The 72,089-nt window shown below is 35.2% G+C and overlaps 3 protein-coding genes, 2 long non-coding RNA genes and 2 pseudogenes across 7 annotated transcripts; 4 read left to right on the top strand and 3 right to left on the bottom strand.

Moving 5' to 3' along the window:
• The first annotated feature begins 14,369 nt into the window (after positions 1–14,369).
• Positions 14,370–17,882, top strand: LOC120074361 (abscisic acid 8'-hydroxylase 3-like). The gene is made up of 10 exons (XM_039027458.2): positions 14,370–14,767; positions 15,161–15,485; positions 15,581–15,730; positions 15,853–16,104; positions 16,243–16,329; positions 16,425–16,503; positions 16,758–16,864; positions 16,967–17,085; positions 17,203–17,334; positions 17,469–17,882. The coding sequence occupies exons 1-9, from the start codon at positions 14,526–14,528 to the stop codon at positions 17,294–17,296; spliced, it is 1,455 nt and encodes a 484-aa protein (XP_038883386.2). The 5' UTR covers positions 14,370–14,525; the 3' UTR covers positions 17,297–17,334; positions 17,469–17,882.
• On the bottom strand, positions 17,844–19,117 carry LOC150037108 (pre-mRNA-splicing factor PRP46 pseudogene; annotated as a pseudogene).
• Positions 19,118–37,679: 18,562 nt separating this feature from the next.
• LOC150037107 (uncharacterized) lies at positions 37,680–38,159 on the top strand. Its single transcript, XM_090311878.1, has one exon. It carries the CDS (start codon positions 37,680–37,682, stop codon positions 38,157–38,159), a length of 480 nt encoding a protein of 159 aa, XP_090168004.1.
• Positions 38,160–39,358: 1,199 nt separating this feature from the next.
• On the top strand, positions 39,359–40,794 carry LOC120072985 (uncharacterized). Its single transcript, XR_005480648.2, has 2 exons — positions 39,359–39,710; positions 40,517–40,794. It is a non-coding gene; the product is annotated as an uncharacterized LOC120072985 (long non-coding RNA).
• Positions 40,795–40,983: 189 nt separating this feature from the next.
• LOC150037106 (protein pleiotropic regulator PRL2 pseudogene) lies at positions 40,984–42,809 on the top strand (annotated as a pseudogene).
• A 232-nt stretch (positions 42,810–43,041) lies between these two features.
• On the bottom strand, positions 43,042–48,365 carry LOC150037105 (toMV resistance protein Tm-1(GCR237)-like). Of its 3 annotated transcripts, none has more exons than XM_090311793.1 (9): positions 48,086–48,365; positions 47,100–47,747; positions 46,454–46,660; positions 45,978–46,193; positions 45,668–45,887; positions 45,316–45,563; positions 44,663–44,841; positions 44,309–44,562; positions 43,042–43,435 (listed from the first exon to the last, which is right to left on the bottom strand). In XM_090311793.1, the coding sequence occupies exons 1-9, from the start codon at positions 48,221–48,223 to the stop codon at positions 43,284–43,286; spliced, it is 2,262 nt and encodes a 753-aa protein (XP_090167919.1). In that variant the 5' UTR covers positions 48,224–48,365; the 3' UTR covers positions 43,042–43,283. The 3 variants fall into 3 exon arrangements, with proteins under 3 accessions (XP_090167919.1, XP_090167917.1, XP_090167918.1); XM_090311791.1 differs by having other exon boundaries at positions 45,316–45,491; positions 48,086–48,350; XM_090311792.1 differs by lacking the exon at positions 48,086–48,365 and adding an exon at positions 47,827–47,965.
• A 10,385-nt stretch (positions 48,366–58,750) lies between these two features.
• Positions 58,751–63,417, bottom strand: LOC150037104 (uncharacterized). Its single transcript, XR_016528429.1, has 4 exons — positions 63,168–63,417; positions 62,997–63,095; positions 62,190–62,311; positions 58,751–60,317 (listed from the first exon to the last, which is right to left on the bottom strand). It is a non-coding gene; the product is annotated as an uncharacterized LOC150037104 (long non-coding RNA).
• Between the last annotated feature and the right edge of the window lie 8,672 nt (positions 63,418–72,089).

The following is a 72,089-nucleotide window of genomic DNA, read 5'->3' as shown; positions in this document are numbered from 1 at the left end:
AAATTTAATGTACATATTGCACAATTAAAAATTTAAAAATATATGTAAATATAAATATGAAATAAATAAATAAATTAAAATAATATGATAGAAAATAGAAAAAGAATAATAATGAACGAGAGTGGCATCACTAAACCAAATGGCAACTACGATACGACAAGAGTGGCACCACTAAACTAAATAGCAACTACGATACGATATCATTTTGTAATTTTTCAAACTTGACATATTTTTTAAGAATGTTTTTAAAATCTAGAAATGATTATCAAATAAGTTTGTTTGAAAAGGAAACCGGAAACAAAGATGCTGGAAGCCTAATTTGCCGGCTAGATTCAAAATGGATCAAGATACCTAAAAGACACTTGGAAGCCCATTAATTATAAATGGGTCAGAAGCCCAATTGATAAAACGGCCTACATAGGTTGCAAGGAAGAAAAGTTCTAGAGAACATATTTTCGAATTGAAAAAAGTTTTGAAAATAATTAAGGTAAAAGTATAATTTTCAAATTTTATTCTAAATTTATTATAAAAATAAATTCCAAGGGCAACTAGATAAATGTCCACTTTAAATTAATGGCAAAGATTTTTTTTTTATATATGGTCATTTACTAAATTTAGGAAGTAACTATTGGAAATCCATGACAAAATATGAAATTCAAAAGTTGAGTATTTAAAATCGAATAAATAATTTTTCTTAAGAACAACATTGAGTATTTAGGATGAAAGGTTATGTCAATAACCATCTAACTATGCTCGTTTTTGCAAATCAAACAAATAGTTAACCTCACTGTATTGTTAACAATGTTATTCTATATAGACATCGTATCAAAGATTAGGGTATGCATGTTAGGAGTGTTTTCTTCCTTTATTTTGCATTAACAATAGTAAGGACGAAGATTTGCAGTTTAAATAGAGATAAAAAAAATTTAACAAACAAAAGATTTTCTATAAATATTATCTAGTAGACAACTAAACATCTATAATTAATATTTGAAAATACTATTTGTTCACGTACATAAGGAGAGCATGGGGAAAGTGTTCAAAATCAACCGTTTAAAAATTGAAAATTTTAACTGTAAGTATTAGTTAAAAGTGAAAAATCAATATAGATTACTCTTTAATAATCGGAAAGATGAAAACTTATTACCTTAAATTAAAGTTTTAAAATTAAACAAGATATACGAAGATTAAAGAAAAAAAATCAGTTGCATGCATACAAATTGAAAATGGATAAAAAGTTAGGAGTTTTTGTCGTGAAAGTAAAGTGTAAAAAAAGAAAAAAATATATATTTATGACCCATTTGATAATATTTTCTAAGCCTATTTGGGGTTGTTTGGGGCCCAACATGAGATGATATGATATGGGTTAATATATCATTTCAGTGTTTGGGAGCCTACTATCCCATCTCACCAACTTCAATTGTTTGGGGGGCATTTTCCTTGACGCTTTTCATATCTCACCGTTTCATTTTCCTCAGGCGTTTCGTAATCATTGTTTCATCTTCCTTCTTTGTTCATGTGTATCGTATGTCACTGTTTCATTTTCCTTCGACTTCACGCGTATCATATAGTCCTCTCTCTCACGTCTCTCTCAACCGTCCCTCTGGAACCCTAGCTCCTTCCTCTCAGGTCCGACAACCCCCTTCTCTCTCAGCGAATCTCAATATGGATTTTCATCTCCATTCTTCAAATTTGTTTTTTTTTTCATAGATCTATTGTTTTCTTCGCAAATTTGTTGTTTTCTCACAAATCTGGTGTTTTCCCTTTCCCCCTCACCGCTTCAATCTTGTCCTCAACCATGTCCTTGCCGCTTTGATGGTCCTCTGTTCACCCATAACTCGTTGTATGGTTTGTTTTTGGTCCTCAGTGTTGCTTCGGTCGTCGATTGTTGAATGCTTGGCAGGGACTAGTTGAAGAAATTACAGCTTGGTGCGGGAGAACATTGTCCACTTTAGGTTCGTTTTCTAAACCCTAGATTGGCCAATGGTGAGTCTTTCTCTTGAAATTTTCAATTTCATATTTTGATTTTCCATGCCATGATTAATTTTCTAAACATGCAACCTATTGATTGTCTGTTTTGTGTCTTGTTTTGATTTTCAATCTGTGTCTTGTTCTGTGTCATTCTCTTGAAATTTTCAATTTCATGTCTTGTTTTGATTTTTTATGCCATGTTTGATTTTTCTAAACATGCAACCTATTGATTCTTTGTTCTGTGTCTTGTTTTGATTTTTAATATGAGTTCTGTGTCTTTCTTTTGAAATTTTCAATTTCATGCCTTGTTTTGATTTTCCATGCCATGATTAATTTTTCTAATCATGCAACCTATTGATTCTTTGTTCTGTGTCTTGTTTTGATTTTCAATCTGTGTTCTGAGTCTTTGTCTTGAAATTTTCAATTTCATGCATTGTTTTGATTTTTCATGCCATGATTAATTTTTCTAAACATGAAACTTATTGATTCTTTGTTCTGTGTCTTGTTTTGACTTTCAATCTGTGTTCTGTGTCTTTCTCTTGAAATTTTCAATTTCATGCCTTGTTTTGATTTTCCATGCCATGACTAATTTTTCTAAACAATTGATTCTCTGTTCTGTGCCTTGTTTTGATTTTCAATCAGTGTTTTGTTCTGTGTCTTTCTCTTGAAATTTTCAATTTCATGTCTTGTTTTGATTTTCCAGACCATGTTTAATTTTTTCTAAACATTCAACCTATTGATTCTTTGTTCTGTGTCTTGTTTTGATTTTCAATCTTTCTCATGAGATTTTTATTTTTATGCCTTGTTTTGATTTTCGATCTTGTCCTTGAAAACTTGTAGAAATAAAGTTATTATCTCTCAAAAGTTGGAACAATTAGGATTCTTAATGATAAAAACACATTTGTCTTAAAGGAAAACGCATGGAATTCCTCAAACACTACTAGCCTTTACAAAAACATTCTTTTCGATATAACTGCTTCACTAACATTCTTTTCGATATAACTGCTTCACTAACACATCTTATCGTAGGATTTCAAGAAAATTGGCTAAGCGCCGCAGGTTCAGCTAATGCAAAGATATGCATCCAAAGGTTGCCAACATAGAGAAGATACATTGGTTCGTGTTGTTCCTGTCAAATCACCACTTGCAATATGGATATCTGACTGCCGGCGTCTGAAAAGCAACTAAACTGGCAGCCGGCTGACCAAGGCATGAAAATTAATGCTGTCATATCACAAGTTGCTGAGAAAAATGCCAATAAATAGGAAGACTTGCAACCAGAGAGGATATACCATAATTCAGATAGAAAGCTTTAGAACTTAGATTATAGTTATTTTGCTGCTGCAAGAGTATAAGAGGGAAAAAACCATTGTCATCATTGATCAAGGAGAATTGTAGAAAACCAAGCTCGAGGAGAATTCTTCTTCATCTCTTCACCAAGTTGGTTGTACACACATTTAGATCAAGCCAAAGAGGACAAGAGATTGAACTCTTCGGCTTGACTCTTTTCTTCTCACTTCATTTCCATTTTCCATCTTATGCGATTAAGTGTATTCATTGTAAAGACAGTTTCGTTCTTTATTAAACCATGCATTTGATCCATCACTTTTTCCTATGCTTATATTCTATTGTGTGATAGATGCGTCTGTGACTTGTTGCATGCTTAATTTCTAAAGCTTTAATCATTTTGATCATCTGGTTGAATTTGTCTCAGCTAAAACCATTTGAGAGAATAGGATAGCTAGAAACGCATTGAGTCAAAACACACAGTAGATTTAAAGATAAATATACTTGTGTTCATTGCTTTTTGTAACCAACACATGCACCCTAGAAATAGGAACATATGTGGCATTCGCATTAAGAAATGTTGAATAATCAGATAAACAGGAACCTAATGCATCTACATTCATTTGGTTTGTAAACAAGCATCTCTCATCTTCATCTTTACCCACACTCTTGCACGTGTTCATCTTACTTGGATCAACGCATACCCCTAACACTTAGTATCATTCTTTCATTAAGTCTGTGTTTCACTTGAACATTTGTGTCTTATTGCATACATGCAGTACTATTAGTGTAGATAAACTTCTCATGCATTCATTTAGAACCCTTCTGCAACTGGTGCAATGCAAGGTCTACGTTAGTCTAGCATAAATCCCTGTGTTTGACCTTGGACTTACCAGTAACCTAAATTAGATTTATACTTAAATATGACTTAGGAAAAGCTTGTACAGATTATAGAGAGTGTAACGCATCTCACTAATGCATTACCCAATCTTCTCACCTAGAGAAGTAATTCACCATTCATCTTCATTCATCTCAATCTTGCCTTACATCTTTATTTATAATACACTTCTAGCGCACATCACGAAGAACGAACAGTCCTCAACCTATTGTTCTGTGTTGTTCTAATTCTAATACCCCGGTGAATTTTCAATTGTGTTAGTCCTATTAAATTTTTTTCACATTTTCAATATTTTACATTATTAATTATTTCATTTATTAAACTGCCCACCAACTTTATTAATGTTCTGATTGTTTGCTGATTTTATTCCACTTACGTATTTCCACTTCCCATTGAACCACTTCATTAATGACTCAACCAATTTATTAATTGGATTTGAGTTCATTTATTCATGATATAAATTTAATATTCTGAACCCGGTCACACTCCATTTTATGTATTCTGATTTATTGGGGGTTGTTATTAATGTTCAACAACTACCCACTCCCTTCACTTTTCCTATATAACAACATTGGTCCACTATCCATTGGCTGAGAGTCCCCATTGTCTAAGAATTATTTTGTCAATCCGATGAGTGGTTTAACTTTGGTTTCTCCTTTTCTCCTTTCTAACTTTTGGTTATATTATTTTCATATTATGAAGTTTCTAACTTTTGGTTATTTGGTGGGTGGTAGGATGCCTTATTGTATTTTGATTCGGCAATCCGTAGATTCTCCATCCATATCGTACTTCATAGAAGTAACATAGGTATTTCTCTATTCGAACAAGTTCTCTTCCTACATTTTAATTATTTTTAGATTTTTTTTCTAATTTCTTTTAATTGTTTTGTTATGCAGCCCAAAATAATACGGAATATTCAATTAGTTTGAGGTAATTAGTGTGTTACTTTTTTTTTTTTTTGTATTTCCCTATATTCCATTTCAGTTTATTTTTTTGGTGTTTCCTCCTTCTACAATGAATATATTGTACATACATTTTTTGTAATGTCCAGTTACTGTGTATCTTCCTTTTTTTTCTAACTTATTTTTATTTTTTTTTTTTTAATGTTTACATGCTTCTTAATTTTTAGTAATTATATTTTTAATGGATATGTTATACATATGTTTTTATTGATAATTTTTAGTACAAAGTGTGAGTTTTTATTTTGGGAAGATGATGGTTAATAATGGTTATTTATTTATTTATTTGCTTCTTAATAATTATTAATTATCAATATTCTAATTAATTTATTTATTAATTTAATCATTTTTAATAATTAATATAATCATGTTTAATTTAAAAAAATATTTATTTATTTTATCAATTAAATAATTAAATAACATAAAATAAATTAATTAATGTTAAGTTTAATTGATCTCTTACATTTAATTAAGTAACTATTTATTTTAATTTATACATACAAATTATTGAATTAAGCATAGTAAAGCTTAATTTTCCTTCTCAGTAAAGTTTTGAAACTTTCACAGACATTTGAACAACTTTGGCTAATGCAACAACTTTTACAGACTTTTGGGATAAATGAATGTTTTAGTACAAATGGGATAAATGTGATGTTTAAAACCAATCTAATAGTTAAATCTTCGAATAAAAAAAAACTAACAACAACAATTTTTTTATCGCTAATTCTATTATAAGTAATGTATTTCAATTGAGGCTCAATCCCTGATAAAACTATTTTTCCTTTTGTATCCTAGGGTTTTAGGTTACTATCCCAAAATATAGAAAATGAAGTAATCTTTACATCATTTCAATCGTCACCACGTTCCAATGACAACTATTCCTAACATTGGCCTTATTACTAAATGACCATCGTAGAATAGAGAACCAACCTTCCCACATTAGACATCGGATTAGACAGCTAAACTTCTTTTGACTTATCTATGAGAATGACGTCTACTGTCGCAAGAGCACGCGCATGGATAGACGGACTTTCGCCATCCTCTATAACATGCTTAGGACGACCGGTCAGCTGGCACCTACTTAATGCGTTGACATCCTCCAAGAGATTGTGGCAATTTTCCTCCACAATTTGGTGCACGACATTAAGAACCGAGTAGTTGGACGACAGTTCGCACGGACTGGTGAAACTATTTCGAGGAATTTTAGGTTCGTTCTAACCGCAGTACTGAAGGAAGTCTTATACAAGAGTACCTCAGAGCGGAAACGGATCTTTCCAATTCATTGTGACAGAATTTCCACATATACATTCACATAAATGGATATACATTAACAACACTAGATTACTGACATGCTTAAAGGAAAAAATAGAAGAGACCGAGAAAACATACCAATTGAAGACTTTCTTCACTTGAAAACTCACTCTCTCCGCAAACGAACTCTTCTTGTTAGAACGTCAGGCAATCGTTCAGCAACTCTCCCGTCGTCTACCACGAACGGCTTCGCACGAATACTAGGAAACGGGGACGACACTACCACTCAGAGCCCTTACTATTCTCGGAGTGAGAATCTAAAGGATGGACTTTGTTCGGATTTGGTAGAGGTGAGGAGGAAAGACTATCGTGTACAAAAGATCAAGCAAGTGGGAGAATTGAAAGACTATCGTATAGTCAGGTGCTTGATCGTTTAGTGCGAGGTACACGATCGTGTAGTAAAAGCTAGGCGATCGTCTATACGATCATTTAGTTCAGCTCAGACGCTAAGCGATCATCTAGGAAATGGTGAGCGATCATTTAGAGAAAGGGCGCACGGGTATGCGATCGTTTAGTAAACGTGAAGCTCTATCGTATAGGCTCTCAAATACTATGTGATCGAATGCTAATCACACCGTGAGCAAAATATGTGTATCTTTTGCAAAATGAAAACCATTTTCATTTTATTCTTCAGTTACTAAAACTGACTTAAATTTCCCACTAACGTATGAATTCAAAGAAAACGGTGGGCAATTATCTCATAACTATCTAATTAATAAAATAATAAATATAATCATATTACATTCATAACCTATAGTTTGATATCATATATTAACCATAGTGTTTTCTTCTCTACATGGTATAAATAATATTTATATCCAATTTCCTCCAACTTAATGTATCTCATACATTTAGTCAATCATATCATATATAATTAATCAGTTCAATTATATCATATATAATCGAACTCCCTCTTGTCAATTTGAACATTTCAAACTGACCCAAAAATTGATTCTCAACTGGTATCCAAGCTACCAAGGGGACCTTATGGACCTATAGTTCGAAGCTCCAACGATACGTGAATAGCTGACTAAACTCTTTAGCCACGAGATCCACCATCCGTTAACTGCCAGGCATTTCATTAAAGACCGACAGCTGAACTCTTCTTACCACAAATATATTTCTGTGTCCATCGGATATAACCAATCATGAGTACGATAACCCTTCACAGATGCTCGTAAGTACAACTGGGCCAATTTACCGTTTTGGCCCTATAGTTACATCTCACTCCTTAAGTACCACTAATCCCTCTAATGAACAATACAACATAGTCCAACTATATGTGAACACCTCTCGGGCCATGAGAAAGTGTGTGGCGCTACATCGTTCAAGCCTTGAGATCAGCCCTTAAGGGAGCTATCTGTCTACTTACCCTTACTTTGGGGAATGAGTGAATTCCATCTTGTGTAGCTAAGTTCTCAGCTCCCAAATTAGATGAATCCCCAAAGTGGTATGTTTAAGTCGGCAGCCTGGCCACTCGCACCCATGCAAATCAAAAGACCGCCCTCAATGACAGAAGTTCCCAACTCACTCAGGATTGAGGTCATGTTACCTATGGTCATCCTAGTGAAATGAAGTCTCTGTCATGAACGACGTTATATAACTAGACGTTAACACTTCGTGGTAAGGTCTTATACAAACTCTTTGTATAGGACGCCCCCGCTCACATGTCCCCTACATAAATGACCAGAATCAGACCATCTGTGACAAGTCATAACACTTATAACTATTCCACAAAGTGGGCCACATCCGTAGCATTACCAAGATAAGGTTTCACTCCTATATCCATATACTACAGACCATTTTGGTTATCACTTAAGACATGATCCACTTGTATGTCACCACATACATACTTAAGTTACATAAAGAAAATTAGGGATTTTAGATTATTGATTTTTGGTAAAGCAAATAAAATATCCAAATGTGCAAAATCAAGAAGTGAAGTAAATATCATATATTATATATCACAAGCATTCGTACAAACTGTTTACAAACTACAGGACACGAGATTTTTAGGGTGTCATCCCCCACAATCTCTCACGTGTCCTAAAGCGAAGTGGGGTGTACAAAAACTAGTAAAAAACAATAAATTAGGGCACTAAGGCCCAGTACAATAAAATCTCCCATTTGCCTAGTCCAGTCGCAGGCGGTCCCGTAGACCCATGCTCTGAAGGTGATCCTCAAACACTTTAGCCGTGAGAACCTTCGTAAACGGGTCAGCAACATTGTGCTCCAAAGCGATCTTCGTGACGATCACGTCCCCTCGATGCACTATCTCGCGGATCAGGTGATACTTCTGCTCTATGTGTTTGTTGCGCTTGTGACTCCAAGTCTCCTTGGAGTTCGCCACAGCACCACTATTGTCACAATAGAGGGTGATGGGCCTAGACATATCTGGAACAACTTCCAATTCTGTTAAGAACTTCCTGAGCCAGACGGTCTTCTTATCAGCTTCACAAGCCACTACGTACTCCACCTCCATAGTGGAGTCGGCGATGCACCCTTACTTAATGCTTCGCCACACTATAGCTCCTTCGTTAAGAGTAAAAGCTGACCCTAAAGTGGACTTGCGAGAGTCCCTATCAGTCTAAAAGTCAGAATCCGTGTATCCAATAAGTATCAAATCCCTAGATCTATACATGAGCATGTAGTCCCTCGTTCTTCGAAGATACTTGAGGATATTCTTCACTGTGGTCCAGTGACCTTGGCCTGGGTTAGACTGATACCTATTGACTATTCTCACAGCGTAGTAGATGGTTGGCCTAGTACAGAGCATCGTGTACATCAAACTGTTGAAGACAGATGCATATGGGACTCGTCTCATCTCCTCAACCTCTTGAGGCGTCTTAGGACACATGTCCTTGGACAAAGTGACTCCATGCCTGAATGGCAGTAAGCCCTTTTTGGAGTCTTGCATCGAGTGCTTGAGCAACATCTTGTCAATGTACGATGCTTGAGACAGTGCTAGCACTTTGTTTTGACGATCTCGAAAGATCTGTATACCCAGAACAAACTGAGCCTCTCCCAAATCTTTCATTTGGAATTGGTTCACTAGCCAGTTCTTAACTGCAGTCAGTAGCCCTACATCATTCCCAATTATTTAGAGGAGGATGATCAGCTGACCCTCATAGATCTGTTGGTGAATGATATTCAACGAACATACGGTTTAGCCATTCCACCACCATTAAGAAGAAGGTATTGCATGCATTTATTGGGCAAGACTAACTAATTACGTTATCGGTGTTTGCAAGTTGGTTTGTTATTATTTTTTTTTTAACTTCCCCTAGTCTCTTATTCCATAGGTATCATATATTTGTTGATTTTTTGTGACATGTACAGATGGCCTCTGACATGTGGCCCTTAGATATGGATGCAAATTTTTCTAAGCAAGTTGTAAAATGGTCATGTATAAGGCCATCAAATTATGTCAAATATTTTAGTGAATGAATTTACGAATTTCATATCCAATTAATTTTTTTTTATAGTAGAATGAATTTAATGAATTTCATATCTAGTTTAATTTTTTTTATAGTGGAATGAATTTAATGAAATTCATATCCCGTCTAAATTAATACTATTTTATAAAACCATTTGACTTTCTTTAATGAGAAGTTTGGAATGAATAATATAAAATTAAACTGTATATCATATCTTGGGATTGGAAAGAATAAAAAAATACAATCAATGTTTTATTCCAAATAGGATGGATACAATAATTGGATTATAAGATTTTTAAAAAAATAGTGTTCATATAGACAAATTATTATAGAGTACAAAAATTGAACTAGATAACACTGACATATGAACTCTACACACACAAATACAGACATATGAACTCATACATAACAACTCTACACACCCAAATATAGACATCAGAACTCCAGATATCTTATATCATCTTAGCGTCGCAGACAACCCTTTGTTTTGTTTTGTTTTGTTTTTTTTATATCAGATACCCATGGAACCCATCTTCATTCCCCTGGTCCTGGGTTCAAATCTCATCTAATGCATTTTCTAGGCCTATTTGTTTTTAATATTTTATTTCTTTTGTTCTTTTCAAGACATTTGTTTTGTTTTGTTTTTCTCATTATATTTCTTTATTTTTTTGGACCATTTCATTTTTGTTGAGTATGGGAATTCTGGACTTTTTCATTTTTCTATTTAAATATTACTTAAGTTTGCTATATTTTATATATTAGTTTGGTTTTGATTTACAAGTTTTCCAAATAATTATTTTTATATATTAGTTTAATTTTAAAATTTCAAATTCCAATATGTAAATTTAAATATTTTTTTAAACTTTGAATTTTAAATTTTGCAGACTACTATAGTTAAGTTAAATCTGAGTCGAAATCATTTAAGACAAATCTCTCAAATAAGAGATGCAATTATCAATCAAATTTGGGCAACATTTGAAAGATAGATACAACCTTGCTCTTGTATTTAGTTGTGCATTGAGACTTATTTGTATTAAATGAAATAAATTTTTGATAATTTCTTTTTCGATATTTAATATATGACATCTTTTTTTTTAATACATATCATATTATTATAAAAAAAACGAAAAATGAAAAACAAGAAATAATTATCAAACAAGTATCTGTTTCTATTTCTTCTTTTTTCCAAGAAATATGAAACAGTGATAGTTATCAAATATATTCATGCTTCTAGTTCTTAAAAGATAAGAAACGAGAAACAGAAAACCGAAAACAAGAAACAAAAAAACGACATGTTACGAAATGGCTCCTTAATGACCAACCATGAAATCAAATCTCGAATTGGACATTTTTTTTTATTTTAATTTTTCGATAAAAAAAAAGTATCCACTTGGTCATTAGTTCCAACTCCAAATATATGCAACAAAAAATTGAATTTCCTTTGCAAAAGAAAAAAAATTGAATTTGCATTTTAAGTTAGTCTAAGAAAAGAAGGTTAAAAGATGATGATGTCAATAGTGAAAGAGAAGAAGAATAAATAAATAATCAATAAGAGTACAATGATATGATTCTCCAACAATTGATTGATAATGGAAAAGATCAAGATAAAGGAAGAAATAATGAATAAAAGGGGGGAAATTGAAGCTATAGAGCAATCCAAAATTGAACCAAATATGTGATTGATACGATGAGAATCAAAAGCATATTATTTAGCACCACAAAAGGAAATGATATAAATTAGGTGTGATAATAAAGGGTGGATAGAAAAGAGAAAAAAAGGGGGTCATTGTCAATTGAAAATATACCAAATATGTTCGTTTTATTTTAATTATTAGGTGGACATCAATTAGAGTTTAGAATTAGATGTTTAACATCAAATTGAATATGATGTCAACTTTCGAGTTGGTTCACGACTTATTGGATACAAAATCGAAATTTTAAAGACTCATCTGAACACATAATTAAAAAAATCAATTAAACACTTTAAAATTTAGAAACCAAATAAACTCAAACAAAGCTCATAAACTGAACTGATAACTTAAAAGACCAATTTAACTTCATATAAAAAGAGAGTTTGTTTTATAGTAATTTATTTATACTAGTTCATAGCATCTGTGAAATTTAATTTATAGTTTATTTTAATATAAAGAGAGAAAAAAAAAAGTTTAAAAAGATTCTAACTAGCATATCAAATAATTTTTTTACATTGTTTACCTCGACTAGTTGAAACTATTTGAAGATAAAAGATAAAATAGAAACTTATGAAAAAACAAAAGACGTGTTTGTTCAAACGTATCTCTCCAATTAGATATTGATGTTTCACTGAATAGTTGTAAAATGACAAAGGACATGACTATTTGTTCAAATATATCTCTAATCGTTAGATCATGATTTTTTATATCTATAGTCTACATCCATACACAAAAAAATATACCATTTCAACTCAAATAATTATAATAGAGAAATGACGTGATTGTCTGTTCAAGATAAAACCCAAACACGGGGAAAAGGACCCAAATTGAGAGCATTGAGAGCGAGGGATGCCTCTCCTCTGGTTCACCTCCCTTGTATGGAAATTTTTTTTGTAAAAGGTCAATTCCATCGTCGAAAGTCCTTGTTTGAGTGAGAGCACCTCACCTCCAAATGACTTTAACTTTAGGGTATGGAGCCATCGTCGTCGAGAATAGTGTGTGGAGCTGTGCTAAGCTAATAGGGGTCACCACTCTCCATCTTAACACAACTCCACGTAGGTCCAACCCTTTTAGTTTTACGGAAGCCCCTTCATGCCGCTTCTCCTTTTGTTTCTACCGTTAGATTATGATGTTTCATATTTATGGTTTAGATCATATCCACATATAAAAGAATAACACACCATTGAGCATATAATCACCTCAACCTAAATAGGTGTGATGAGGATGTAAAGATTCTTCTCTCATAGTTCTATATATATATATATATATATATATATATATATATATATAATCTAAAATTTAAAAATATTTAAAATATCCTAGCTAAACTCCACTCCACGAAAGGGGGAAGAAAATGCAGTTATGAGAAATTTCTCTCCTAAATTTGCCTAAAGAGAATAAAAATCAAATGAAAAGAATTAAAAAACATTTCAATATCAGCATTGATTATTTGTAACAAATTAAAGAAGATAATTAAAGATTAGAAGTTAGAACAATTAGTCCCATCATTTAGATTTTGGAACAGTTTTGATGGAAGATTTGATCCTTTCTAATGGAGGAAGCGGAAGTTGAAGAACAGTGAGACAAAAAACAGTAACACAAGAGAAAGAATAATTGGGAAGAACAGACAGAAAATCCAACAAGGTTGAACCTCAAAATATATATGTAAATTTGGTGGTTGGGACCCTTGAAAGGAAACAAACAACAGCAGTCCACCGAAGCAAGGAGTTGTTTATGGGCATGGCCGGCCATAAGACTACAAAATCTGTCCCTATCATTCTACTTTCAGAATTGTTATCATCTTACGTTAGCAGTAGCAAAGTGCTATGTAACAAAGTGCTGCTACACATCCCATTTTAATGGCCTTTTGGTTCCTCTTCTACCATCATTTTCATATATAAAAAGGTATTTTCACAGACCTGACCCTGACCCTGACACTCCAAGAACCTGCCCTTTTGGGTTTTCACAAAGTATCCTTAAATTCTCAAAGTGGGTCCTTTCCATTTCCATTTTCTATAGGAATCTCTAAACCCACTCTGCACTCTCCACTAGGCTTATAATAAGGACTTCTCAGTCAAAACCCACCTTTTACTACCCATGTAAACTCCCAACCAAATTTCATGATCAATTTTCCATATCCATATTCACCTTTTGCATAATACTTTTCCCTTTCTGTCTCACTGTCAAGATAGGATTTGGTAGAACACCTCATGTTTGGTGTTCCAATTTGTATGGATATGAAATCACATCCCCACCCAAATCGAGAAAGAGAAAAGGTATATCGATGCAAGGTAGAGAAAAAGTGGACTTGAAAAGGGAAAAGTTGAGGAAGAGGTGAAGATTAGTGGACTCCTTGATATAATCAAAGCATGCTAATAATAGCCTCATAACTACACTAATTCAGAAATATAATGAAAGACAGCTAAATAGAAATATAATACAAATCGTAAATTATGATTCAATCAATAAATTAAAGCCAAATATAAATGCTCAATCCACAAGTATAGTCTGATTGATCTCCATCAAATATAACGTTGGTGGGCATCTAAGGAGTCTTCGATTATATATTAGAAGCATTTAGTTTAGACCCCATATAAACATCAAATCCATATATCACAATCATAATTATAAAAGAAAGTGACTGGTTATTTGTCCACTATATGATAAATATATTCTATCAGTAAACAAACACAATAGACCCCAACTTGAAATAAAGATTAAACACGGGTGGATATCATATAATGTGTCGTTTTTCTGGCATGAATCTTTCCATTCTCAAGCCTAAGCATCCAAGGATATACATTGGCGACCATTTAAATTATATACCACAATCTTATCTTGTTGAACACTCTGGCCCTCCCTCCTAATGTTTATATATTGCAGCATCTTGGAAGAGTAATCCCCCATCACACTGGAACCATTCATTGTTTTCATCAATAGTCAATAGAGTTCGTGGGTGAAAAGTTTGAAGATGTTGTGTAAGGAAGGGCTTGTGTTCTTAGCTCAAAACTACTTTGACCCTACAGTGGCAGCACTTCTCTCCATAGCTATTTTAGCGTTGGTTTCGAAAGTTTGCTGGCGACAGAGGAGCAAGAATGTTGGAGGAATTCCTGGTAACTTGGGGTTACCTTTTGTAGGGGAAACCTTCTCTTTTCTTTCTGCTAATAACAGTACCAGAGGATGTTACCACTTTGTCAGGCTCCGCAGGTTGTGGTAAGTGGTTCTCTCCCTTATGGTGATTATGGATATTCTTTACACAAGAATTATTGTCAGTATGACTTATAATATTCCCTTAATATGATTCCAATTTTCCACATTCAAAGCCATCAAGTTTGGACCCTTTTTCTAAATTTTAAAATTGATGTATTTTAGATGATTCCTTAAGCGTTTAATTTGATAATTTTAGAACTTTTGGCTACAAAACTAGACTTTGCTTATCATCGCCTATGAGTCAACTCCATTGATTTTCTACACTTACACTATTGATGTGGGTTGTATGGGTATTTGGGAAGGTAGATACACATACATATATACATAGATAGATTAGCTTATACATCCCAGGCAGTTTAGAACATGGAATTGATGACTGTGGTGACACTAAACCAGGCATGGTAGGTGGTTCAAGACAAGGCTATTTGGAAAGATACATGTGTTTGTTCCAAGTGCAGAAGGTGCAAAAGCAATATTTGCCAATGATTTTGTCCAATTCAACAAGGGCTACGTGAAATCCATGGGAGATGCTGTTGGGGAGAAGAGTTTACTATGCGTTTCCCATGAGAATCACAGAAGGATTAGACGTCTTCTAGCTGATCCTTTCTCCATGACTTCTCTGTCTAATTTTGTCAAAGAATTTGACGACATGCTCTCCAAAAGGCTAAAGAAACTAGTAAAAGATGGGAAAAGTTTTGTACTGCTTGATTTTAGCATGAAGGTTACAGAAATATAAAAACTTAGTCATCTTTCTCAAACTTGTCTGTTTGACTTGGGCAGCAAACATATCTTATTTTTATGTTATGTGGTTTGCAGATAACATTCGATTCCATGTGCCATATGCTAATGAGTCTAAGAGATGAATCTACACTAAGACAGATTGAGAAAGACTGTATAGCCGTCTCTGATGCCATGTTATCTTTCCCAGTCATGATTCCAGGAACTAGGTACTACAAAGGCATCAAGGTACAGTCAGAAGCTTCAAGATATAGGCATCCCAATTGTACAATAAAATTTAATGAGGAGCTTTTCGCTTAATTCAACTTTCGAAACATATATACTAATTACCAAACCAACATGTTGAGCAGGCACGAAACCGACTGATGAAAAGATTTAGAGAGATAATTTCCCGACGGAGGAGGGGAGAGGAGTCACCCAAAGACTTCCTGCAGTCAATGTTGCAGAGAGATTCATATCCTTCAAATGAAAAGCTGGATGACTCAGAGATAATGGATAACCTATTGACATTGATAATTGCAGGCCAAACCACCACAGCCGCTGCTATGATGTGGAGTATCAAGTTCCTGGACGAGAACAGAGAGGCCCAAGAAAGGCTACGGGTAAGATCCAGAACCTGTGAAGTTACTTTGAAAGAAAACTAACAAACGTTAACCATAATCCACGGCTCTTCATTCTTTTCATTCCAAAGACTCCTGTGAAGTGAATACTAATAAGTAATACCCATTTCAAATCTCCAGGAAGAACAATTGTCAATTCTACGAAATAAGGAAGATGGAGAATTGCTTACCCTTGAAGATCTTAACAAAATGTCCTACGGTTCAAAGGTTATAAGTAGCCTAAGTCTATTCCTTATTTTTTAAGGAATTCCATGCACAATGTACGAAGTGGCCATTGACAACTTAAGTCATGTACATTGCAGGTTGTCAAAGAGACGTTGAGAATGTCCAATGTTTTGCTGTGGTTTCCTCGTGTGGCACTAGGGGATTGCAGATTAGAAGGCATGTTTCTCCTGTTACTGTCATTCTCTCTCCTTTTGATATTTCACTCGTTGAAGGAAATTTACAAGATTCCTGTTGAACTATTTCTGCTGCTAGAATAATAACATGTAGATAGGTATGAAGAAAGGCATTCTGTTTATAGGTAAATAGATAGAAAAGGATGCCATGTGGACTTGATGTGAAGATTTCGAACAAACTGATTCAACAGAGGGAACCGAAAATCCCATCCAACTCATTTTGCACGTGATATGCAGGTTTTGAAATAAAGGAAGGATGGCATGTGAACATCGATGCAACATGTATTCATTATGACCCAGATTTGTACAAGGACCCCATGCAATTCATCCCTTCCAGATTTGATGTATCTACACCACAACCTATCACTGTTTCTTCTTGTTCTTTTTTCCTTATTTGGCTACTAAACATATACTATTGTTCATGTAACTATGGGGCACAACTCCAGGAAATTCAAAAGCCATACAGTTTCATACCTTTTGGATCTGGACCCAGGACCTGTCTAGGCATTAACATGGCCAAATTAACAATGTTGGTCTTCTTGCACAGAATGACTGGAGGGTACAAGTGAGTTTGTACATTCCATAAGCAGCAGGCATTTCATCATGTTCCAAGATATAATTCAGAATTTACTGTTTCTCCTTCTTATCCTTATCATAATTCTGTTACCTTTGTATTGTTTAGGTGGACGGTTGATGATCCAGATCCTTGCCTTGAAAAGAAGGCACACATCCCTAGGTTGAGAAGCGGCTGCCCCATTACTTTGAAGACCTTGTAAGATGGGACATAAGCATAGATGTGAGAACTTCATCTCAGGTATAGATACGAGTGGCGAGATTCTAATGTGGTAATGAGATAGGTTAAATACCTTAAAATGTGAGGAAGCAGGCGGATTATATGCATTGCCATGGCTTCTAATTACCTACTCTTTTCTATGCTTCACATAAAAGCAAATCAGAAGAGAAAAGACAAAAGGGAACTTTGCAACACTGCAGTGGGAAGGGAACGAAGAATTATTACTGGAGTCTATACGAAATTCAATATAATTTGAGGGAAAAAAAAATTGAAGCAAGAGTTCCTACTTGTCATGCACTCCATAAGATCCGGTTACCTGTTTGGTTTGATTTTGCACACCTATAAAGACTTCTCTCCCTGGATTCTCCATCAGTCTGACTTCGTGGTTTATTTTCTACAGAACATTGAAGTATATTTCTTTTTAAATATTCCAATCTCTATGGTTAATATGTGTGTAGTGCTTGATAACGTTTAATTTTCAATATTATATAATATACACGTCACTTTAAACTTGTACAAGAAGAGGACACTGCATAAGAAAGGAAATTTTATAAATATTTATATAGAAATCTTCTCGTGTAAATAACCATAAACTATAAAATATTTTGTACTTTATATACATTTCTAAAGAAAATTGACTAATTTCCAAAGAATCACAAGTCTTATTGATTGTATTTACAGAAAAATAATTGAAAACTAGGAGGTCGTTGTTTCTATTCCTGAGGCATAGGAAGTACGAGAGCTTGACAATTCTAAGCCTAAAAAAATCTTGGAATATCTTTGGATGGCTTGAAGTTGAGGGGATGAGTTTGAAGGGTAGCATTTTCATCCTCTTTCCACATGTTAATAGTTGTGTCGGCTTCACAAGTTACAAGCCTAGACCCAGTTATGTCGTAAGAGAGAGCACAAATACCAGCTTCACTATCCAACGAGCCAGGCTGAGCAATTGTATGTGATTGTTGAAAGTTATAACCAGTCTTCCAGTCCCAAAACCATAAACTACCATTATCACCCCCAGTTCCCATAACACCCTTCTCATTGACATCCATCGCATTGATTATAGTCTTCTGCTGAGAAAGCATATTGTGCAAAAACTCCCCTCTGGGGAGGTTAAATTTATTGATATTATCCGATGAAGCAGAAGCAAAGAGACTGTGCTCTTTAGGATGCTGTGCCATTGTTCGACCAGATTTCTTATGATGTATTAGAGTTGTTATAGTCTTTCCATATCTAAGGTCCCAAAACTTAATAGTTGAGTCATGGGAACCAGTCACAACTTGTGGATCAGTGGGTCGAGAAAAAACCGAGCAAACTGAGTTATCATGGCCAGAGAGGGCATGAACTTGCACCTTACTTCAAATGTGCCACACTCGGCAGACAGAATCACGTCCCCCAGTAAGCAAAATATCAATGGTTGGATGAAGAGCCAGACAATAAACACCGCTGAGATGACCAGGGCAAAAACGGACTACCTTGTTCTGTTCCAAGTCCCAGCAATTGACTTGTTTTTCATCACAAGCCGAAAACATGTATGTATGGTTGGCGCTAACAGCAAGACCTCGTATTTGATCAGTATGGCCTGTCAATGTGAGTTTTAACTTTGCAGTTGCAACATCCCACATCTTGATGGTACGATCTGCTGAACCAGTACAAAACCACATATTACTGGGATCAAATGCAATTGACCTTACACATCCTAGATGACCACTTATGACCCTATAATTTTTCTATGGAGCATGATAATCCGGATGTGGCCGCTTCCTTCCAATTCTTTCCATAATTGCAGATGTTAACAATAAGATGTTCTAAAGCAGTCTAATCTATTCCACACGCGAACCTCACCAAACGACCTCGAAACCGCCGGAAACCGCCTTAGAATGCCACTGAAACGGAGGGATTACTGTGCGTATTCAGTCCGCACCGCCGCTGCCTTCGCCGGAGAAGAATAACGTCGCTCGTTCGTGGATAACGTTGTCGCTGCACCGCCGCGTAAGAAAGAGCGTCACGAGGTGCCGAATCGCCGGAGAAGAAGGAGAAGGGAAGAAAGAAGTTGAGTAGTAATAGAAGTTACATAGGAAATCGTGGATTCCTCCAATAAATAGGAATAGAATTTGATTATTGAAGGTCAAAGGTCAAAATATAACATGAAGGGGATAGTGGAAAAGGATTAGGGCTTACGATTTTTACCACAACACCGTCTTAATATAAATTAAACATGAACATCCCTATTTTTACTCACTAAATTAAACATGAAATAGATTTTATACGTATAAATATTTGTCAGGGCTATTTGTGGATGCCCATTTGAGTTCATATTTATCTCAATGAATTTCATCATTATTTTCTTTTTCTTTCTTCTTCCTATTATTAATGTTCTGCATTTTTACTTTATCATAAATATTTTTAATTGAATCATTCATCATCTTAACAAAATGTCACCACATTTCTTCAACCATTTCACTTTCAATTCCTTCGAATTTGGAGGATCATCAAGAATAAATCTCCATTTTCACTATTTCTTACAAAAAAATATTGCAGGAAAAAAATCTCCATATATACTTTTCCAAATATTATTAACATTCATTAGATATGTGAATTCAACTAAATAGAAATATAATTTACAAAATGTTACGTATAAATATTGCACTTAATATAGACAAAATACTATTATTTATATAATCAATAACCTTACTATATACTTTAACCGTCATCGATCTTATAATAATCTAAAGTGTTTGTCAAAGTTGATTATCAAAGAGGATTTTTGTTGAAGTTTGTAATTGGAGGTAGTGGTCAGAGTCTGAAATTGGTCACATGAAGGTGGTATTAGAGTTGGTTGCCAAAGTTCTGTTGAGTTTGATGCCCTAAATCTCGTAGGATCTTATAGTTTATGAATGTTACGTACAAACTCATTATTTATTTAATAAAATATATGATATTTTATTCCAATTTTTGTTGCATTAATCACAAACCAATAAACAAAGTTCCATGGTTATCTCGTAACTTAAACATGTATATAGAGACATACGGATGGATCATGTTTTAAGTGATAGATGGATAAGGTTGGATACCTTATCCTGGTGATACTACGAGTATGGCCCGCTTTGTAGATGTTACAATTTTTGTAAAGTGCTATAAATGATCTAATCCTGATCATTCATGTGGAGACATGTGAGCGGGGATATCTTATACAAAGGAGTTTGTATAAGACTGGACCACAAAATGAGTAGTCTCATTATATAACACCGTTTTTAATATAAAATTCCATTTCATTATTGTATATGATCATTTAGAAACGTTAAGCTATCGTGTAGGCTCTTGGTTTGCTATGCGATAAGCAATATACACAAACGTGAGCGAATGAATGACCTATCGCAAAATGAAAACTATTTTCATTTTATTCTTCAGTTACGAAAATTGAATGCAACCTCCCAATATCACACAGTTACGGAGAAAATGTCGACACAATTATCCTATAATTATCCAAAAATAAATAATAAATATAATCATATTATATTCATTAACCTATGGTTTAATATCACATCAAATGGAACATATGAACCATAGTCTTTTCTCCTCCACTCGATATAAATCATATTTATATCATTTTCCTCCAAATAATGTATCTCATACATAATGTCAATCATATCATATATAATCGAACTCTCTATTGTCAATGTAAACACTTCAAACTGACCCAAAAACTTATTCTCAACTTGAATCCATTGAGCTACCAAGGGGACCTTATGGACCTATGACTCAAGCTCCAACGATACGTGAATAGCTGATTAAACTCTTTAGCCATGAAATCCACTATCCGTTAACTGCCAGGCATTCCATTAAAGACCGACAGCTACACTTTTCTCACCACATATATATTTATTTGTCCATCGGATATAAACAATCAACAGTATGATAACCCTTCACAGATGCTCGTAAGTACAACTGGGCCAATTTACCGTTTTGTCCCTATAGTTACATCTAACTCCTTAAGTACCACTGATCCCTTTAATGAACAATACAATATAGTCTTACTATATGGGACACCTCTCGGGCTATGAGAAGGTATGTGGTGCCACATCGTTCAAGCTCCGAAATCAGCCCTTATGGAAGCAATCTATCTACTTACCCCTGCTTCGGGTAAGGAGTGAATTTCATCTTGTGTAGCTGTGTTTCCAGCTCCCAAATTAGACGAATCCCCAAAATGGTAGGTTGAGTTGACAATCTGGACACTCGCACCCATGCAAATCAAAGGATCGCCCTCAAAGGCAGGAGTTCCCAACTCACTCAAGATTGAGGTCATGTTACCTATGGTCATCCTAGTGAAGTGAAGTCTCTGTCATGAACAATGTTATATAAGAAGACTATAACGCTTCGTATTTCGATCTTATACAAACTCTTTGTATAAAACGCCCCCGCTCGCATGTCTCCACATGAATGATCAAGATTAGACCATCTGTAGCATGTCACACCACTTATAACTATTCTACAAAGCGGGTCGCATCTGTAGCGTGACTAGGATAAGGTTTCCCTCATATATCCATATATTACAGACCATTTTGGTTATCACTTAAGACATGATCCACCTGTATATCTCCACATACATGCTTAAGTTACAAACGACAACTAGGGATCTTAGTTTATTGGTTTGTGGTAAAGAAAATAAAACATCCAATGTTCATAGACAAAAGTGAAGAAAATATCATATATTATACATCACAACCATTTGTTCAAAACTATGTTTACAAACTACAAGACACGAGAGTTTATGGCATCATCCCCAACAATCTTGCACTTGTCCTAAAGTGAGTGGGGTGTACAAATATCTAGTACAAAACAATAAACTAGGGCATTAAGGCCCAGTACAAAAATATCTCTCATTTGCCCTAGTTCAACTGCGACCAATCCCGTAGACCCATGCTCTGAAGGTGACCCTCAAACATTGTAGTTGTGAGAGCCTTCGTAAACGAGTCAGCAACGTTGTGCTCTGAAGCATCTTCGTGACTATCACGTCCCCTCGATGCATTATCTCGCGGATGAGATGATACTTCCAACACAACTATTGTCATAATAGACGGTGATGGGCCTAGACATGTCTGGAACCACTTCTAGATCTGTCAGGAACTTCTGGAGCCAAGTGGCCTCCTTAGCAGCTTCACAAGCCACTACGTACTCGACTTCCATCGTGGAGTCGTTGATGTACCACTGCTTAGTGTTTCACCACACTACTGCTCCTCCGTTAAGAGTAAAAATTGACCCTGAAGTGGACTTCCAAGAGTCCTTATCAGTCTGAAAGTTAGAATCCGTGTATTCAGTAAAGATAAAATCCCTAGTTCCATACACGAGCATGTAGTCCCTCTTTCTCTAAAGATACTTAAAGATATTCTTAACTACGGTCTAGTGAACCTGACCTAGGTTAGACTAATACCTGCTGACTATTCCCACAGCATAGCAGATGTCTGGTCTAGTACAGAGCATCGCATACATCAAATTGCCAATGACAGACGCATATAGAACCCGTCTCATCTCCTTAATCTCTTGAGGCATCTTAGGACACATTTTACTAGACAAAGTAACTCCATGCCTGAACGACAGTAGGCCCCTTTTGGAGTTCTACATCGAGTACTTGAGCAACATCTTGTTAATGTACGATGCCTGAGACAACGCTATCACTTTGTTCTTACAATCCCGAAAGATATGTATACCAGAACAAATTGAGCCTCTCGCAAATCTTTCATTTGAAATTGGGTTGCTAGTCAGTTCTTAACTGTAGTCAGTATTCCTACATCATTCCCAATGAGTAGGATATCGTCTACATACAACACTAGAAAAATTACTGAATCGTTGACGATCTTCTTGTAGACACAAGGCTCATCAACATTTTGGTCAAAGCCATACGATTTGATCGCAGTATCAAACTAAATGTTCCAAGATCGAGACGCTTGTTTTACCTCATAAATGGACCGATTCAGTTTGTAAACTTTTTGCTCTTGACTTTGGGCAATGAATCCCTCGGACTGTACCATATAAATGGTCTCCTCAAGATTGCCATTCAGAAAGGCAGTCTTGACGTCCATTTGCCAAATCTCATAATCATAATAAGTGGAAATGGATAAAGGGATGCGGATCGATTTCAACATGGTAATAGGCGAGAAAGCTTCCTCATAATCGACTCTCTCCACCTAGGTATAACCCTTTGCCACAAGTCGAGCCTTGAAGGTTTGCATCTTCCCATCAGTACCCCACTTCCTCTTGTAGATCCATTTGCAACCTATATGTCTTACCCCATCAGGCTGATCTACAAGATCCCATACTGAGTTGAAGTGCATCGACTCCATCTCGAGATCCATGGCTTTGACCCATTCATCCCGATCCATCCTCCATTTCCTTCCAATAAGACAACAGACCCTCTACGTTGCCATCGTCTGCCATAGCCAGGATTTCTGTGAAACCCAGATAGCAAACAGGTGGGTTCACAACCCTCCCACTGCGTCGATCCCTCAACTTTTGAGGTGGAACTGACTTACCAGATGAACTATCATAAAAAACTCTTGTTGATGAAGCAGGCTCTTCAAAAACTCTTATTGAAGTTTCAGTAGTTTCGTTGGAAAGCTCACGTAATACGATCCTACTACGTGGACTGTGCTCCCTAATATGATCCTCCTCCAATAAAGTAGCGTTCGTAGAAACAAACACTTTGTTTTTCGACGGATCATAAAAGTAACCCCCTCGTGCACCTTTGGGGTAGCCTACAAAGAGGCACAAACTCAACCGTGGTTCCAATTTATTTGGATTGGACTCAAGCACATGTGCTGGACAACCCCATATGTGGAAGTGACGTAAACTAGCTTTATGCCCATTCCACAACTCCAGAGGTGTTATCGCAACACTCTTGGAAGGAACATAGTTGAGTATATACTTTGCAGTCTCCACTGCAAAACTCCAAAATGAGTCTGGTAAGGAAGCATAACTCATCATCGATCGAACCATGTCTAACAAGGTTCTGTTCCTCCTCTCTGCTATGCCATTCTATTTAGGTGTACTCGACGTTGAGAGTTGGGAAATGATTCCATGTTCTATCAAATAGTCCTGGAACCCCGAATCCAAAAATTCTCTACTTCAATCCGATCAAAATGTCTTAATCCGTCTATCCAATGTATTTTCAACTTCCGCTTTGAACTCTCTAAACTTTTCAAAGGATTCAGACTTCTGTTGCATCAAATAAACATACCCATACCTCGAGTAATCATCAATAAAGGTGATGAAATACTTATAGCCTCCCCTGGCTTGCACATTCATAGGACCACAGAGGTCAAAATGTACTAACTTTAGAGGCTCTTTGGCTCGATAACCTTTTCCAGTAAAAGGACTTTTAGTTATCTTACCCTCAAGGCAAGATTTGCACACCGGTAAAGACATCTAACTCGCTTAGAAGACCATTCTTCACCAACCTCTCAATCCTATTGAGATTGATGTGCCCTAATCAAAGGTGCCAAAGTTGGGCATTTTCTTTTGGAGAAACCCGTTGACGTTTATTTTGAGTTATGGGAATTTTAAACACCTCTATGTTTTAGAGGGAACTTAATGCTAACGACCTTAGCACATACAAGTTATTTTCCAGTTTTGCTATACAGATCTCAACTCCATCTTTATGAATAAACATTTTATTCCCATTAAATTCAAGAGTATATTTACACTGCAACGAGCACTTTACAGAAATTAAGTTCCTCTTCAACTCAAGAACCATAAATACGTCTTGTAAAATAAGAAATTTCTTTTGTAAAGTCAATTGAACTCCTCCCACTGCCATAGCTGAAACGACATGCCCAGTGCCTACTCGCATCGTTATCTCACCAGCCTCCAGCTGCTGCCAGGATCTAATCCCCTGAAAAGAAGAACAAACATGATTAGTGACACCTGAATCAATAATCCAGTCAGAATCATCATTCTCCACTAAGCAAGTTTCCAAAACTAGTCAATCGCATTTACCTTGTTTTGACTTAGCCTTGGCCTTAACCTTGGTCGTCTTCTTCTCCTTAAGCCAGCAAGGACAATTCCTCTTTCAGTGTCTGTCTTGATTGTAGTGGAAACACTTTCCCTTATCAACCGGCGTCAGACGCCTATTCCACTGGGCAATAGGTAGTGGGTTAGCAGCGTCTTTCCCTTCCCCTTACTACCCTTTTTCTTCTTCCACTTTCCAGTGTAAGGAGTCGAATGTGCAGACTCCGTTCCTAAGGTCGAACCTCGATGGAACTACTTTGAAGACAAGGCAACATTTGCCTCACCTCCCCTCTTCTCCTTACTTTTCAGTAATGATTGATATGTCTGCAACTCGTTGAGGAAAGTTGTAAGGGTATAATCCACTTTGTTTAGAATCGCATTGCTGATAAAGTGCAGGAAGCTTTCCGGCAACGAATGCAGAATAATGCTAACCTATCTGCCCTCATCGATCCTAGACCCATTCATCTTCGCCACATTGAAGTAGACCATCATGTTAAGCACAAGTTCTCGAACAGAGGTGTTTTCCTCCATTTTGGAGTTGAAGATGCATTTCAGAGCCTTATGCTTGAGCTATCCTGATGGTTGTCTGAACATCCTCCGCATGGACTCCATGATCTCACGCGCTGAGACCATGGGCTCATGCTTCTTGACCAAAACGTTGTTAAGACTGACCAAGATATAGCCTCGGGCCTTCTCGTTCGCTCGTGTCCAATGCTCATAAGCATCGTGAACATTTTGAGCAGCATTAGGAGGTGTAATAGGAGGACACACTCCTTTGTAAGGACAAACATGAGATCCTCGACAACAAGTATAGTCGTGATCATGTGTTTCCAACTAGCGTAATTATTGCCAGTTAGTTTGTTGGCGCTAAGTAGAGCAATTATGGCCATAGTCATTTTAAAACTTTTTTGAAAATAGAACAAACTTTTATAAGTCTATGCTTAAACCACGTTTTAACACCAATTTTAGTTTTCGCAAAATAGTTACCAAGTACCCTAAGTGATAAGACTTCTATTTCGCAATGATGCCCCAGCAAGGCAGGACAAATGTCACCCGTGGGGTGATTAGATGCCCCTTCACTGGGATGAGACACTCTCAACCATTAGGTAGAACCAACTCTTGGAACTGCACCTAACAGTCACCATTCGTTCGGTCCAGAACTTTTAACCCTTAACAATTTCGCATAAGTGTAACCCCTCGTTTTCGACCCCAGAGTCCTGCCCTAATGCACCCACCGTAGAGAAAAAGAAGATTAGGACAAAAGACTAAGTAACCTTATCCTATATAGGAGATCAGATAAAGAAACGTGCAAAACTTTCATCCTATAGGGGGACACTCCCAGGGTGCCTCGAGGTGATGCACATAAACTTTATCCAACCTAACGAGAGAGATCGTGGGATATGCTGTCGCACGTCCCGCTCCCACTTACTATGAACATTTTCTCCATCCACCTTGATATTGACCTACCCAAACACCATCCTTTAGGGGGACACTCCTAGGGTCCCACAAGGCCGAGGATGGATCTCACAATGTGGACAATAAAGGGAGAAACACGAGAGGTTTAAATGAAGCATCAGATACCCCAAGTACCTCCCATTGAATGTTCTACCTAGGGGTTCATTAGCTTAGACCATCCGGCTAATGATTTTAATCTGTCAGTTTAATCCGCTAAAAAAAAACTCTTGTCTTTGAAATCAAATAATTTCAAGTAGTCACATTAAACTCTTTAATGGACTGTCCTTAAATTTGCATGTATGCATCAAATCTATCTAATTCACCTTTCCAAGTAGGTTCCTAGGTAGGGGTGTTCCGTTTCCATCACCTTAAAAATCCCAGCCTAGACAGAACCTGCCTTAGACAAAAGGTCTCTTATAGATAGATTTGCTACACTTTAATCTTTTATTAGTCAATTTAATCCTATTAAACCGATTAAAAGATTAAAGCCTAGGTTGCTAATCTCATTAGAATTGAAATCTTAAGTCTATCTCCACCAAGTTTTAAAACACTTTTAAAATCATGATTTAAACCTAAGTTGGCATGCATGTCTTCCTTATTGATTTTATTTCTAATTTCCTTATAACCTTTATAAAAGAACCAACTAAAACCTCATTGCCACACAACTAGGTATTTATAACACTTATAAATTTAACCTATGTGTTATGCTTTATACAATATCCATTCATTACTATACATAACTTTTATATACAAGTAACAAACCAAGCACACATGCTCCATACACCCTTATACTATAACACTTATAATATAAAGATGATGCATGTCTATGCTTTATGCATGCGTAAATATAACTCTTATATTATATAATGTACGAGCATGCTCTTACGTAATTTAAATCATGCTTCTCTAAATCATAACACTTATAATAAAGAGATGATGCATGACCAATGCATAACCTAAGGTGGGATTTCTTCTATATGGCATACCATATGATATATAAGCAAACATACATCCTATGTACATTCACAAAGATTAATGGACCTAGATGAACCGCCTCAAAAACGGAAAAAAAATTCTATCTATTACATTTTCCATCGAGCAAACTGGTTCACAAGCGAAACGGGTCGTAACCGCCTGGGCGAAGCTCTCCATCGTTTAGTAAACGCGGTCGGGTATACGATCGTTTAGCTACAATCAAGTACCAATAACTATGCGATGAAGCATGAGGTACCCGATCGTTTAGCGCACAAGACAAAAACATGCAAGTTCTATATGATCGTTTAGACGACAACGTAGTTGTGAAGCACGGTCGTCTGGACGATCACTTAACAAGCAATATGTAAACGATTTACTCCATGATCGTGTAGTCACCAACTAAGCGATGAAGCTTGCTGAGTTACATGATCGTCTAGTGCGCGCGCGACAACCTGCTCCCGAGTATCCGATACTCAACGATCGTTTACCTCATCATCTACACGACCCGACCAACTCTTGGTCATCTTCAACCTCGAAGAATGGCAATTCCTTGCTACAAAGCTTCTTCACGAACGACTCACAGACTCAAAAACTTTGAAATTACATACTTGATAGCAAGTTAATAATGCCAAAAAATGTAGGGGCCTTTACAATTAATTTCAAATGTAAAAGAATTTAAACAATCAGAGGCTTCATCTCAGAAACTCCATTAATCCACATCCACAAACTATTTAATGCTTAAACGAGCAGACATGCTTTTACCCACCGAGAAAGTAAATGTTATTCTTTGCAACAATGAATTTGGAATATCAGAACCTGACTCTGATACCAATTGAAGGAACTCTTATCAAAGAGTACCTCTGAGTGGGAGCGAGATTGTTCCAAACTCATTGTGACAGAATTAACGCATTCACAATCAAACAGAACAGATATGCATTATACAACAAATTACTGGCATGCTCTGAAACTTAAATGACAAAGAGAAGAAATACGTTGAAGAACCCTTCTTCACTGAAAACTTGTTTTCATCCAACAAACTACTCATCTCGCTCTTCGCTGAGAACGTCCAAACAAACGTCCACCAAATCGTCTACCAACGAATGGACTCCTCATGAACACAGCAGCAGGGAGAACATTACCACTTAGAACCCTCGATATTCTCGGTGTGAGAATTCAAGAGGTGTGGGCCTTGTTGGATTTAGTAGAGGGAAGGAAAAAGGAAAATCGTATACCACGACCAAGAAAATGGGAGAAGGCAGGTGTCTATCTTATAGACGATGCTTGATCGTTTAGGAAGAGGTACACGATCGTTTAGTAAAAAGGTCGCGATCGTATAGACGATTGTTTAGTAAACGCTAGGGTGCCCGATCGTTTAGGAAAAAGTTAGACGATCGTTTAGCAAATCCTATCCGATCATTTAGTAAACAACACGCATGTATATGATCGTTTAGAAACGTTGAGATATTGTGTAGGCTCTCGGTTTGCTATGCGATAGGCAGTATACACCAAATGTGAGCGAATGAATGATCTATCGCAAAATGAAAACGATTTTCATTTTATTCTTTAGTTACGAAAACTGAATGCAACCTCCCATTATCACACGGTTACGGAGAAAATGCCGGCATAATTATCCTATAATTGTCCAAAAATAAATAATAAATATAATCATATTATATTCATTAATCTATGGTTTAATATCACATCAAATGCAACATATGAACCATAGTCTTTTCTCCTTCACTATATATAAATCATATTTATATCATTTTCCTCCAAATAATGTATCTCATACATAATGTCAATCATATCATATATAATTAACCAGTTTAATCATATCATATTTAATCAAACTCCCTCTTGTCAATTTGAACACTTCAAATTGACCCAAAAACTGATTCTCAACTTGAATCCATTAAGCTACTTGAAAGAGTTAAACAACATGTAGCGAAAGTATCAAGGATTCATAAGCATTCTAATTCACTAATTTTTGCAAAAACTAAAGCATTCTCTTCTAAAAAATGGGTTTTCAGAACATACCTTTGATGAACTCTCCAAGAAAACGTTTGTACAGCTGCTGTTTTTACTTGATATCACTGTGAACCACCTCAAAGCCTTCCTTACTATGCTCTTGGAGCTTTAGGCAGAGTTGTGGGACTCAAGAACAGCTTGAAGATGTGAAGAAACAAGAAAAGCTCAAAGCAGTCCGACTGAAGAAAACAGTTTCTTCTTCAGAAAATTTTCTCTTAAAATTATGTATTCATCCTTTTCCAACAACTCCAATCTTTTTTATATATAATATGATGGACATGCAAAGAGATGGAGTGCATGGCTTGCAGCTCATGCTTGGAGAATCAAAGTAGATAAGATAATGGCTTTTGTGTGAGCATAAAGATGATGGTAATGGAGAAATCTCATTTTCCATTTTGTGCAACCATGCAAACGATTTTCCATTTTTCCTTTTTAAAACATAAACTGATTTTAAACCATTTTAATTGATTTTCTTAAATTAATTTCATAAGTTAATTTAATATCAAATATTAAATTAATTTTTGCACAATAATTATCTTTATATATTTAAATCATATTTAAATATTTATTCTCTTGTTCCGTTTAATTTGAACGTTTCAAATTAAATTCTCAAACTATCCTAAAACTTATCCATTTACGAGCTAGTAGGGGGACCTCGCGGATCTACAGATCATGGGCTCCAACGATTCGAGATTAATTGGCTAAATTCATTAGTCCGATCTAACCCCTATTCGTTAACTAATGGGACACTCCACTAAAGCCCATAGTTGAACTCCCCTCACTGTAGATATATTATGTCCACTTAATAACCATAATTAGTAAGTTGATCCTTCACAGGTTGTTCGTAATCACAACTAGGTCAAAAATACTATTTTACCCCTGTGATTACATATTGTTTCTTAAGTTCCTACTGATTCTCTAATGAACAATTCTGATTCATAATCTCTATGAATCAAATCCTTTCTCTATCATGAGAAGGTGAGGCCTCGTTTGTTCAAGACCTGGAGTTAGTACTTACGAGAACAACCTATCTGCTAACCTTAAATAGGGTAGGAGTGAATTCCATCTTGCAAAGCTATGTCTCCAGCTATTCATCCGGTCTTATCCCCAAAATGGCAAGCTTATTGAGCAGTGTTGTTGGACTACTCTCACCATTTGCAGATCAAAGGATAATCTCAAACAAACAGAAGTTCATAGCTAGCTTAGGATTAAGACCGAGTTAACCTAGGTTATATAATATAATAAATGAAATAGTCAATTTTAACAGTAAACGGTCGTTATAAAGAAAAGTGACTATTTTCGTGGTCTAGTCTATATGCAAACTCATTAAATAGGATGCCCCCACTCTCATGTCTCAACATGAACGATTTGTGGATCACATCGTTTGTGGCACCTTACAACTTCTTGTAACAACTATAGAGTGGGTCGCATCCAATAGTGTGAAGGATCTCTTACCGAAGAGTTCCATGAGCACGTTCGGATCGCTTCGATCTCACAATGATCGAAATACAACAATATACATTCAAACGCACAGTTATGCAAATAAATCTTAATTAACGGCATGCTATGAACAAGATATAATAAGGGAGAGAGTGCCATACCAGTTGAAGACAATCTTCAAACTTCAAAACTCAAAGCAGCGAAAAACCCCCACGCGATCTACCAACACCCAGCAGAAGCATCGACTGTAGCAACATGAACAACCGCGACCACGAACGTCGTGGGGATGACACCACTAGAAAAGAGCCCCGGGTATTCTCGAAGTGAGAACCCAAAGCATGGTCTTTGGTGAATTTGGTAGAGGAAAGAGAAAGCACGAATCGTGAAGGCGATAAGTAAGTGGGAGGGAAAAAGGCGCTATCGCATAGCACGATGCTTATCGTTTAGGAGACACTACATGATCGTGTAGATTTTACTGAACGATCGTTTAGGAAATGGTATACAATCGTTTAGCAAACTCGGCACATACTACGATCCTTTAGAAAAGCTATGCAATCGTGTAGGAACTAGTGTGCAATCGTTTAGGCGCGAGGTGGATGATCGTATAGGCAGAGAGTGACTATCGTATAGGCTTTCGAAATGCTTAAGCGATCATTTTTTATTCCCCAGCGCGATCTCTCTAATTTCACTTTGGATGAAGGATCAAAATGAAAACTATTTTCATTTTAATTCATTGGTTACAATAACCGACGCTGCCTCATTAACCCACGTCCAAATGTGATTTTTGAGTTAATTATCATATAATTAACGAACTAAAATATTAATAAATATAATCATATTATTTTTTAACCTATAGTTTGATATCACATATCTACTATAGTATCTTCTCATTTACTTGATATAAATCATATTTATATCTAATTTCCTCCAAAATAATGTATCTCATACATTTAGCCAATTATATCATATATAATCGAACTTCCTCTGTCAATTTGAACATTTCAAATTAAACCAAACGCTGGTTCTCGACTTTATCTAAGCTACGCAGGGGACCTAATGGACCTGTGGCTCGAAGCTCCAACGGTCCGTGAATAGCTGACTAAACTCTTTAGCCACGAGATCCACCATCTGTTAACTGTCAGGCATTCCACTAAAGACCAACAAATGACTAAACTCTGTGTATAGGACGCCCCCGCTCGTATGTCCCCAACATGAATGATTAGGATCAGACCATCTGTGATAAATCACAACACTTGTGACCATTCCACAAAGTGGGCCGCGTCCATACCGTTACCAGGATAAGGTTTCCCTCCTATATCCATATACTATAGACCATTTTGGTTATCACTCAAGACATGATCCACTTTTATGTCACCACATGCATGCTTGAGTCACATACAGATAACTAGGGATTTTATGTTTATTAGTTTGTGGTAAAGCAAATTAAACAAGTAACTGAGCAAAAATACAAGATGTGAAGTAAATATTATATATTAACAACACAAGCGTTCGTACAAACTGTTTACAAACTACAGGACACGAGACTTTAGGGCATCAACCCCAACATAGTGTTACTAGGATGAGATACCTAATTTCATTCATATACTTATTAGACCATTTAGGCTATATACTGTCAACTTGATCATGTTTATGACACTACATAAAGTTACAATATTCAGACTATAGCCAGGGATGCGCTTATTGGATTTTCATAATAAGATTCATAATCAACAAGTCATTGTTATTAATAAAATTGAATGTTTAACACGAACTGCGAGTTCTAGGACATTCCCAACACTACCAAGGAGACCTTATGGACCTATGGCTTGAAGCTCCAATAGTACGTGAATAGCTGACTAAACTCTATAACCACGAGATCCACCATCCGTTAACTACCAGACATTTCACTAAAGACCGAAAACTACACTCTTCTCACAACAAATATATTTCTGTGTCCATCGGATATAACCAATCAACAGTATGATAACCTTTCACAAATGCTCATAAGTACAGTTGAGTCAATTTACCGTTTTGCCCCTATAGTTACATCTAACTTCTTAAGTACCACTGATCCCTCTAATGAACAATACAACATAGTCCTACTATGTGTGGACACCTCTTGGGCCATGAGAAGGTGTGCGCCACATCGTTCAAGCCTCGGAATTAGTCCTTAAGGGAGAAATCTATCTACTTAGCCCTGCTTTGGGGAATGAGTAAATTTCATCTTGTCTAGCTAAGTTCTCAACTCCCAAATCAGACGAACCCATAAAGTGGTAGGTGTTAGTCGGTGATCTAGCCATTCACACCCATGCAAATCAAAGGACCGCCCTTAAAGGTAGGAGTTCCCAACTCACTCAGGATTGAGGTCAAGTTACCTATGGTCATCCTAGTGAAGTGAAGTCTTTATCATGAACGATGTTATATAACGAGACTATAACACTTCATGGTCTGATCTTATACAAACTATTTGTATAGGACGCCCCCGCTCGCATGTCTCCACATGAATGATCAGGATCAGACCATCTGTAGCAAGTCATAACACTTGTAACTATTCTACAAAATGGGTCGCATCCGTAGCATTATCAGGATAAGGTTTTCCTCCTATATCCATATACTACAAATAATTTTGGTTATCATTTAAGACATGATCCACCTGTATGTCTCCATATACATGCTTAAGTTACAAACGACAACCAGGGAATTTAGTTTATTGGTTTGTGGTAAAGCAAATAAAACATCCAATGTTCATAGACAAAAGTGAAAAAAAATCATATATTATACATCACATTGTTCAAAACTGTATTTACAAACTATAGAACATGAGAATTTAGGGCATCATGCCCAACTGTAACAACCCGACCATTCAAGTACTCTGACAAAGACCATTACTACCAAAAGCACATTTTCATTCAAATATTTAGACCAATAAAGCATAAAATCAATGAACCAGTGAGGACTATTTCAAACCAAATTATTAAATTATTAAATAAGTCAAATAAACAAAACATTTAATCATGACCAACTAAAAACATTTTCGAAGAAAATTTCTAAAACAATAAAATATTCTGTCTAACAATAAATTCAAATTTCAAAACAACCGAATGACTAAAAATATAAACTAAGCGAAAGAGTTTTCGTTTGTCCTCTTATGGCTCTATCATGGGTCCCATTTATCGCTTGTCGGTCTGTTCCTATCATTACCTGAAAAACATAAAGAAAAAAATGATAAGTATAAAAATACTTAGTATGTGACCCACTACTGGGTCTTCTAGGTAACATGTTAACCTTCCTATCTAGGTATCAGTGTACAACTCATAGTATATCAATCGTGGTAAACCCGAAATGTCAAAAATCAATCGTAAGAGTGTTCCCAAAGGAACACACAACAGTCATAGGTGTGTATCCCGAAGGTACACATATTAGTCATAGTGAGCCTAAAGGGTCACAAATTAGTCATAAAAGTGATCCCGAAGAAACACATATTAGTTATGGGTGTGTATCTGCTAGAGATGTCCAATTTCTCCAAGAGAATGGGCGGGGATTCCCTGATTAAGCGGAAAATAGGGGAGGGAATGGGGAAAAAAATCCCCGTGGGGACGAGGAATGCATTCCCCATCCCCCCACCGCCACCACTCTGTTCCTCGCCTCGATTAGCTTCTACATATTTATTTAGTATAGTTATCTAATGTTATGTTATTATTATTATAATAATATAAATATACATTTAAATTTCAAATTTGATTATTTATTAGGAAACATAATGAGTATGTTTAAATTGAATATTTAAATTTAGATTATATATGTAAATATTTTGATTTATATTTATTTTTTTTACTAAAAAAATTAATTAACTTTTTTAGGCCAAAATTTGAGTAATTTATCTTTAAATTCAAATTGTTATATAAAACTAACCATAATAAACAACTTAATGATAAAGTTAATTATTCAATTGATTTAAACTAATTGGCTTTTTACAAAAAAAAAAAAAAAAAAAAAAAAGGTAACGGAAAATTCCCGCCCCGATCTCCGTGGGAAATTTCACGAGGATGGGGAATGAAATAGGGAAAAGGGACGGAGATGGGGAATGGCATCCCCAGCCCTGCCCCGCCCTATGGACATTTCTACCAGCTGCCGCCTCAGCCCCCAGGTTGGGCGATCTACTCGATCCACCATATATCGCTCAACCCAGTCTACGCTAGCCGTGGTCTCCACTGTCGAGTCACGCGTTATTCGTCGCACTAGTCACATATGTCAACTAGCCACACACTCGCATCCAGTAGTGTCTGGGCTTGTGTCGTCCTGTCGCGTGTCGCCAGTCAACTACGCCTCCCTACCTAATCCACTGTGTTGCTCGCCAGAATCTTGAGGTTTGGATAAGTTTTGGGTGTTTTTTGGGGCATGTTAATCGATTCTTAAACACCCTATTATGTGTTAGGTCTAATTTCATTGTTCTCATAGCATTTGAAGGATGATTTTGAGTTTTTGGGGGCGAAAGTGCACTGCCCAGTGGAATTACATTTTGTTTGGCAAAAGATTGATGACTTTTTTTATTTTGGGTTTTATATGAAGTTTTGGGGTTGTGGTTGATTACATTTAAGTTTTTTACTAAACTTGTTTTACCCATATGATGTTGATGTTGGATTTGGAAGGTTGGAATTGATTTTGGGTTTAACACACTTAACTTGGTTTATGTTTAGGATGAAGATTCAATTGGGGTTTGGAGGAGACTCGAGTCAAGTCGCACTTCGGATAAATTATTTAGAGTTGTTGACTTATTTTGAATTGATGGATGAAATTGGGCTATAAGCTTGAATTAGAATTTGATTTATTTTGTAGGTCCTAATTTGGATTTTTCGTTGGAGATCATTTCGCTTGGTATTATTTGGGCTTGATATTGAGATAAGTGATGCTATTGTCAAGGTCCCTAGTTTAGAATTATTGAGTTATTTAGTGGATTTTAGAAGCATGACTTGGAATGTGTATTACTGTTTTGATGCATGAAATTTATGAGGCTTATGAGCATGTTGAAACTATATGTTATGTTATGACTTGTGTTGTGGGACCACTTATGAGATTTATGTATGTAATGCATGTTACACCAGTAGGGACAATCTACCATCTTGTCTTGTCGTATGTTTTGATATAGTGGACCGACGGGTTCAATTATATATTTTGACGGTGCGCCATCATGGCACCAGACATGCATGAACCAACGGGTTCATTTGCATGTTATGATACCATGAATCGACAGGTTCACCTTCATGTTTTTTTTCTAATGGTGTGTCATCATGCCACTAGGCATGTGAGTTAGGGCGAGATAGGTTATTCCCTTAGATGGCCATCCAGGAATAGTGACAGTATGCATGTCCCACCAACCCCAAGCATTTATTGCATATATTTCTTAGTCTGATCCCAGTAATGGGGTCACTTACTAAGTATTTGTACTCATCCTTTATGTTTACATATTTTTTAGGTAAGGGCAAAGATACATGAACGATTGACAAAAGGAATCCATGACAGTACCAATAGGACTAGACAAATGCTTCTGCATACGAGTTCTTGTGTCGTTTTCATGTTTTCTATTTTCTTTTCATGATTTAGATTTTGATAGAACTTAGGTGTTTAAGATTTTTCAATTAATTTTTCTTATTTTAAAATTTATGTTTTAGGGGTACCTCGAATCAAAACATTATGAAATTTTGAGCTGAAATTTTGTTTGAATTCTTTATTAAATAAAACACTCAAATTTTCTTATTTTAAATGCAAATGTTTATGTACAAGTTCATGCATGCATGAAGTAATGACCTTATCAGGTGTCTTAGAAAGTCAGATCATTACAGTTGGTATTAGAGACCAAGTTTTTATGGCACTAACGAATTCTTCGTCATCGTCAAGTATGTCCCTTAAGAAAATCCTCTAGGATAATATGCACAAGATTATGTTGGATTTATGATTGTAATTAACATGTTTTCTTGATGAATAATTTGATAAAGACTGGTTACATATGATTGCTAAGAAATGGTACGAGTTAGAGGAAGAGATAGTCATAGGATTTCCAGAGGGGCCCAAAATCCCGAAGGTCAAAATCCAACAGTACAGGATCCACAGATTCAAGATTCACAAGTTCAAGATCCCCAAATCCAAGACCCTCAATTTCAGGACCCTCCTGCATTAGGGAATCCCTACCGTCTAGTGACTTTTCTGGGTCAAGGTGGCAAAGGGTTCAAACAAGGAGTCAAACCTGGAATAAGATTGTACCTTCACAAACACCGGTTCCCCCAATAGTCTTAGTTGAGTTTACTGATTTGGCAACAATGATAGGGGAAATAGTCATGTCAGTGGTATTGGATAGGATGAAGGAAATGATGGACGAGCAAATGTCCCACTTCGTTTAGTCTCAGCAAGTATTGGTCTTACCAGTACAGATGCCATAAGTTCAAATTCAGAACCAGACACAACACCAGAATATGTTAGAGCTTTCGGTTGAGGCTAAACACCTACGGAATTTCAGGAAATACAGACCTCGTACCTTTGATGGGTCATTGAAGAACCCTACGAAGGCCGAGATGAGGATGTCCTCCATCGCTACTATTTTCCATTATATGAAATGTCCGAAAGACCAGAAGCTTCAGTGTGCAACATTTGTGTTGATGGACTATACAGAAATTTGGTGGCAGTCGACAAAAAGATCAATGGACACTAGTGGAGAGCTGATTACTTGGAACCAGTTCAAAGAGCACTTCTATGAGCAGTATTTCTCCATCGACACGAGGTACAATAAACAAACAGAATTCATGAATTTGAAGCAAGGGACCATATCGGTGGTGGAATATGGACAAGAATTTACTAAGTTGTCTTGTTTTGCTCCCAAAATGGTGGCCACAGAAGTGGACAAGACGGAAATTTTTGTCCATGATCTGAACGGCGAACTGAGGGGCAACGTATAGGCTCATAAGCTCAATATTTATGCAGCAACATTTCGTATAGCAACAGGGATAGATTCTAAGACGAGGAAGGAGTACATGAGATCGAAGGAATTAGGATTTCCTCGGGACATAAAAGGAAGGCAGAGCAGAAGGCTTCCAAGCCTCAGCAGAAGGGACAACATTTAGAATAACCATTTCGGCACTTCAAGCAGCAGGATAAATGCCTCCAAGAAGGAATTGGGGTGCATGCTGATGCAGCAGGATAAAGTGGTTGCTTATGCTTCTCATCAATTGAAGAATCATGAACAAAACTATCCTACACATGATTTAGAGTTGGCAACAGTATTTTTTGCTTTAAAGATCTAAAGACAATATTTATATGGAGAGAAGATATAAATTTACACAGATCACAAGAGTTTGAAATACTTCTTCACTCAGAAAGAGTTAAGCATGAGATATCGTACATGGCTAGAGTTAGTGAAAAATTATGATTACGAGATTCTGTATCATCTAGGCAAGGAAAATGTAGTGGGTTGATGCTCTTAATAGAAAGACAACTTATTCAGCACCTTTCATTATCAAACAGGCTCATCTATAAATTGATTTTGAACGAGCTGAAATTGCAGTAGCAATAGCGGAATTCACTGCATAGTTGGCACAGTTAACAATACAACCAATCTTGAGACGGAAGATTATTGAAGCACAACAAGGTGATTCTTACCTTGTTAAGAAATTTCGTCAACCTACCTAAATTCTTGTAAGGGAGATGAAAATTTTGTGCAATAGGGAGATAGCATTAGTAAATGTTCTATGATAGAATCACCAGTTCGAGGAAGCAACATAAGAATGGGAGGATGAGTTGAGATCACAATACCCTAAACTTTTCTAAGATTAGAACTTTCAAGGACGAAAGTTTCTTAAAGAGGAAAGAATGTGATATCCCAAATTGTTTAGGTAATTTTTAATTTAATCATCTATGATTACTTGGGATGAATTTTGAATTTTAAGGCTCAATTGAATTATTTTGAAAGATAATTCAATTTAAATTGAACTTGATAAAAGGTTTGGATTTAATTCCATTAGTGAAAATTGGATTTAATTTGGAAGGTTGGGAGTTAGGATTTATTTTCGTGATCTAAGAAGGAAAAAAACGGGTATTTATGAATATATATATATATATATATATATATATATATATATATATTCATTAGGGGCTCCTCGGTTATTGTGAAAAGTAAAAAGGAGGGCCAACTACAATACCTCTTAAAAAAAAAAAAGGAGTTTTCATCTTCTTCTTCATGAAGCACCAGTCACCGCCTTAGTCCTCATGCCGGCGATCTGCTCAGTCCACCATCCGCCGCTCAACCTAGTCGATGCCAGTCGTGATCTCCGCCATCGAGTCGCACGTTGTTTGTTGCGCCAGTCATAGACGTCAGCCAACCACGTGCTCGCGTCCAGTCGCGTCTGGGCTCGCGCCATTCACGTCGCCAGTCTGTCGCGCGCCACCAATCAACCGCACCTCCCTGCCCAATCCACAGTGTCGTCGTGGCTCGCCGAAATCTTGAGGTTTGAGTAAGTTATTTATTTATTTATTTATTTTTAAATATTCTTTATTGGTTCTTGAACACCCATTATATGTTGGATCTAATTACATTGTTCTCATGACATTTGAAGGGTGATTTAGAGTTTTTGGGGGCGAAAGCATACTGTCGAACAGAGTTATGTTTTGTTTGGCAAAGGATTGATGAGTTTTGTTTTGGGTTTTCTATGAAGTTTTTGAGCTGTAGTTAATTACCAATTAAGTTTTTGGACTTGTTTTACCCATAAGATGTTGGATTTGGAAGGTTGGAATTGATTTTGGGTTTAACACACTTAGCTTGGTTAATGTTTAGGGTGGAAATTCAATTGGGTTTGGAGGGCGACTCGAGTCAAGCCGTACTTTGGGTAAATTGTTTGGAGTCAGTTGACTTATTTTGAATTGATGGATGGAATTGGGTTATAAGCTTGAATTATCATTGACTTAGTGGATTTTAGAAGCATGATTTAGAATATATGTTACTCTTTTTTGTGCATGAAAGTTATGACGATTATGAGCATGTTGAAATTATATGTTATGTTATGATTTGTGTTGTAGGACCACTTATGAGATTTATGTATGTGATGCATGTTAGACTAGTAGGGGCAATCTACTGTCTTGTCTCGTTGTATGTTTTGATACAGTTGACCGGCGAGTTCAGTTCCATGTTTTGTTGGTATGCTACCAGGTTACTAGACATGCATGAACCCGACATGTGATTTCTTAGCCTGATCCAAGTAATAGTGTGACCTACTGAGTATTTTACACTCATCATTCATGTTTACATGTTTTTTTATGTAAGGGCAAGGATACACGGGCAACTGACAAGAGAAATCCATGATAGTGACAATGCGACCGGACAAATGCTTTTGCATACGAGTTCTCGTATCGTTTTCATATTTTTCTGTTTTCGTTTCATGATTTAGATTTTGATAGAACGTAGGTGTTTGAGATTTTTTAGTTAATTTTTCTTATTTTAAAATTTATGTTTTAGAGATACCCCGAATTAAAACGTTATAAAATTTTGAGTTGTAATTTTGTTAAATGGTCCAACTTGTTGAGAATCCCACATTGGAAAAACCAAGGGGACTCACATTCTTTATAGGATAGATGGGTTACTCCTCTCATTGCTAATTGGTTTTGAGATAGAGTCCTATACTCTCTAACATAGTATCAGAGCCCATAAAACCCAATCGATCCAATAGAATAAATTTTCAATGTATCAAGAAAGTTTAAACTAATTTTGTATTTCAATTATTTAAATGATCTATGACATACGTATTGTATATTAATTTAACTAATGTACCAAATTTAGGGTAAACTAGTTGTGCGTATGATATACGAGATATAGTAAGTATATCAGTTGTATAATTCACTCCCTCTTTTCTAATGCGCGTATTGAGACTGAACTTGCTTGCATCTGATCTAAGTCTATCGCCTGCCCTCAACTTTCTATTGCGCTTGCCGTTAACTCCTGTTTACCTTCTACCCTCAACTTTCTATTGCGCTTGCCGTTAACTCCTGTTTACCTTCCTTTCGTCTCGTGCCTTACTCTGAAGTAGATATATTTCAGGTTTGATTGATATGTAAAGTAGATATATGCTAATATAGATAGGAGAAGTTTGGTTCTTGAGGTAGGTTGGGTTGAGTGGACAAAAATAAAGGTGTGTCGTTTTAGTAGTATTTTTTTAGTATTTCAGAAGTATATTGACAGTCATTTCAAGTAGTAAACATATGAGTATTTATCGTTTTCTTCAGTAATATACATTCTTTATTGATATACTTCTTTCATTGATACACTTCATATAAGATATATGATCAATAACATAGATTGATAAGTGATATACTTAAATAAAGTATATCAATGATAAATATAAAGTATATGCATGATATGAAATATCAATAATGTGTCTATATTATACTTAATTTGAAATTGTTAAACAAAGCTATTATATTTGGGTATAGTACAAAATTTACTTACTTTAATGAGATTAATAGTTAAAAAACAATAGTTCATTTTCAATTAGTATATCATTTGAGATTGATCAATAATTGGTTTGAATTATCTAAAGTTTTGTTTTATAATTATTGCATTTGATCCGAGTAATATGTGGCTGTACACTAGTTCAGCAGATCGTACTACGAAGATTTGGGATGTTGCAACTACAAAGTTAAAACTTACGTTAAGGCCATACTGATCAAATACGAGGTCTTGATGTTAGCACCAATCATGCATACATGTTTTTGGCTGGTGATGACAAACAAGTCAAATACTAGGACCTGGAACAGAACAAGGTAATTCGTTCTTACCCCGGTCATCTAGCCATTGATATTTTGCTTACTGGGGACGTGATTCTGTCTACCGTGTGTGGAGCATTCGAAGTAAGGTGCAAGTTCATGCCCTCTCTGGCCATGATAACACAGTTTGCCCTGTTTTTTCTCGACCCACCGATCCACAAGTTGTGACTGGCTCCCACGACTCAACTATTAAGTTTTGGGACCTTAGATATGGAAAGACCATGACAACTCTAACACGTCATATGAAATCTGTTCGGGCAATGGCACAACATCCTAAAGAGCACAGTTTCTTTGCATCTGCTTCAGCGGACAATATCAAAAAATTTAACCTCTAAAGGGGAGTTTGTGCACAATATGCTTTCTCAACAGAAGACTATAATATAATTAATGTGATGGATGTCAATGAGAAGGGTGTTACGGCAACTGGGGGTGACAATGGTAGTTTATGGTTTTGGGATTGGAAAACTGGTTATAACTTTCAACAATCACAAACAATTGCTCAGCCTGACTTGTTGGATAGTGAAGCTGCAATTTGTGCTCTATCTTACGAAATAATTGGGTAGAGGCTTGTAACTTGTGAACCCGACATAACTATTAAATTGTGGAAAGAGGATGAAAATGCTACTGCTAGAACTCATCCCCTCAACATCAAGCCATCCAAAGATATCTGAGGATTATAGGCCTCGCGAATAGAAACAAGAACCTCTTAGTTTTTCATTTTTTTTTTTCTGTAAATATAATCAATAACAATTGTGAATTCTTTCGAAATTAGTGAGTTTTCCTTAGAAAGTTGTAACTGCCAGGTTTCATAGAGAATATTTTCTAGTCTTATAGTTATTTACACAAGATGTTTTCTATAGAAATTGTATATACAATTTCCATTCTTATGCAATGTCCTCTGAAACAACTTTTAAGACTATCAATAGTATATTAATAGTATATCAATTATCAATACATATCAAACAACTTTCAAGAATGTCATTAGTATACCAGTACACTAATAAATAAACTTTCAAGTCTATCAAAGTATATATACAATATATTAGTATATATTAGATTACGTTTAAGAACATGAATAGTATGCCAATAGGATAGCCGTGCATCAGACATTAACAACCAGCATTGAATATCAAACAACATTTAAGAGTTTTTTTTTGGGATTTTTCAAGTCGAGTAATTGGGTTGGTCAGTTTTTAGCGTGTGAGAAGTTAGTAATAAGATACAATATAAATGCCAAGTATGAAGCTCATCAAGGGCCAGACTTCAAAAATTTATCTCATTGAAATTGATTTGTACTCCTGGATAGTGTTAGTTATAGCTTGTTCGACTGGTAGCCTCTCCATGCTCGATGCACCATAAAATCCATGTACTCCCTTGGTTCTCTTCAGAATGAATGCTGCTTCAGTAGGGCCCGATATAGGACCTGAGAGTACCATTACATTATTTTAATTTATTCAAGTAATTGTACATCTTTTCATTGTCATGCATTTCACAAATTAGGATTAGATTCTTATGCAAGCAGTTAGCATTAAAGGCAACCATTAAACATTTACAGTCCTAGGACGATCGAGAGGTATTATCCCAAAATGAATACTACAATCAATATAAATACACAAATTAACAGTAGAAAAATTACCCAACTATTGGCTTCACTGTACCCCTGATTTCTTCAATTATACACTGCTCTATTGTTGGTTGCTTACATTTGGATGAGACTGACACTTTTTGTCCAATTTTGTTGCCCTTTCGACAGGGAAAGGAGTGCAGATGAATAACCTACTCAATCTTCTTCCTCTAAATTAAGATCGATCTCAACATAATTTGTCCATTGTTGAATTGAATTATGAGTTTATAGGCAGTCCAATTAGTACTTGCAACTCTGTTATATGATTGTACCTTGGGCAAGAGCCTGCCTAGTGGCTATGCCAAGACTTCTATCTACACAATTGATCTGCCCGATATATCATCAGTGTATCCTTCAATTGTTAGATGACGATGTCCACAATCTCTCTCGCCTAAGCTATATATATTTAGTCTATGTATCATTTAAGCACTGCAATCCTCCCCGAAGATGAGGTCCTCAAACTCACACAGAGGAGAGAGCTGACTGCATTTATTACCTAAGTGTGGTTATATTTGTATGTTTTACCAAATAATCCCGGCTTATAATATGTTCTCTGTGTTGAGTTTTGGAGCGAGGAACAGAATTATGGAAGGTTCAAACATTTTAGTGCAGTAAAGTAGTTAGCCAAGTTGTCAAAGAAAATCAATCAGCATTGTAGTTCATAGATAGTACCTCCGTGACAGAGCACTAAAACATTAGGATTGATCCTATGAGCAGCATCTGCTATAGCCTGTACACGGATTGCACTTTCCTCCATTGATAGGGCAGTTTTGGCTCCAATAGATCCAGAGGTAGTGAGTCCCATGTGGGCAACTATAATGTCTGCACCGGCTTTTGCCATTTCTAAGGCTTCATCTTCGTTAAAAGCGTATGGGGTTGTCAAGAGACCCATTTTGTGGGCCCTCTCAATCATCTTGACCTCCAATCTGATTTTAAAAAAATTCAAATATGTAATGGTAAGATTGTAAGATAAAATATTGAAGAAAGATTTGGTACTAATATTAGGTTCCATAAGCTACAGCCTACCCATATCCCATTCCTGTTTCTTCAAGGTTTTGTCTGAAGTTACCATCAAACAACCCAACAGTAGGAAAATTTTGCACTCCAGAGAATCCAATCGACTCCACCTGCTTTAGAAAGAAGTCCATTCGACGAAATGGATCAGAAGCACATACTCCAGCAAGTACGGGAACTGTCTTCACCACCTATACATATTTATATGATTAAGACGAGTACACTTCAAAGGTACAAACTCCAACATTATTGTCAAATCAAAGAGGTATAACATCTCTCGCTCAGGTTATCGGGAGAGTTCCCAAATAATCTACTGATATACCTAATGCTCCACATCCAAGATCTCCAGTTCAACTGGATATATCCCAATGCTAGACTAAAAAGATCATATCAAGTCATTTTCAACTTCGATAAATCACAATGCTCGACTAAAAAGATTATATCAAGTCATTTTCAACTTCAAGTCTATTCCAACTGTATCAATAAACCGTTTTCACTTCTAGGAACCACCACATTACTTTGGTTCATATATACAGAATTATATTTATACAATTTATTCTTTTAAAATTGAAGTAATGCTTGCAAAGGGTCAATCCGAAGTTTGTAGATAACAATTCCTAGAATTAACATTGTGAATCAGCAGGTACATAGAAGATAGAACTTACAGGCAATACTTCATTGGCCATTTCAAGCACTATGGCATTAGCATCGGCAAAAGGTAGCAAGCCTGCTAAGGAACCCCTCCCAGCCATGCGAAAGCGCCCTGAATTGTACACTACTATCAGATCAACACCACCAACTTCTTCAAACTTGGCAGATATCCCAGTGCCTGCACCAGCCCCTATTATGGGCACACCTTTAAGTATTTGAGCTTTCAAGTTCTCCAATATCATTCGTGTTCTTCGCAAAGTTTCTGTTTATCGACATAATTAAAGTAAGCAGCACCAAAATGCTAAATACTGAAATTGAAGGTGCTTTCATACATTAGAAAGCCAAGCAAATGTCATCGTTAATAACCTGGTTTTGCCTCTGGGAAGTCACTAGGACTATATGAAATGTTTACATTGGCAGACAAGTTGGACACAGAAATGGAGTCCTTAAGAAGGTCTTGACTAGTTTCAGCTAAAACAAGTTTTGGGCCACATGAGTCCGTATCTTTTGAAGTAATTTCCAAGAATGAGTTAACCAATACCTCAGCGAACTCAGGATCGTTAATATGATAAGGATATACCTTCACCTGTATCGTAAAGAGTTTTAAATTTTACAATGTACCGTTGGGGATAAGTCAACAAAGCCAGAAGCTTGATTATAATAACTTTATGAGTACCTGCCTATCGTTATTTAACTGAATAACCCTCTGTAGTTCATCTATAAGAGTAGCAGTAGCCTCAGGATCATAAAATGGCTTCCCTGGTGCATCCAGAGCAGATACACCATTCTGTGGCAGGCACACACGAACCTTTGCCGATGAATTGTTAATCTTATCAGCTATAAAATGAGCAATTTTTCTGCTCTCCTCTGCCGTAGTTCGCATCAGGGAAACCTGAAAAGTAAGCAGTTTCCTTGTTCAGTATGGATGAAGAGAAACATAAAGAAAATGAAGAAAACTAGTTCTAACTAGCATGGAGACAGGTATGAAAAACTTTAACAAATCTGATCATAGGAGTAGTGGATGCTAATTTACTGTCCTAAATTGAACAAGAATGAGACAAATAGTTAATTTGAGGTATTATAATGTCAAAAGTCAATTAAAGAAATAGCCAAAGAACAAATAAACAAAACAGAGCCGCATAGAAGAATCACCTGTTTATTATGTTCATATATATTCCTTTCGTGATAATTGGAGGGTATTGTATCTTTGGATCCAAAGTTCACCATATCCAGTGCTCCTATACTTAGAACCAATGGGATTCTCTTCTCTATGATGGCATCAAAGCGGGAACTGTCACAAGCCATGACACCTCCCATTAAATAGTCCGCTACCTCTGTTGTTGTGATGTCCAAAACTCCCTATGTGATATTGAAAAAAAATGTTGCAACAATAAAAAATTAAGAAAGAAAAAAAAGGAACATATTTGTGATAAAAATATCTCTAATTGGGGGGAGTGCGATGGGACTACAGACCCTCGTGGTTTTTTTACATTTTTGATAGACTGAGAGAGTACAAGTAAACATTATCAGGTTGAAATGATATAAAAGAATAATTATTTATTTCTTTTAGAAAACATTGTTTTTTATATAAGTCAAAACAATTCCAACGGGTTTTCTAATTTTATAATGCATGTAAGTTTCAACTTTCAAGACAACTTAGGCAGCAGCCGACACAGTCAAAGACAAGCCTCTCGTTTGGCATTCTAAACATGCATTATGTTTTCCTAGTTGGCAGTGGCACTCACAGATCATATCATGCAAGCTACTTCAAATAAAATAATTCTCTTCATAAAATCACCTGTATAAATCCTTCTCTGACCAAAGATTCCATTGCCTTCCCCCCTACCCCAGTAGCATGAAAAACAAGGCTCTCGTAGCCTTCTTTAAGCAATCTTTCTTTGACAGCATTGACACAAGGAGTCGTGACCCCGAACATCGTTAGACCCACTGTTGGTTTTTCATTGGAATCACACGAATCTTTCAACTTCTCAAGTCTTCCGACCACCATTCCAGCAAATGCAGCACCAGCATTGGATAAAATAACCCTACTGACACTATTAATCCCACACACATCCACTATAGACGGGAAAAGTATCAGATCCGATGTCCCGATATAAGATTCTGTCTGACCACTCGCAACCGTTGAGACGATAAGCTTAGGTATTCCAATTTGAAGAGATTTTAACGCAGAGGATATGAGAGAAGTCCCTCCACTGCCTCCAAGTCCTATAACTCCAGCAATAATCCCATCTTCCTTGGCTTTACTAAGATAAGATTCAAGTGCTTTACTCATTATCGAGATTGCTTTACCCCGGTCGTCGGGAAGATGATTTCCAGTGAGATCATTGCAAGAGAGAACATCCTCCCTCGACACGAAGACGAAATCATCCAAACTCTCGATCCCATTCTGACGGCTGGTAGAAACATCAACAACCGTCACTTCAACCTGTCATTTCCGTAACCACACACAGTCAATACAAGCACGGCGAAAAGAATCGTTAATCAACAACGGCGATTCTGCTTACAGCCTTAGACAGAGTGAGAATTACTTGCTTCTTCTCTCTTTTTGTTCATTTTGTTACCTTCTTTTTCCTGTTTAAAGAAATTCAGATAAACGCAAATTTGGAGATCGGGTAAACGTGGTTTACCTCCGATAGTTTGGTCGATCAAAGTTGAAATCATAATCTCCATAAAATTCACAAAAAACAAGACAATGCATATGAAAAAATTTCACTAAAAGATGTACAGAACAGACGTTGAAAAGACAAGTTCAAGAACTGTAACCTTGAAAGAAGAAGCTCTAGAGAAGCAATTGAGGTTGGCTCGAACGGAATCGGAAATGAATCGGAGCTCCTCGAGCTTTGTATCAGCCGTCGCGATACAGAAAACTCGGGGAGTTTTGGTTTCACCTCGCGTCGCCATTTTTATGGTTTCTTCTTTCTGCGAGCTCCCAACTTCCGACTCAGGTAGGTATGTTACTGTGTTCTGAAAAGCTAAAAGCAAACTTTTTTTTTTTTTTTCTGAAAAGGTTCTTTTTTTCTCCTTTCCAAACGGGTTTTTGGTGGAACTATTTATAAATATTTTTAGATTTTTCTATTTATAGGATTTTTCAAAGGATGTTGCCATACAAGAAATGAAGAAAACAAACGTGAAAAGAGGATTTTTGTTTGGGTGTCGCATCACATCAGAAAATTTCTATTTTCCCCTCTGTTTACTGTAAGAAATTAATCCTTCAAAATCAAAACACGGTTTAACGTTTAAATAATTTGAAGGGAGCTTTTGTTTAAAAAAAAAAAAAAAAAAAAATTGCGAGTTTTGAAACTAATTATAAATATATATAAGTTCAAAATTTATTAAAAAATACTATTGTTTTTAAAAAGGTTAAAAAAACGACAGTTGAATAAGAAATTTTGGCGAATCACGAGTTGTCACGTGCCAATTCAAACTCGTAGTGAAATTTTGGGCTAAATTAAAGATTAAGCTCAAAGTCAGTATTTCGGTCCAACAACAAATGGGCCCAAGCCCAACTTTAGCCCAAACCCAATTTGGACCCAATAAAGTAATTAGGTCCAAGCGCATGTAAAGCTCATCTTCTATAAATAGAGGTCTTATCTCTTGAAGGAGGTTGGAGGAATTAAAGGCAAAAACCTCTAAAGATCTAAAGTCTGAAGCTCCAAGGATCCGAAGAACATAACTTCTCTAAAGTTTTGAAGATCCGAAGACATATCAAAGCTTTGAAGATCATAATACACTAAAGCTCTGAAGATTAGAAGACATATCAAAACTCTGAAGATCAGAAGACATTAAAGCTCTGAAGATCAAAAGATATATTAAAGCTCTGAAGATTTAAGCTCTCATCCAAGACTTAAGCTCTCAAGTGCTGAAGATCGAAGCTTCTCAAGCTTCGAAGACTGAGGTTCTCGAATTCTGAAGAACTGAAGATCTGAACTATTTGAAACTTTGAAGATTAGAAGATTTCAACAAACTGTATCTTCATAGCATACAAGCTGAAGATTCAAACTCCCCAAACACAAGGGCCAAGCCCAAGCCCAAACTCTATAAATAGAGAAGCTCTCCTCATTTGGAGTGTCATAAATTTTACATTCCAAAGAGCCTAGAGAGAATTCTCCCAACAAATAAAGGACTCCCTGACTCCTGAAGCTGACCACACCTGAAAACTGAAGTCCTTCAGAGACAAACATTCTTTCAAGACTTCAACTCCAAGATCATCACGCGCTTCGCTTCCTTAAATCAAGCATACACATTCGACTGAGAGAGAGTCGGAGGATCAAGTACTAGAGATCGAAGTACATCAAATCAACATCAACATCAACATCAACTCAAGTTCAACTCTACGAAACAAGTTTCTCCGAAAGTCTCGTGCGAACACTAATCCTCCAAGAAGATCATCAAGCCCAAAAGTCGATCATTCAAGAAGATCAACAAGTCCAAAGGTAGATCATCAAGCCCAAAAGTCGATCATTCAAGAAGATCAACAAGTCCAAAGGTCGATCATCAAGCCCAAAGGACGATCATCCAAGAAGATCGATAAGCCCAAAGACTGATTATCTAAGAAGATCAACAAGCCCAAAAATCGATCATCGAAGAAGATCAATAACCCCAAAGGTCGATCTTTCAAAGCCCAAAGACCGATCATCCAAGAAAATCAACAAGTCCGAAAGCCAATCATCTAAGAAGATCAACAAGTCCGAAGGCCGATCATCTAAGAAGATCAACCAGCTTACAGATTAAAGTTTATTTTGAAAGCTTCAAAGAATTATTATATTAGAGATTGTATTTGTTACACTAAAATTAATACAAATATAAAAGTTCAAATTCCACGAATTAAGTTTCTTGGAAACCTCGTGCGAACAACAATAATCACTAAAATAAAAGAACTCCAATGTTTTTTAGAGAAAAAAAGCTTATTAAAAAGAACTCCAATTTTAACTTGCAATATTAAAAAGAAAAAAGAAAAAGAAAAATCGAGGTTCAAGGCATATAGTTTAGAAGTTCAAGTATCTCATCATATATTGTTGTTTGGAAGGCACAATTGTTTAGTCTGATTTTAAAAAGTTGGTATTTAGAGGATACAGTTATTTAACTAAGATTCCGAAGAAATTTATAGGTAGCTTTTTTCTTATGTGCTATACTAACTATTTTATTTTGACAAAATTTTCAATAATAACAAATTTGATTTCAATTTTAATTTTAAGTTTCACTCAAAACTTTCTTTTATCTTTTCTTCCAACTAACGTGTATTTTTTTTTTAATGTCTCTCTAATGTATCATTTTTTTTTTTTGATATTATAGAAAGTGTATCCTCTTTGATCATAGATTTTATATTGATATTAGTGGATTTCACTCTATATTTAAAAGGGTGAATAGATATTTTTCATGATTCAATCATATCAAATATTTTCCCAAATGAATTTATGATGGTAGGTGGAGAGAGTGGAAATATCAAGAGGGAAAAAGAAAGGAAGGGGAAACCATTAATCCGAGAGAAAATATGAAAAGAGAGAGAAAAAGGAAAGGAAAACGTGGCACCTAGGAATTGAAGCCAAAAAACTTTGGTGCACAAAGTCAATTGGGTAGTCACCATACATCCAAATAGTGTTTCAACTATAGTGTCACCACAATTACAAATTTGGTCTTTCTTATGGTAGAAAATAAATATATTTTTTGATATAATTAATTTTTATATTTAACTGAACTTACATCACGTAAAAAATACTTTTCTTAACATAAAAATACGTAAATTTCGTCACAATGGTAAATTTCTATGAATTTGTTGATGGTAAAAAACCATAAAAAAATCCTCTCTTGATGGGTTATGGCCATCAAGGAAGATGCATAACTTGACGGACAATGAACATCAACGAAGCTATTTGCAATTTAAAATTTTGACACGAAAATGTGGGATTCCCGTCAAGAAAAGGGCTTAAGTTGATTGACGTTGACCATAAAAAAAGGATCAAATTGATGCCATTTTGATTGATTTTTCTTCATGGGCATTGTCCCTCAAGAAAAATGAATGCTTTGTAACTTGCTTTTAACCATCAAGAAAAGAACTAAAACGGCGTCGTTTTGGCCCTTGTCCTTTTCAAAACCAATTTGGTTTAGGTCTTCTCCTTCCATTTCTCAAGAAATTGTGACCCACACAGTTTTTCTATAATATCTAAAGTTTTTAGTAAAATTAAGCTAATTTTTTCAAGTTATTGGATTTTAGTTTGGAACTAGGAATCAGATTGAGATGATTGAAAAGATTTATAAGTTAGTTTAATTCAATTGATTAAAGATGTGAATTTAATCTAAATTTAATTTGTTAACGTATATGAAATTTATTGATTTTTTTACAATAGAAATTTATTGATTTAGGTTGATAAAAGATTTGGATATTGAAATATTTCGAATTTAGAAAGGTAGGACTTGTTTATGGAATGAAGAAAAATTTCAGATAATTTTAATTTATTTATCTTAAAATATTGGGATTTTATTTTGATTGGAGCCAAAATTTTGGATTAATTTGGATTGATTAACTAAAAAATGTTAGTTATGAGATTTAGAAGTTAACTGTGGATTTTTATGTTAAATTTTGAGATTTGGAGACAAATTAAGTTATTTTTAGACAGATAATTGGGACTTGAGAAAAGATTTTGGGACTTTGGAGAAAAAAATTGGTCAATATATATAATCAATTTAAATTGGAATTAGGGTTTGGATTTTATATATTATAAACAAAAGAGAAGAAGGAAAAAAATCAATTCTCTTCTTCATGCGTGAACACCCCAGCTGCCTCTCTCTATCTGTCTCGCCTCTGACCCTCGTCCGCGCAAGGTTTCAATCGCCGATTTCTCTTCCTCGTCCTGCAGTAGCTCGATCGCCGTCGTCACCATCGGCCATCACGCACTTGCCATGGATCGACCACCATTCATCTATGTAGCTCGCTATACTACAAAAACTGTATTACTTCGACATTTTTTTTTAATCAAATATCAATGTACTTGACATTTTTAAAAACGATCGGATAAAAGCGTCAAATTGTAATTTATTATAACTATATATGAGATCTTTTGACTTATTTTAAGTGTCTTGTTATTTTAAGTGTCTTGTTGTATTCCTTTGGTTGCACCGTAACTCCTAAAAAAAATAGTAGGGGGGCAAGTTAGTAAAAAAAAAGCCAATAAAAAAAATTAAGAAACAAGTATCAAAATCTTGACATTTAATATAGATCAAAGTTCTTATAACTTGACAATTTTTACTTGTCAAATATAACTTCTTCTTGACACCCAAAAAATGACAATTTAATTAATACTCGATACACTTTATTTGTCAAGTTTGTATGTGTTTTTTTCTTTTAAATTGTGTTATTAAAATATACCTATAATTGTTCCTATTTTGAGGTTCAATAATGATATTATTTAATTAAAGAAGATGATAATTTATTAACCAAACAAACAAACAACACATATATGAACAATTTAAGCTTCATTCAATCCAAAATTTTCCACCAACCTAACGAAGTGCATAATATATCCTTGAACATATATATATTGTCATATATACTTACAACCTGATTATATTAACAAAGTTCATAACAAAGTCTATATGAACAATTTATATGTTATGGAAAACTATCAACCCTATAGGGAACGATTTAAAAAAATGATCAACTCAAATATAATCTAAAATTCCAAATGAAATTACAAATCTAGCCTTGAAACAGCTATTAAATAACAACAGCAACATCTTTGTCAACCCTGCGCCATGTTATTCAACATTGCTGGCCATTCTGAATGGATGTTTTATTTAAATATTATGGTTTGAAAAACTAATTAATGAAATATGGTAGTTTTTAGACTATTTAGAGATTTGTGGTAGTTTAGGATTTTGAGGTGGGAAAAAAAAAAATTAAGAAATGATGTTGAGGGGTGAACTCTCGACCTAAAAAAAATTAAAGCACAAATTAAGGGTTGAACCCTTGACCTAGAAAAAATTAAAGCACTAAGTCCAACGTTTCACCTGCACTCATGCACATTAATCCGTGGGTTGAGTTTTGAAAACTCGACCTACAACCTTTTAAACCTCATCTTCAGCTTTTCAAAACCTGCACTCATGCACATTAATCCGTGGGTTGAGTTTTGAAAACTCGACCTACAACCTTTTAAACCTCATCTTCAGCTTTTCAAATCACAATTTTTCTCTATCTTCCATTGCTCTTTGCCTTCCGTTACTCTCTGTCCATCTTCTTCTCCTTCCAAAAATTCTCAAAAGTTCCCTTTCGAAAACTTATAAAAAATCATTCTCCCTTTCCGATTCCAAATCTTCTTCTTCCTACATTCGTTCATCAAATTGTGAGGTTTATACATTTACTATACAAAATTTCAATTTTTTTCAAAATAATTGTAATAGGAACAATTCCTAGTTTTTTTTTAAAAAAAAATTGAAATAAGTTATAGATCCATATTCTCATACTATTTTATTTTTTTCGTAGTTTTTGTTGTCGGATAACAAATAACAAAGAACAGAGGGACTATTGTCACTTCGAGGAAAAAAAAGTAAAACCACTATTGAATTTGTGAATTTACTTTTTATTTATTACTATTTTTTTTAGTAGATGTATCCTTTAATTTTTTACTAATTATTGAATTCAAGAATATTTACATATTGATGTTAATAGTTTTTTCTTTATATATTTTACTAATCTTATTTATATTAGGTTAGATCTACCATGTTAATTTTTTTTTTTGCATTTTGAATAATATAAGATTTTGTTAGTATTAGTATTATTCTTTTAGTATTAGTGCATTTTAAAAAGTTTAGTAGTTGTTTTTGTTATTTAATACAAAAAGTTTTTTTGTTATTTAATATATATTTTTTTAGTATTTAAGTTTGATGTTTAAAGCTTTTTATTAGCTTTTAATATTTTTAATATTTTGTTTAGATTTTTTTTTAATTTTTTTTTATTTAAGTTTAGTTTATTTTTATGTTTAAAAAGTTGCTTATAGTTTAAAAACTTTAATATTTTTAGTTTAATATAAAATTGTTGTGATTCTTTTAATATATTTCTTATGATATTTTATTTTTTTTTATTAATTTTGAAAAAATAGTTTTAAAAAGTTTAATTTATTGTTTTGTTTAAAAAGTTAATGTTTATAGCTTAAAAACTTTAGTATTTTTAGTTTAATTCAAAATTATTGTGATTTTTTAAATATATTTATTATGATATTTGATTTTTTGAGTATTAACTTTGAAATTTTTTTTTAAAAAAGTTTAGTATTAATTTGAAGTTTAAAGTTTAGTATGATCAAGTTTTTTTTTAGTATAAAAAGTTTTTTATTTTTAATATATTTTTTTAATATTTTTGTTTTTTTTGTTTTTGTTTAAGTTTGATAATTAGTAAAACAATTAGTAATGTATTGTTTATCTTTTTTTCCCCAAAAAATGGCGAACAAATGTTTCGGATTTATGTTGTTTACAAATGGTAATATGATTGATGGTATTGATGAAGTTGATTATGACCAACCACAAGGTTTTAACATAAATGTGAACAGTGGAATTGTATTTGAACAATTCATTGAAATGGTTGGATGTCATTTAATGTAGATATGAAAATAAATCAGTTAGAATAATATATAGACATCCTAATCTAGAACCATCAGGATCAGTAAAGTTTATGTCATTCCTTATTCTGAATGAACAAGCTATGAATTTGATGTTCTCAATCACGATGCCACTCCTGAATTTAGTGCATTTGTATGTAAATGTAAGTAGGATAGAGTTGGATATAAACTTGAATGCACCCTTTAGTCAATTTGAAGATCCAACTCAATGTATTGATCCTGATCCAGAATTCTTTGCATCGCTATGTGATGATAAAGATATGGTGGCTAACAATCAGTACAGATATTTTAGAATAGAAACGGACGATAAATTTGAAGAGTTGGATTTTGATGGTCGTGAACATGAGTTACCTTTAGATACATTCAATGATTTGGATATGAATGTATTAGATAACATTCAAGAACTCGAGAACACGACCTAATTGTAGCCCTGTGGATGTTGACAATATTCAACTAAGGAGCTTAAATGTTGCTGATATATACTATTGCTCAAATAATGTTCTTCAAGTGCGTAAATTATTTCGAAAAAGGAAGAGAAGAAATAAGAATTGCTTTGAAGCGTTAAGATAAGTACACCCGATAATATTATTTTTTTATATATATATGTTATTAACAATTTGTTTCAAGCATATTTATAATCTAAATGGAGTAAAAATTCGGGTACATACATGAAAAAATTAATAAATGGGCTGTAAGATCTAGTAAACATGAAGTACAATCATACGATCAATATAAGGTTTGTTTCATGTGAAAACCAGATGTCACAACCTCAATGCTAAAGGAGTAAATGTTCAAATATTGAGGCTAAACGGATCCTAACGGTACTGTTCATGTAACAAGTGTCAAGCGTTTGACATTTCATGCTCGCATTTTATGGCACTTTGCTCATATTTTAACATGAACTACAAAATTTTTATTGAGGACTACTATAAATTGTCAACGTATATTGGATGTTACTCTCCTCAATTTCAACCTGTACCGCATGAAGATTACTATATCACACACCCTAATATGCCCGTCTTATATGCTTGACCCATCGTTGTTGAGAAAACCTGGTAGACCAAAGAGTTCACATTACTATGATGAGATGGATTGGACAGAACCAAACACTCGACTACGATGTGGGTTTTGTAATTAGGTAGGTCATAATCGAAGGAAATGTCTTTCATTACTAAGACAGGCTCCAGAGTTAGGGATTTTTATTATTAATACTTTTTATCTTGTAAAACTATTTCAATTGTGTAGATGATACTTTTATTGTTTATTTAATTTTTAATTATAATTTATAAAGTTGTACATTATTTAATTGAGAAATATATATATTTTTCCTTTTAGATCATGGGTTTAAATCTAGGACCTATTGTTCCCGATGTTTTGTATGACCAATCAATTCATCAATCATCCGTTGTATGGAAAGATCGCACCACTGGCGAAATATCTTGTAGATGTCGAGAGGCAGTTGTTCAAGGCACTATCCCATTCTACCCTCGAATACTACTGCTACTTCGTACATCTGGATTTTATGGAATTGCCAGATTGGGATTCATTCAGTTAGATTGGCATCTCATCACAATATTGGTCGAAAGATGGAGGCCTGAGACACATACTTTCATATGTCCATTGGAGAGTGCATATTATCACTCTAAAAAATATAGAAGTGTTATTCAAGTTACTTGTTGACGGTGAGCCGGTCTCCGGAGTGATAAATGATGACTGGTTACAAATTTGTCAATTATACCTTGGTGTGATCTCACCTGCTGATAAAATTAAAGGATCGAGGTTAAGTTTGATATGGTTAGGGATACAATTCTATGAGCTCGTCGATGATGCAGACGAGGAAACCGTCATGAGATATGCACGAGTATATTGGGTGAAAGTCTATTTTTCGATAAATCAAGTCATTTTGTTCACTTGATGTTCCGCCACTGTTAGCTAACCTCTATTATGTGGGACACTATTCTTGGGGTGGAGCATGTTTGACATGGTTGTGTAGACAATGTGCAAAGTAACAAAACTTGAAGTTTGCAAGATAGCTAGGCCTATGATACTTTTGCAACTATGGGCTTGGGAGCGATTTCCAACAATGGCTCCACAGCTATAACATGTAAATGTCGCTTAGTTGGACGAGCCTATGGTTCTCGGTATGTTATTTGAATTCAATTTAATTTTTATATGATTGATCTAGTTAATTCATAATCTAAATTATCAATTTAAAAATTTAGGTGGAGAGACAAATTTTGTGTCACTAGGACAGCCACATATGTAGGCAGCTAATATAGATACATGTTTGATATGCTTCAATCTGATCAGGTACATTAATATTGAACCAAATTGATTATTTTATACATATTTTCATTGTATTCGTCTTTAATATTTTTCAATATAATATTTTGTGTTTCAGATTATTTGGGAGCCTTACAAACTTGTTATGCACACTTTGCCCAATTTCTGTACAAATGGTCAAAACATATGGCAGACGATAAATCCTCTTATATGTTTTGCACATTGGTGGGTGGCATCTTCCTGATAGGGTGATGAGATAATTTGGTTTTCAGCAGAATGTTCCATCGCCTTATAATACTGAACCCCTACTGCATGACATTGACTTAAGAACTGAAGATTAGTCGGAAAAAGTTTCACATTTGATAGTGCGATGGCAATATCGTGCAGTTTATTGTAATGGAGGTTTCTATTGAGTAGTTTGATAGGGATGTCACTCAAAACTACATCAACTAGTATAATAATATCACAAAGCGTTATGTTACTCGTATAAGAGCAACTGTGAATCATCTGGTAAATAAATGAATATTATCTAATTATTTTTAATTTAAATTTATTTTAAATATTTTCTAATTGTTTTATAATTCACAGAGATCGAACAATAGTAGACTCCGTGATATTGCGAATGATACAAACCAGGATCTTGCTATATGTAGTGACAACCAGAGCTATATGGAGGAGATACATTATATGTACGATATACCTATTGTTCCTCCACCAGCTCCTAGACGTAGAGGACTTATTCGAGAAGAAGAAGATGGGTTGGATGAGGTTGACCACAATGTGGAAGAATTGCCCATATGATGCAGACACAGAGCTGAACTGATTATATTAGTTCGATGATGATGATGCTAACATTTGGTTCAAAATATTATGATTCAGAGGCTGGTCCATCGTCTTCATACGTGCATGGTCATGGTCGCGGTCATGGACAACATAATGAATATTTATATTATGAAACGCCTGTAGAGGTACCGGAGCAACATCAAGAGAAACCAAAGCAACCTCAAGTTCGAAGTCGATGACGACAACCAGCTCGAAATCGACAATGTCTGCCTTGTGGTACACATTGATTTTTTTAATTATTTTTATATAAATGAGATAATAGTTGTATTAACATGAATACTTTAATTTACACTTTATTATTTATAAATTATGGAAGAAAACGTGAATGAGATATTATTTTCAATAATATTTCTTAGAGTTAAGTTAAAAAGATGGTGATAAAAAATAATAACAAAGTGAATGAGGTAGAATATAATAAATAATAAAATAAAAAAGGGAGGTGGAATATTAAAATAATAAAATGGAAAATAAAAAAAAGGGGATAGAAGTTGAGTCTTCAAAACTCGACTTAGCTTTGTCGAGTTTTGAAGACTCGACCTCCTTTGTCAAGTTTTGAAAACTTGAAATACTAATTTTTTTTTAAAAAAAAAACTACAATATTTTTCTAATTTTTTTTTGAAACATCAATATTTTTCTAAATAGTTTTAAAAATCACAATATTATTCTAAATAGTTCTAAATAGTTTTAAAAACCAAAATCCCCACGAAAACGGGGATGAGGAGTGCATCCCCACCCTGCTCCGGCTCCGTTGCCATCCCTACTGATCATGTTAACAAAGTTCATAACAAAGTCCATATAAACAATCTATAAGTTATAGAAGACTATCAATCCTATATGGAACCATTTTTAAAATAAAATGCTCAACTCAAAGATAAACTAAAATTCCAAATGAAACTACAAATCTAACCTTGAAACAACTGTTAAATAACAACAGCAACATCTTAGTCAGCCCTGCGCCATGCTATTCAACGTTGCTGGCCATTGTAAACATACACACCTATTTGTGATCCTTGAGCACCACAGCTGCAACACTTCTAAATGATTCTGTGGCCTTCAACAAATCAGATTCAGAATGGCCAACAATCGCCATCAACCTGATTCCTACTGGCAAACGGCATTTGTCAAGTGTGATCTTACTAGTTTAAGTCCCGGCCATAATGTCATCCAAAATTTGAAAAAGAAGGAAAGGTTGTAATTTAGGTAGCATGCAAAGCTAGGCATATCTTATCACAGTAGCAGTTAGACTGATATCCAATATTAAGCAATGTAAAATATTCTGAATAGTGAAGGGATAAAATAAGACCTTTTAAGTCCCATTTAATTACTATTTGGTGTTTTATTGTTTTCTTTGTTTTGTTGTTCTACATTTGAGAAGTATTTTCAAAAGCTCCGAATGAAAAATCGCAAGACGCCTAGCATTATGAAGCGACTCACAGATCTTCACCCAATCCTTCGAATCTAACCCTTCAATGAAATTCTAACACAACAATTAAAAAAAAATAAAAAATAAAGATCAGATCTGCAAACATGAAAAAAAACGGTTATGAAGACACCTAATAATTCCTAAAGGTTTTTCAACTCGATCAATAGTTTTTCTCTTATTTTTTCTTCAATACTCAAACGATAATAAATCGTGTAACCAAATGTATTGAATGACTAATGTTCATGAGGATCAATATCAGAAAACTTTTCAAATGTAGTATATTCTAATCAATCATACGTGATAGGCATTAATCAAGATATAACTATATTACCATAAAAGACGATGAAAATGTGTGTTTGCAATCATAGAAGCTAGGACTTAAGACCAAATTAATATGAAATGGTCAAAATAATCCGAAAGGAAGCCATTTAAGAAATCTCTCTTACTTGACATTGTACAAAAGTAGGATACTTGAGATTTTACATAAAGTAGATGATATCTCTCTTACTTGACATTGGACAAAAGATCTAAATATTTAGATAATGCGATTACTTAAAACTCTTTGTTTAAAATAGATTGACAGAAACATAAATTTTTTTCATCTAAACCACTTCGGTTAACAATAAAATATGTTCTCTAGGTGCATGCCGTGATTACTATCACCATCATTACAGGATGTCCGTCAAAGCCAATTTAAATTGACAGTATCAAAACTATTCAATTAAACATACCTGACAAGAAATGTGTTGAACATTCATTGCAACTAGAAGTTTCGTATCTCTATCTTGGTGTTGTAGCAATTATAGCTTGATAATTGCATTGAGAAAAGGTTGCATTGACTCTAAAATTGAAGCTTTAGTGAGACTAAAATACGAAGTAGTGCGATCAATTAATAAGAAATTAAAGAGGAGAGAGAAGTCAAAGCCAATGGGATTTAGATTTTCTAAACAATATTATATGCTAAAATCATATAGAATAATGATAACATGCTCTTATCATGATTTTTTTACATAGAAATTGACATATTCATAAATAGAGTCATGTAATAACACATCAACATGCTAGTTGTTATAATGTTAACACAATATTACAACATGCTTATGTTAGAAATGTCTTAAAATTTGCCGTTCGTAAATTTTGTATTAAACATTCTATTTATCAATAAAATATTATCGAGTATCTTATTCAATAAAATTGATGATTTTGCATTCTATTATGAAAATCCAATAAACATATCCATGATTATAGTATGAACACTTTTAACTTTATGTGGTAACATAAATAGGATCAAGTTAATAGTATATAGCTTAAATGGTCTATAAGTATATGGATGAAATTGGGTATCTCATCTTGGGTTCACTCTTGGATGCAGCCCATTTTGTATATGTAATACAGATGACGTGATCCACAGATGTAGAGACATGTGAGTGGAGGCATTCTATGCAATGAGTTTGCATATAGACTGAATCACGAAATAGTCACTTTTCTTTATAACGATCGTGTACGGTTAAAACTAACTATTTCATACTGAAATAATTTAGGATAACTCGATCTTAATTCTAAGCTAGCTATGAACTCCTGTTTATTCAGGATTATCCTTTGATCTGCATGGGTGTTAGTAGTCCAACAGCACTGCTCAATAAGCCTTCCATTTTGGGATAAGATCGGATGGATAGTGGGGACATAACCCTGCAAGATGGAATTCATTCCTACCCATGTTAGGGTTAGCAGATAGGTTGTTCCCTTTAAGTGCTGATTCCAGGTCTTGAATAATCGGAGTCCCGCCTTCTTATAATAGAGAGGGATATGATTCATAAGTAGTATTATGAATTAAATTGTTCACTGGAGGGTCAGTGGAAACTTAAAGAACAAGATGTATTTATTGGGGTAAAACGGTAATTTTGACCCAGCTGTAATTATGAACGACCTGTGAAGGATTGACTTACTAATTATGGTTTATATGGACAGAAATATATCTATAGTGAGGAGAGTGTAACTATTGAGCTATAGTGGTGTGTCTTGATAGTTAACGAATAGTAATAATTCGATTAAAGAGTTTAACGAATTAATTACAGATCGTTGGAGCTCATGATCTTTAGGTCCATTAAGTCCCTCTACTAGCTCATTAAATTAGAATAACAAATTGAGTATTGATGTATGAAATTAGGGTTATGAATTTGAAATGTTCAAATTCAATTTTAGGATTTTTGATTGATTGTATATGATACAATTAAAAATGTTTAGTTTAATCGAAATTAAACGAAATTGGAAAATCAATTAATATTTAAATTATGATTTAAATATAAAATTGATTTATTGGTGAAATTGATATTTTATTAATTTAATATTTAGATATTAAATTAATATTATTTCAATTAAAAGCTTAATTAAAAATTAATTAAAATTACTTTTATTTAAATTAATTATTTTTTGAATTAATTTTGTAAACTAATTTAAATAACAAAAAATGAAATGATTTTTTGAAATAATTTTAAGTTAATGGGGTTCTCCCATTTTTTGGGAAAAACCCACTAATAGATGTTGATGGATTATCATCAAAATCGAATGCCTTCTTGCAATGATCTTCAAGCTGGTACCCTGTATATTTGCATGAATTCTACTTATATATAGAAGCTCCATGCATGAAGATCATCGAGGCATTCTGAGTTCTACTTACTGAAGTGAAAAATTGAAAACCCTACACATCACTTACTTGTTCTTCATCAATTAAAATTGATTTAAGTGTTTCCACCACACGTTCTAGCTTGAGCATAGTAGAGAAGATCTCGATGGTAGTCCTCTTGAAGTTTCAAGCTCTATCTTGGTGGATTTCAGCTGAATATAAGAAGAAATTCTTTAAAGGTAATATGTGTTTCAAACACTCTTCTAAATATCTTATGAACAACATGCTTAAAACTCAAATTAAATATAATTTAAGTGCTTATTGATTCTGAAGTCTTTCGTTGCATGATATTTCATTCCTTCGACTTAAACATCCAAAACACATATAACTAAAGAACATAAGGCATTTATATCATAAGTAATAAATGTAACACACATAAAGCACGCAACATGCTATCAAACAATAAACACACTCTTCAAATAGAAATCCACTTACCTAAGCATTTTAAAGTGGTTCTAAATTATTTGAAAGGCTCTTGAGATAATAAAACAATAATTTAACGTTAGAACTTAAGCAATGGACACATCCATCAAAATCATGTTTGGATTCTAAAATCTTGAATCTAAGTAAAACTGAATCAAAATCCTCATGAGGTGAAAATGGTTTAAACCTATTTCTTCTAAGTGATTTTGGTTTACACATTTCTACAAACACCTTGTATGCGAGCTACAAAGTTCATGAAATTCCGCAAAAACCTATAAATTGAACAAATTCCAAGAATAAGCAATCCAAATAAGTACCGATTAAGTATTTCCACCCCACAAGCAATGAAACGAAAAGGAAAAACCACATTCTTACCCTGGAATTGAGCATTAGACTTTAGACTGCAGATCTTACCTTTCTCATAGAAGTTTTCCCAGTTGAGCAATTGATGGTACTACAGGAAGAAAATGAAGAAGTAGGTGTTGATGGCTCATTGAAAGGAAGCAACCTCAACTGGAGTTAAAGCACAATGAGAAGCAAGAGTTGGGTCCTGCAAGATTGGTAAATGTAAATGAATATACTAACCTTCCAATTGGATGCCGTGGTGGGAGCCCAACTCAAGCAAGAGGTCGAAACTACCATATCTAATCCAGGAAAAAAGCTCTCATAAAATGGGAAATTGGAAAATGGAAGCTTAGAATGCTCTATTTAATCGGGTCGGGTTTTTGTGGAATTCAACACTCTTTCTGCTGTTGTTATAATTGGAAAATGAAATTCAAATTCTGTAAAGAAGAAAAAAAAAGAAAAGAGATAGAAAAATTAAAAAAATGAAAGGAACCTGAAGAGATGTCAGGAAGGCCTTTTTTACCTCAGGTTCCTCGTTCACGTCGGTGTTAAACCTATTTAAATAATAATATGTTTAATTAAAATATGAGTTATGTATGTGATTAATAATTTACCTGTTATTTTATTAGATTGGACCCTATTATTTGATCTAATTAATTAAGGCTCTTGATTCGAGTATGAACTTAAATGATACAAGCTCATTCTTAATTAATTAGGGTTTAATAGGAATCATAATTGAACTAATATATAAAGAGAACTTAGATTATGGTACCTAATATACCAAAATAATAAGCACTCATCCCGCTTAGGGCATTTGGAGTTTTAAAGGAAGACAATAGTAGTCGCCACTTTAGAGCCATCATTAATCTTTCGGTGGAATCTGGTACATTTCAATATGGATATAAAGTATTTATGTTATCAAGTGGTATCAAAGCCATGAAATTCATATTGGATTGTTGGTTTATATTTGTTTTCCATTGGTATTGTGATTCGATTTTAGTTTTTGGTTAAAGAATTTAAAGATTGTTTTTGTTGCTGCATGAACACAGCCTAAAAGCGAAGTCCAAAAAGAAAGAAAAAAAAATTGTTACCAATTGTTCAGATTTTATTCATACTGTTTTTTTTTTTCTTTTGTTCTTTTAGCAAATTTGATTTGATTTAAAGATTTTTTTTTAAAAAAAAAAGGAAGGGAAAGTGTGCAGCAGGTCTCGCAGAGGGACATCACCGGCGTGTGTTCTGGCTAGCGGCAATGTCATTGCGGATCATGATTTTGTTGGTCCTTGGCCAATTGATTTTTCCCGGCTTTGTTTATTTGATGAAATTGGTGGATTTTATTTAAGTTACAACAAATTGTTAAAAAAAACAATATTTATCAAGAATTAATCAATTTTAATTCAATCTGAACTTCTGTTGGAATAAATCAAAACCGTTGGTAATTCCTATTTAATTAGGAATTGGTTGTTAATCACCTATTTAATTGGTTTAAATTAGTGAATTTAAATCTCAAATTTGATTGATAATGTGGTAAAATTAAATTTAAATTTGATTAATCACTTTGTGGTTTTAAGTTTATTGATCATCTTGTGACTTTAAATTTAAATTTGATTGATGATATTTAGTGATATTCACATGTTTATGTTGCTTTAATTGTATTATGTGTATGCAATTATTAAGTGAATATTGGTAAAGACTATTTGGTGTTCTTCCTCCTTTATCTTTGTACAATAATATTATTATATTATTGTATCTTATATTTTAGATTGAATTGGTGAAAAATAATTATGTTACCAAAGTAGCCTCTATTATCTAGATCGTTTTAATTATGAAATATAAGATGTGCATATTCATGAATTTATACGGATAATTATTGCCCAAAGGAAAATAATTATTTGGCCAAATAGTGGGTATGCATGTGGCAATGAGTATGTGACAATTATAAATATTGCTCATATGAAAAATAGTCAGTCCAAAGAAAGGGTATTTTTTGACAGAATTTATTGTCAGTACTTTCATACTACGTTGAGAGTGTTTTTGCCCAAAGGCTGGACATCAGTGTTGTGTTAGGTATTTTGTTAGAGGGGCTCACCACATATGTGAAATTATTTTGTTATATTTTAATTGTGAGCATATGTTTTGTCGTTTATATTTCAGTTGGTCTTACTCAAATATCTAGAAATCTGAGTTTAATCCCTAAGTTGAATGGATCGAACTTCAAGATTTGAAAGGAAAGCCTAGAGATACTTCTCGGGTGTATGGTGATGAAGAAAAATTAATTAGCCGTCAAAGACTTGATGACTAAAATTAGTTGAACGCAATATGCGAAGCATGTCTTAGGTTATGCGTTGATTATCATGCGTCGGTGGTCATGCGTTGGAATGAAACTATGCATTAACGGATGTATGCGATGACCATGCGTTCCTGTCACAAGTTTTCTTGCACTCACGCCAAGTATAACGCGAACGCAAGTTTCTCGGGTGATCCGAGGTCGAACTCAAAGACTTGTAGCTAGACGTATGCGGTAATATGTATGCAGTTGAATAAAAGATTGATGGGGGGGTTTTATGCTACAACTACTCCTACTTCTAACTAATAGACAACGCAATAAGAAGTATGAATGAGAGGTAGAGATACGACAACTGTTGACATGAAGTAAATGGATGAAAAAATAGATAAAATGTGGAGATGTCTTCATCGCAACCCTTAAGAGTGACTGCAAGAGCAACCTCAGCCAATGCAAGTTATGCGATCATGATACACACACTATAGCCTAATTCTAGGACGTATGCGATGTGTATGCAAAAGGGTCGAAATGACTGCATACCACCACTGTATCCTACTTCTTGGACGCATGCAATGTCCTCTCCGTAGGGTGCATACGCTGTGTAATAGCAAACAAAGCTTATTCCTAAGTCTCCATTCTTGCTTATACAAATCTAATCTTACTCTCTCGAGTCTAGATTCTAACCCAACTCTCTCAAGTCTTAGGTACTTTCTTTAAACTCTCTCTCAAGTAGCTCTAAAGGTGTGATGGACGCATACATAAGACAAGGTAACTGCAAAAACCTAGGTGACATAAGATTATTCCTATCTCTAGTGAACACTTGCTTACGTTGCATAATGCGACCAATCACTTACCCTCCCAGGCAGTTAGTTGTTGCTGATTTAACTCATAGACAAGCATTGCGTCCGTTTATAGACAAGCGTTGCTACAGCTTCACACCAAGCAAATAAGGTTTTCTCATACACTCCCGCAACGCACACCTTTCGGTGGTTTGCTACATGCTTCATATCTCTAATCTGCATGCCTAAGTATGTGATACTCCAATCTCACTAAGTGATGCAATAAAAGTTAAGGATGCTAAGTAAAGAAAGATGGAGATGGAATCGAAGGAAACATAGAAATGCATTGAACACATAATGTATTAATTTCTTAATCCAAAATGAAATACAATACAATATAAGAAAAGAAGAGAAAATGAAATGATCAGCTGGAAGCAATGTCTTGCTTCTAGCAGATGTGTGTCAAGGCTGCCGGTGGTGCCATGGATGGGCGGTGGAGCTGACTCTCTCGAGATCTAACTTCGATGAAGGCTCTGGTCGTCACTCGGAATGGATGAAGAAGGTGAAGAACTCTCAAGCTTTCTTCTAAAACGTTCGTCTGGATCACAAGGATCTGCCCGAAGGCCAAAACTTGGACGAATTGAAATTCTACTCAGTGGCTTCTATTTATAGAGCTTGAATCGCCGACAACATTTATGGACCTGCTTTGATTTTGACATTAGCGGCGCATTGGTCCTTTTCTGAATTTCGGCTACTAACGGCGTGGTAGGTGAAATGTCAACATCATTTTTTGATTTTTCCAAGAGATGCATTGATGCGTCCATTCCACCAATCTTGCATTCATCCCACTATTATGGTTTATCGTGTAGCCACAATCTTGAAATGACCGCAATCGCTTGGTTACCACAACTTTTACACGATGACCGTATCTGCTCGACGACTGCAATTCCAATGCGATGAACGCATTCGCCCAACGGCCGCAACACCCATACGACTGTTGTATGCGATCACCGCATGCGATTAATGGGCACAATATTCATGCATCGAGTGTATGCGATCGTCTATGCGATAGCTCGGTTTCCACATCTGCGTCCACTTCCTACATAGCTATAAAAATAGATAATTGAACGCATAATAACGCATAATAGTGGGTTAGCTGAGATTCTCAATGCTGAACGACGCAAACTCATTTTCTTATGAATTCCTAATATAATTGCCGCATATTATGCTTAACAGCCCTTATAATTCTAAATAAAAGGCCTAAGATGACATGCATTTCTGCATGTCATCATATGGATTTGGACCTTGCATTAAGGATCGATAAACCTACTTCTACTGAGGAACAGCCAAATACGACTAATATAGAGAAGTGGGAACGATCAAATCGCATGTGTCTGATGATCATTAGGCACTCCATTCTGGAGTCTTTTAGGGGCTTTATCACAAAATGTGAAAATGCCAAGAAGTTCCTTGCTCAAATTGAGAAATATTTTGCTAAAAATGAAAAAGAAGAAGCAAGTAGTCTTTTGACTTCTTTAACTTCTATGAGGTATAAGGGCAATGGAAACATAAGGGAGTATTATGGAAATGTCCAATCTCCCAGGTAAATTAAAGGCACTTGATATTGAGATAAATGAAAATTTACTCGTGCATCTGGTACTTATCTCTCTTCCTGCACAATTCACTAAGTTTAAGATAAGTTATAATACTCAGAAGGATAAATGGAGTATTAATGAACTTATCTCACAATTTGTGCAAGAAGAAGACAAGATTAAAAGAGAAAGGACAAAAGTCCTCATTTGGAAACAGACTCTCGTGATAAGAAGAAAAAAAAATTTGTGGATGCTGCAGAACGGACATCTCAGCAGAATAAAAACAAGAAACAAGCTACTAAAAATTCATGTTTTTTCTGCAAAATGAAAGGTTACTTCAAGAAAGATTGTCACATGTACGCCAAATAGCATGTAAAGAAGGGTAAACTTCTTACTTGGGTTTGTTCTTAAGTTAATTTAGTTTTTCCACCTATAAATACTTGGTGGGTAGATTTTGGTGCTGCTACTCACATAAGTATATCAATGCAGGGTTGCTTGTGGAGCTGGCCGCCAAATGATGCTGAAAGATTCATCTATGTGGGCGATGACAAAGTAGTTCCAGTTGAATCTATTGAGAATTTTAGATTACTTTTAAAAACTAGATGTTATTTGGATTTGAATGAGACTTTTGTTGTACTGTCATTTAGATGGAATTTAGTTTCTATTTCCAGTTTGGACAAATTGAGTTTTTCTTGTTCTTTTGGAAATACTAAAGTTGGTCTTTTTCAAGATTCCAAACTTATTTGTACCGGTTCTTTAATTGATAATTTATATATGCTTGATTCTTTTGCTTCATTTATAAAATCATGTTATCTAATTCACGTGGTACAAAGCGTAAATTAAATGACAATTCTGCTATGGCACAAGAGTTTAGAGCAAAGAATTCAAAGACTTGTGTCAAATAGAATTCTTGATTCCCTTGATTTAAGTAACTTCAACATTTGTGTGGAATGTATTAAGAAAAAACAGACAAACATAAGAAAACTAGGCACCAACAGATGCTCAAATGTCTTAGAACTAAGACATATAGACATTTGTGGTCCATTCCTTATGACCTCTTAGAATGGATAACAATATTTTATTACATTCATAGATGATTATTCAAGATATAGGTACCTATATTTAATTCATGAGAAGTCTCAATCTTTGGATGTTTTCAAGTCTTTCAAAGATGAAGTTGAACTTCAACTTGGAAAGAAAATTAAGGCTGTCAAATCTGAACGTGGTGGTGAATACTATGTAGATATGATGGATCAGGTGAACAACGTCTAAGTCCCTTTTCCAAATACCTAGGATGTGGAATCGTCCCGCAATACAATATTTCGGGCAAACCCAACATAAATGGTGTAGTAGAAAGGCAAAATAGAACACTTAAGGATATAGTAAGAAGTATAATTAGTCATTCTTCTCTACCATAATCCCTCTGGGGTGAGGCACTAAAGATTGCAACATATATCTAATCCTTGATTTTCCTTGAGCAAGGTAGAATCACACATTCACACAGAAAATTATTCTTGCTCCATCACAAAAGTCGTTACTCTAGTCTCAACAGTCTATAAGGATGAGTTTTGCAATAAAAAATATAATCAGATTACAATCAATCAATGAAGCACGTTTTAAAAATGACTCTAAACTTTTAATGCATGAGTGAGTCAAAAGCTCTACTAATTAAGCTCGCAAAACCTAGAATGGTTTTATAAGGCCTTCAATTCGTTTTCCCCTTACAATGGCTCAAAGGTTCAAAAGCCAAGCTTCCTACACTCAACTTTGTAATGACACACTTAAGGAAACAAAACTTTTATTTTACCTTTTTTTTTATTAAAAAAAATACTTATTATTATTATTTTTTTTTACACAAAAGAGGAAGCCTTATCTAGACACATCACCTTCGTTTTGGCTTGTCCACACGGGTGTTATCCGAGTCATCCAACTACGAGTAATGTCTCTTAACAAGGTGTCGAAGCTTACTCATTCCTCGGGGTACTTTAGCTTAGAGGAAAACTACGGGTGTCATAACTGCCCTAGGTTAATCATATCCCAAGGAAGAGGAGTAATCCTTTTCAAAAATAACATACACACTTGCCTTTACTTTACAACACACTTTGCCTTTTACAAACTTGTTTTTTACGTACTCTATACTTGGCTTTTACAATACAAAACGAGAATTTGGCAAAAACTGAAGCATGCATTACTAGGTTGAACTTTCAGTCGCTTAACACGTATCACCTAGGCCTTTCGGGGTGACAACAAAAATATAATTCTCATAATACCATTCTAAGCATGCAAGTCCTAATTTCCTTGGACAGGGGACTTAAAGATGCATGAGAGATAAGAAATTTTTTTAAAATGGGCTAAAAATCATGATCATGCTCTTTAAACATAGTTTTATGCAAACCTAATCACAAAAAGGGTGCATCATCAACTATTTCATCGTAACAAACCAAACAAAAGATCAAACAAGCAAATTAAGCATACAAACATTGTCCGAGCAACGCTCAAGGATCCCAACAAACACCACATACCCCACCCCCAACTTAAAATAATACATTATCCCCAATGTATTTTCAAATAAAGCTCAATAAAATAAAATAGTCAAGGGAGCAGAAAACCTCCCCTGATGATGTTTTTGCACATGGGATTGTGGTAAGAGGGCTGCATTAATTCGATCTTCTTCTTCTTTAGGGCAGAAGGAAAAATCCTACAAAAGAAAAAACAAAAGAAAGTAAAACTACAAAATAAAACCTATAAAACAAAAAAAACAGTTAGACCACTAAAAAGAAAGAAAAATAACAAAGGAAAAAGAAAAGAAAAGATAAATCCAAGAGCATATAGTAGAAAGAAAAGACTAGCCTCAGTTGGAATCTGGAGAGTCTGGATCCCTCTGAAGACCACTCTGGAAACCGATGCTAGCGTAGTAGAGATGGTTTTCCTTAGCGATGAAGTTCACCATTCTTTCCATATGCCTCGCTCGACGAGCAGTCTCCTAACTCACTCTCAGCGACTCAATGGCTACCTCGAGTGCTTCAGTGGACATCCTAAAAGTCTGTTCCGCGTAAAACTCCCCTGCTATTAGAATATCGGTTTGATCCTGGGGACTAGCACGGGGAAGTTCCTCTGTCGCGAGAGCTTGCTCATCCTCTCTGTCGTCCTCGTCCGGCTGATCTACTCATTTTCTGTGGAAAACGGCAACTGAAGACCTACAGATGGGAGCACGATGCCCGATCCTCTCCTTGTCCTCTAGAATCTCCACCCCATACCTCCGACACAACTCCATAATCAAGCTCGGGTGCCCTAGACTATCAGTGGTGGAATAACGTCCACAACGGCAGATCAAAGCCCTAATGACTCATCTGAAATTAATGAACATCCCCTTGATAAGACAGTAAAGGAGTTTGGCCTGGTTCTTCATGATGTTGGTGAGGCACAACACTGGCATCAACCTGGAACACACGAATGCGCGCCAGATCTGGCCAGAGACGGATATATCCGTGCTCCTGAATCTCACTGCCACTTCCTTGGACCTGGCCCACTGAACTCCTGGACCACACATGGTCTAATTCACCTCCTCCTCTAGAAACTAACGGGTGCAGAATCCACCGTACTCATCATTGAAGTCATGTAAACCATAGACTTCGTTGATGCGAGACGATGAAAAAAGGACCCTAATACCCTAACCAACGAGAAGTCTCTACTCTTGTCGATGTTGGCATAGAATTCCCTAACTAGGGCAACAACCACCTTGCCAGGATGACCCGCCAAAGACTCCCATCCCCTCTCCTGAATCTTATCAGTGATGTGTGGATAGTAATTAGCCACCAGGGTTAAGGTTCTCTTTAGGACAAGCTTCCTAGAAGACACTACATAATGGTACCTATCTAAGACCTCATGAGAACTAGATTTGGGGTGCCTAAAAACTGGCTCGGGGTTTTGTTCGGCCCCACTGGAACCGGCCTCACTTTTCCCTACTTTCCTAGGACCCATTCTAAAGATTTTCAAAAATGGTAAACACACAAAATTTGGTATCTTAGACACTCTCACAACGCTCCTTCTCAATTTTCAATTCATAAACCACCCCAACTCTCAACACTCAACTAAAATTGAACCCGCATGCAGAAAAATCCCAGCAATTCACATACATATTCAATATCCACAATATCCAAATCTTTTAATCATACAAAATCAGGCAAGGATCTATGTAAAATCAAGAAATCTCTTACCATTCATCAACAATATGCAATAACAAGCAAGGAATGGGAAAAAAAAAACTTTCCCTCGAAGTGGAGAAATCCAAAAATACAAAGATCTTGCTAGATTTTCACGTTTTGAGAAAAACCCACAAAAATGGCTATAGATCTAGAGAACATCGTGAGGGTTTAGACAAGATTGAAGGGGAAACGTGTTTAGGAAGCAAAATGATGAAGAAATAGAGAGAAAAATGAAGGAGAAGGTGGAGCGGCACAAGCTGAACAATGTTATAATGTTGTTCTGCCTTGCAGCGTTGCGACGCTGT

The sequence above is a fragment of the Benincasa hispida genome, chromosome 3 (genome assembly GCF_027475165.1).
Source record: "Benincasa hispida cultivar pf3 chromosome 3, pf3_genome.v1.1, whole genome shotgun sequence".
Classification (NCBI taxonomy): domain Eukaryota; kingdom Viridiplantae; phylum Streptophyta; class Magnoliopsida; order Cucurbitales; family Cucurbitaceae; genus Benincasa; species Benincasa hispida.
This window is presented reverse-complemented; position numbering and strand designations above follow the sequence as displayed.

Coding starts and splice junctions, on each gene's coding strand:
- LOC120074361 (XM_039027458.2), top strand. CDS start 14,526: ATGTTGTGTAAGGAAGGGCTTGTGTTCTTAGCTCAAAACTACTTTGAC. Junction 14,768..15,160: donor GTCAGGCTCCGCAGGTTGTG/GTAAGTGGTTCT, acceptor ACACTAAACCAG/GCATGGTAGGTGGTTCAAGA. Junction 16,330..16,424: donor AAATGTCCTACGGTTCAAAG/GTTATAAGTAGC, acceptor TGTACATTGCAG/GTTGTCAAAGAGACGTTGAG.
- LOC150037107 (XM_090311878.1), top strand. CDS start 37,680: ATGTTAGAGCTTTCGGTTGAGGCTAAACACCTACGGAATTTCAGGAAA.
- LOC150037105 (XM_090311793.1), bottom strand. CDS start 48,223: ATGGCGACGCGAGGTGAAACCAAAACTCCCCGAGTTTTCTGTATCGCG. Junction 45,888..45,977: donor AGTTAAATAACGATAGGCAG/GTACTCATAAAG, acceptor TTTACGATACAG/GTGAAGGTATATCCTTATCA. Junction 44,563..44,662: donor GAAACAGGAATGGGATATGG/GTAGGCTGTAGC, acceptor TTTTAAAATCAG/ATTGGAGGTCAAGATGATTG.